The sequence below is a fragment of the Melospiza georgiana genome, chromosome 3 (genome assembly GCF_028018845.1).
Source record: "Melospiza georgiana isolate bMelGeo1 chromosome 3, bMelGeo1.pri, whole genome shotgun sequence".
Classification (NCBI taxonomy): Eukaryota; Metazoa; Chordata; class Aves; order Passeriformes; family Passerellidae; genus Melospiza; species Melospiza georgiana.
Window position 1 is genome coordinate 26,574,334 of NC_080432.1, and position 68,660 is coordinate 26,642,993.

Consider the following 68,660-nt stretch of genomic DNA (forward strand, 5'->3'; position numbering starts at 1 on the left):
TGAACAGCTTTGCTGTGCAGAGCCTGGGCCCAGCTGTGTCCTGGTGGTCACTGTGTCCACAGGCTGTGGGGAGGCCCAGATCCCTGTGACCCATCTCAGGCAGCAATGGTCAAAGGTGACACCACAGCTCCATCCTGGCCTGGAATCCATGGACAAATGGACCTGGATCCATGGACATGGCCCCACTACAGAGCAACACTCCAGGGAAAGGCAGGCTGGGCAGGAGAGCTGCCTCAATCATCACCTCTGAATCCATGGCAGTTTAGAGCCTTCCAGCCCCTCTGAGGTCACAACTCAGGGGATTGTCCAGGCAAAGCAGGAATGGGCACACCTGCATCACAGTCCTATGGGGACTTTGGAAACTGCCAGCCCTGTGCCAATGGGAAGCACAAGACAGAAGGGAAAGGGGCCAATTAAGAAGCCAGGCTACCTCTGTGTTGCTCAGGGCACACTGAACAGATGATGGCATCCCTGGAAGCTGCATTTGCTTTTAATTGTCCTCATTCCACTGAATAACTAATTCTCTCCTCCTCCCACACAACAGAGGAAAAAAAAAAAAAAAAAAAAAGCAAGCATGGGATTTTTGGAAAGGATGAGTTGACTCAATTCCTTTCATCAAGCACATGACAGCAAGCTGCAGTTTTTAGCTTTGCATCCAGGCAAGTTTAGAATATTGCTGCATGCATTTGTTTTGTTTCAAATCTTCTGGGATCTGCTAAAAATATTATTTTGGAGAGATGTAGATATGGAAGCACTGAAGGCTTCATGTTCATCCAGCTCTGAAACTGCAGCCAACCAAAGGGAATGATGGGTAGATCCCAAGTGTAAGATGGTTTTATTAAAAAGTTATTTTACAGAGAGCTGGGAGGCCCTTGGAATCTGAGCATGAGCCAGGGAAAGAAGTGGATCCCTTCAGCCCACAGCGTTTCCCAAGATCCCAGGAAAGCCATTGCTCTTCCCTCATCCTTGACCAGCTCGTTTTCCAGCACTTTTCAGGACAGACAGAAGGGAAACCCTATCTAGGCTGAAAACTAGGTGACCAAAAAAACCTCAAAATACATTTTGCAGGTCCTGGGTCCAACCAACATAGTCCGATGCATTAAAATTCACATATTTTAATAGAATCACATAAGGAAAGGCATGATCACAAGCAACACGACTTAGAAACTTTCAGATAAAATATTTGCAGAGAAAAGTGAAATTAATTTTTTCCTTCTTCAGGGGGTGTTGAAACTGAAACAAATATAAGGGTCAAGACAATTGTATAAATAAGCAGACAGGTAATTTTGGGAGTGAGTAGCAAAGAAAACAAACATAAAAAGGCTTTTCCTACTGGCTTAACTATTTAACCACACTTAAATCTGACTGACAACATGAACTACCATGTCCTCCTTCCTCTCTCTGTGCTGCTCACACTCCATGCAGCACTCACAGGGTATCCTCAGGAGTCCATGTGCCATGCCAGGGCTGGAAAAGGGGAAGGCTTTTCAGGAGACCTTTCCACTACAAAAAGGAAAAATAGACCATCCTGGCATGTGTTTGAACTCCAAAGAACTCCACTCTCATTGTTTTTCTGGAAGGCAGCAGATCTCCAATGGCCATCTCAGCACAGAACTGGTACTACAGATGTAGACAAGGGGGAGGAAGGAAGTCAGAGCAAATTATTAATTTACTCCTGACTCAGAGCTGTTTAGCGGTCCTAAATCAAAATAAAATCATTACAATATTGCAGGTATTGCCAAATTGCAGAGAAGTTGTCTTTGCACCAGCAAAGTCCTTCTTTGAGTTGATCTTGAGGTCATTTGTACTCCTCCCATGAAATATCTCAGCCCCCTGCACTGGAGCAATGGGCTGTCTGCAGGGCTGGCAGAACCCAGGATTTGCTGGTGCTTTGCTGCTGCCACAAACATGTGAGAGCCAGGCAAACACCACAGCCAGCAAACAGTGATGCTGGTGCTGGATCCCATCCCTCCTGCCAGCCCTGCAAGAGGGACAGTGGGACAAGAACTGGGAGCTGGGCACAAGAGCAACAAACCCAAGAGTGGCAGCGAGTGGGCAGGGAGCTCCTGCCTGCCAGAGCTGGCACTTTGCCTCTGGTTACTCATCTTCCCTGGAGCTCAGCCTCGAGGAATGCAGCCCCAGGCAATGCATTCCTGACCCCACAAGGGCTTGGGCTGGGCAAGCCAAGCAGGACCTGCTTCTGCAGGCACCTGCTCACTGAGACTGAGGAATGGCTGCATTGCCAGGGCTGGGAGGCACAGGGAGCATGGGCAGCTGCAGCTCAGGGGGGTCCAAGGCAGGAACATAAAGATTCAGGCACTGGGCTTTACAGCTAATGCCATTCCCTAAGGCTGCACTGATCCCAGCCTCATGTGTGCGAGGCCACAGGTCCTGCTGCAGTTCCCAGAGGCTGGGTTTGGCAAGGCTGCTCTCACAGAGGCACCTGAGCCTTCAGGGAATAAAAGCCCATTTTGTCTGCTCTTTAAATCTGCCCCTTTTGCTTTCAGATATGGAACCAGACCAAGAATCAGCAGAGCTGAAGGTGCTGGCTGCTCTTGCTGCAGTAGCACCCACTGGTGTTTCCCCACTGGAATACATAAGGAGGAACAGGAGGATACTGCCTCCCAACAGCACAGTGATGTAGAGCTGTTCTCCTGGAGGAAACAGGAGCCTGAGCTCCTGCTGCTGCCCTGAAAGCAGCACCTGGGGAGGGGCAGGACTGCTGCTGCCCCTGCAGAGGCCACACTTGCCAAGGAGCCCCTGGTCCAAGTCACAGGAACCATCACAGCTCCTGCAGAGATGCTTTCCCAGGTCTTCTTTACAGTATGCACAACACTGCGGGTAAAAGTGATCTGCCACAGTCACAAGGAGCCTTAGAAACTGCATTTCTAGGATGATCACAGCCCTTATGTTAAAGCCAAGTGCTACAATTAAAAATAGACGAGCTCTACCAGTGTTTTTACAGAAAGGGATGAGCCAAGACAAGGACCACGAAATCTGGTCTAATTCAACAGCAACCAGGCCTAATCCAGGCTGAAAGACAGCATGCAAGTAGCTGTAGGCACCAGGGTAGATTTATATTGCAAAACTGGAAATGTATTTTTAGAATTGAGTCTGGAAAGTGTCACTTCAGGAGGAGATCAAGCATGTCATGGCAGGATCATTATGGGATTTGCAGAGCACCTTCCAACACAGGAGTCTCCTGAGGTGACTTCATGTTTAACTTTCCAGAAGACCAGGCTCACTGCTGCAGGTGTAACAAGCCCAGCACAGCTGGGATGGGAAGGCCTCATCCCCAGCCTGCACCACACTGCTCAAGGCCACACCAGGCACTCCTGGGGCTGCTCCATCCCAGTGGCCAGGTCAGCAAAGCAACCAGAGCACTCCATTCTCCCCAGGAAAGCCACAGCAACCTCCCTGTGTATGCTCCTGCCCTCCTGCCAGCACCCTGTGCTGCCCCACTTCTGCTTTGGGAAAAAAACAAAAAAAACAAAAAAAAGGGTTTCACTAGCCAGCTGCTGCTTTCTGGCAGTGTTAAATCCATGCAATCTCCTACAGCTGAAAGGCAAATTAGTTCATTAAATCACCTACTTTACACATTGCACTGCCCAGATCAGGGCAGCCACACACAAACCAGAAAACTGGCTGCTCATATCCAAAGGCACTTCTGCAGAGCTTCTCTGAACTTTAAGGCTAGAAAAGTATCCACACTTAATTTTCCCATTGATTCCCTGCTGTTTGCATCACCATTGCTTCTTGCCAGTCCAGCAAACCTTTAAAAGCAGGTGAAGGCCACAAATCTCATCTTGGGGCTGCAAAGGGCTGCTTTAGGCTGTCACAAGTGGAGCTGCGATTGTCTTAAAACCAGCAAGGTGCCACCTCTTGCAGCACAAAATTTGTTCAAAAGGATTGGCCTTAAAGTTCAGAGTGCTTCAGTCATCTGTTTGAATACTTTTAATCTGAAATTCACTTTACCATTTACAGAGGACTACTGCAATCATTTATCAAAGAACAGAAGCCTGGGGGTACTCAAACAGGGTACCAGAGTTAGAGATGCTGTTGTTGGTGATGGAACTTGCTCTTCAAACTACTCAACCATTGCTATTCTGCCTTTGACAGTGGGATTTCCCTGTCTCAAGTGTTTGAATGTCCCTGTTCCACCCTTCTAAAAATGGGATTAAACAAGTCCAACTTGGGTGAAGAAAAGTACAAACCAGGCAGAAAGTGGGGCAGACTGAAAAGTGACCTTAGCCTAACACTTCCCAGAGACACAGCCAGTTCTGCTCAGATACCTTTGTCTGGGATGTTTTTTTTGGGGGGGGGATGAGGAGTGGGGTAGAGAAGTACAGTGTAAGCATAATGTACCAATTTAAATGGGGTAGGGCTTTAACAAGGGCTGCACGTTGGGCATGACCCTCTCTTCCTCCCCTCTGCAGTTAGGTGTGCCTGTACCCAAGTGCACCCCTGGCTCTGCCTCCAGCTGGGCCTCCAAGAGCACTTCCCATATTCCTCCTACCATCCCGTGCTCCATCTGTGCTCACAGTTCAGCTCTGTGTTACTCATACTGCTTTGTAGCTTTCATCGTGTTCTTTTCTGGTTTTTCATGTTCCTGTAGTCAACAAGATCAGGACCAGAGAAATTTCAATTAGATTTTGTGGAAGACACAATCAAGAGCTCTTTGTCATTTTAAAATTTAGTTCAGTTTTTGCTTACATTTCGGTATCTGTAACTTACTCATTTAAGTGTGTCATTTAAACAGCAATCTCACCTTTAACACAGAGTTAAATATAAAACACATGGAGGGGACACATCTGAAAGGAGCCATTCAAAGCCATTACCAGGGAAAACATCCAAAGTCTTTACAGCTGCTGCTTCTCTGTGCTCTTAATCCATATGTGCAGAACAGAGGGACACCTGAGGTGACAACAGAAGGGCCATCTCCAGCCCTTTCCCATCTCTTGAAAACAAAGCCACGATCCCAGAATTTCTGTTTTTGAAAAGTGTTTACTCACGTAGTTTAAATAAATTAATTTGCAAATAAAAATTAAAACTACAGTATACTATAGTTTGAATAAGATGATTAGAACAACTACAATACAGGGATTTCTTGCTGCATAAGTTTCATGACTTAATGCATATAATCTGGAAAATGTCAAAATCAGTTATATTTCTAGGGAAAGGGAGTAACAGCAGTTACTTGTACATGACAGCTAACTGAACTTATAGTACAGGTTTCCTGACACATGCATTTCCTGAGTGAACCAAACAATATATATCATTTCTTTTTAAAAATGGAGAAATAATTGACAGTCAAAGTAAATAATTCATGACATCTAAGCAACACAGGTCTCTTTAAACAAAGAAAATTTTAGAAGAGCTTCAAAGAAAAACAAAAGCAAAAGCTTTGCTATAAAGTACAGAAATTTTCTTACTGTCAATTATACAGTACATATTTGAAAAAAATGTACGAAGCTGGCCAAAAAAGCTCAAATCAATGCTAAAAAGGTCAGGTTGCCATGAAGCAAAGTGGGCTGGCAGCAGAGCTGCATGTAGTACACTGGTCTTTTCTGGTGGATCCAGAGGGGAAGGAGGGGGAGGAAGAGGAGAGCAGAGACCAGAGTAAGCAGAGCCCACAGCAGCATCTCACAGAGAGGGTCTGAGCCCAGCCCAGCCCCAGCTCTCCCAACAGACTGCCAGCTGTGCCCAGCTGCCAAGGATGCAGGGACACCTGCCCTGGCTACCAGGCTCCACCTGTGTTCCACCTGTGGCCCAGATGAGCATCTGCACCTGGCAGAGGGGCAAAGGCCAGGCCTGAGGCCCCCCGCCAGGCAGCAGGTGAAAGGCTGCTGAGCATCCAGCTGACAAACCCCTCCCAGGCTGGGACTGTGGCCAAGTCACAAACTGCTCCCCACACACATGCCCAGGTGCATCCACCTCTGCCCTGTCCCCACCCCCAAACAGCAAGGAACAGAACAAGCCTCATCTTTCTGATCTGTTCGTGTTTAACATTGGAAAAACCCTCACAAATGTCACTAATGCTAAATAAAGAGAAGTGTTAGCGTGAAGGGAGAAAAAAATCCTTAATCTAGACTAAGTTGCATATTCAAAGAGTCTGGTAAATATTCTCCTCATAACCAGATCTTAAGTACAGTCCTACCAAAAAGACAGTTCAAGGAGTCCTCCTTAGCTACCTTTCAACACAGTTAAAGCACAATTTTATGCCATCATAATTTGCATTAGCTTTGTTTAAAAAGCATTTTAACTATTCTAAGAACTCAGTATTTTAGATTAAAAGATTTTTCTACCATTTTCATCCCACGTTCTTCTCCATCCAGAACTACTCTACACATCCAATTGCTGGATGTAACACACTATGACCATGCTACTCTCTAAACATTCTAAATATTTTCAATAATAAAGATAAATAGAAAAGAGTTAATATACATGTTATATTTTACAATGTTTGCATCCAAGCTGTAAACTAATGTTCTTTGAACTATTTACCCTCCATATACAAAAAGAATGAAACACCTTTCAAACACTGTGGGCATGTGATTCAAAAACCATTAAACTGAAGGCATTGAAGTTCACTCTACAACACTTCCATCACCTCTTCAGAAGTAGTTATTAACCAAAAAAAGCAGGAGGTCTCCCCATTCTCCCCCCATTTCTTCTATTTCCAGACTTTTCACAATAAAGAGGGATTTAGCTGTTGTAACAAAAAAACCAAAAAATTCTTCATCTTAATGCAAACCAGCAAAGCCCAGAGAATACGAAAAACAGTTGGTTTAAAAATGGGAATCGCTTAGCTTATCAGTTTACTGCAGTCCTTGGGAACACCTGTGTTAGTCGAGAGGCCCTTGGAAAATGAGCCTGATGTAACCCTGCTCACCAGCCAGCTGATGCGCACAGAAGGGACAGGCTGCGTGAAAAGTGTGAGTACCGTGAGGAAGAGGAATTTGGGACCAATATGCAGTTGTCTTTTCTGAGCACACGTGTCCACAGGGGCTGAACGCATGCGTGGGAGGTCCGGCATCCACGTAAAATCCCGCCTCACAGCCGAGCCACAGCGGCACGTAGGGGCCGACGGAGCGGCACATGGGGCACTCGCGGTCCTTGCCGTCCCTCTCCTCTTTGTTCCCCCAGTTGTGGTAGCCGTGCACGTGGCCGCAGTTCAGGTACACCCACGGCTGCTTCTCGTCCACAACATCTTTTCTCTTCATGCTGGGGAAGGCCAGGGTGTTGAAGCCCACGGGGCACTGGGGCCTGGCTGCGTTGATCTCCTGCCTCAGAGCCTCCAGGTGCTTGACGGTGGGCGTGCGCGCCAGCCCCTCGGCCGTGCGCCACAGCAGCGTCGCCCCGCACAGGTCGATCAGGGAGCCGTCCTGCAGCTGGTTCGTCTCATTCTCAACCTGCACAGGGACACAGACACGGACAGCCGTCACCTCAGGGGCTCTGAAGTGTAACAATGTGCACTTCCACAACACTAATCTGCCTGGAAGACCCATCAAAGTTTCAAGCAGCTTCTGACTGTGTCCACAAGACATCCATAGAGTGCCCAGAATCAGCTTCTCTCTGCCCTCCTTTTTTTGGAAAAACCCCACCCTAACATCTTTAGAGATTAAAGTGTGCATTAAAAGAGACCACACTGAGTCAAGAAAAGCTCCTCTCCCATCTTAACAACTCTCTATTCCATCCCTATAGCACTCTTAACTATGTTACTTGAAATGCCTCAGGGACTACCAAAAGACTGTTTTAGTCCTCCATCATGTTTTAGACTTCTCCTAAAACACCCCTTTACACATGGCTTTCCTCTCCTCCCATCAGCACTCCTAGCTAAACATGCTGTTTAAAATGTTCAATGTAGCATTTCTTTTTGCTGAAACATCCCAAGCCATACTGAACCCAAATATCTCCTGGAAATATCACCGATGCTTTGCAAACAAAAGAAGAGGGAAAACTCCAAATGCCAACATGGAAATGAATATCCAATAAAATTATATCTATTTTTCACCATTCTTTTAAAAAGGAAAAGTGGCAAAAGCATAAACTAACAAGGGAGAATTGGGAAAATACTTGTAGAATGTGCAAGAGAGCTTGCAGAAATACAGAGTAGACTGGAAACTCAGTTTAGGAGAGCAGCCTAGATGTGCAATTAAGTACTAGTTTGCAGATAAACTCAGTTATTCATGTTGATCAAGACACCTTTGTGCACCCAGACAAACACATAAGAGGCAGTGTAACTAATTGCAGGGGTGACAGCTACATGGAATTCCAGCAGATTCCAGCTCTATGCACAAACTATACCCCTAATGGCGGCACCATTTTAAACAGGTTGCATAAAACATTGGTCACTGCTCTCACCATTTTCCCCCTCTGTTGAGCTGATCTGGTTTCACGGAGGCTGAACACATTCCCACACACAGAAATCTCTCTCCACACCCCTGGCTTGGAGTCTTCTGTGAATCCATTACGAGGATGCATAACAAGAACTCCATTTGTTGTTAGTCCATCCATTTGCCCATCGGATGTCTTCCACTTTGCAGCTTTCTCCTAAAAGAAATCACATCAATGAGCACCCTTGATTTGGCTGGAGCTATGAATTATTTTTAAAAAATAAGTGTGCAATGAACTTTCAGTGGAAAAAAGAAAGAGAATTCCCTTACCCCAAGAAAAATGTTTTTTGAGGAGTCAAATCCTGCTGCATATATTCTTGCTGTAAATGGAGGGTTACGTTCACATATGATCCTGCAGGCAAACCTTGATATTGTGCTCTGCACAGACTGTGTATCTGAATTACTCTGACTCCCAGGAACTGTATCTGTTACTACAAAGTCTATAGGGCTCTCTGTTGACCGACCAATCTGGAAAAGCATTGAAAAAAAAACTGGTCAGAAGTTTGTCTTTGGGTCTAGGACTATTCAAATTCAAAGTAAGTAAAAGCAATGATACAAAAATCATTACATTACAGTTTAAAGCATTCCTGTCCACCAGTCTATCAATATAGGTTTCTAAAGCCTCATCTGAATTGATGAATTTTTCTGCCTCCAAATGATCAAAGTTATTGTGAAAGCTGGGTACAGTCAAATGAAGGAAGGAGAAATAAAATGATGCTATTAAGTCAGTTCTGAGATGATTTCCCATTGAAGGCCTTTTTATCACAGAGGTTACACTCAGGTCAGGCAGACCAGCTGCAGGAGCACCAAAAGAGCCAGGGAACAGCAGTTAGAGGGAAGAACAGTGACATGCAGTCACTTAGTATGCCCAGAACACTCTGAACAGTGCCAGACTAAGTCAAGATATAGATGTATGAAAATCAGATTATGTGAGCTGTCTCTTCAGCTCTGGTGGGCACTGAGAAGCAGCAAACCTTTTGTCAAAGACCAGGCACCAGGTGGTTGTGGCAGAGAGGGGCTACATTTACACACTCGGAACACAAGAATGGAATGTCTGACTACAATCAGGTTTTGCTGGTAGCTGCATCTCCTTTTCTGGCTGCAGGGAACCGTGAGTCTTGCAGTCCCACACAACTGCACTGAGCTTGGTGAAACTGCACAGGTATCCCTGCTTTTCCAGTCAACTCATCTTTCGTCACAAAGAGGAAAAGTAATAACCCTTTCCCAAACATCCATATAGCTGGGTTTAAAGCCCTCTTACACACCACTACTCACTCATTTCCAGAGCTCTCAGGCTCTTTGAAAATAGGTGATTATATAAAGACTGATTAACTGCTGAGCAAGAGACCCAAAAGCTTGAGGTACTTTTTGTTGAGGGCTGGAGTGCTTTCATGAGACTAAAACTGCTTTGTCAGAATCTATTTTTCTACTGCTTCCTAGGCAGGATAACCCATGAATACACAGGGACTGCCAGGGGCAATTTCAGAGCAGCACACATGCCAGAGCATGCCTGAAGAGAGAACACTCACACAAACAATAGCTTATGCTGCAGTGATTTCATTACAGTCCTTTTGCTCTCGTTGTATTTGCAGTTGCAAAGCAGCTTCCTCCACCACTTCCCAACACCTCCCACCTCCTTAGATCCTGCAGTGGCGTCACAGCTAAATGCTGTGACAGCAAAACTCCTTGCTGTAAACTAGTGGCAACAACGAGGGGGAAAAAACTACACAAGATCACAGTCTGGGAATCAGAGAGAACAAAGCCCACATTAAAAAGAACCCCAAAACAAACCCCTTCCGTTTGAGAAAAACAGGAAACAATTAAAAGATATGAGGGCACACCACAGCTGCAGATGTGTTTGTGGCCCCTTCTCATACACACAGGAACTGCAGCAAAGTTGTTTTGAACTGCCAGCATCAGCACTGAAGGCTCCTCTCTTCACATCTCCCAGTACTTTAGACATTTCTGGGTTTGCTTTAAAAAGTTCAGAGTATTTTTCATATTAGTTGTGCCAAAAGCTTTCCTGTGTTTCCACATTGTATTTCTTCTACCCTGTCTCCAACTGGCTGATCCCAAATCCCTTTGTAAATGCCAGAAGCAAAGTTCTAAGTTCTTGAAGAGAAAGGTGCCCTTTATTCTTCATTTTGCAAGGAGGGACTAGGAAACAGATTATATGACTTGCAGGCCAGCAAAGGCAAAACCATAATCTTGTGCATTAGTCACAAAATCCCCCAACTTTCACCTTTGCCCAAGTCTTTTAAAAGAGATGTACAGACACACAGCCTTGTTCACAGGATGGCCTTGGGAATGAACTGAATTAAATTGCTCTGAATTGTGAGTGCAGAAACTGACACACAAACTTTTGGGTCAGAGAGAAAAAGCCTGCTGAGAGGATGCCTTGTTTGGAACTACCAAAAATGAGAACACATTTACTTCACGTACCTGGAACATATCTGTGTTGCTGTCATGAGTATATTCAACTACTACAGTCTGGGCCCGAGACAAAGTGTAAGATATGCTGTGTTGGTCCTTATTACTTATTGCCTATGGAAAAATGCCAAATGTTACTGAACCAGTGCACAGTAATTCTACAGAATAGAGCAGCAAAGCAGACAATACACACACACATATATATATATATATATATATATATATAACATCAGCCTCTTCTACTAATTAAGAAATTAGGGCAGACGGTTGTTAATGACACACCTAAAGTTAAACTTCACAAAACCCAGTCTTGGCCACTAAAAAAAAGCTGCAGGATTGATTCAGCAACAGACCAAACTGGTCTCTTCACCACATGCTGCAACTAAATAAACATAACCAGGGCATATTATTAGTCATGTTTTGTGTTAAAGCAACACTGGCCTGAACACAAAAGGACAAACCAACCAAATGCAAAGGCTAAAACTTAATGTAACACCTTCATGGCCATCTCAGAGTGAATTTGGCCAACAGCAAAGCGAGGACTTCACTCAGGACTTCATTCTAAAACCAGGATTTGAGTTAATACTAAAATCAGTAATGACCGATTTATGATACATAGATAAAGTGGCAGTAAATAGGGTAAAATGGAGAAACTCAACATAGGTTGCAGAATTGTAGCAAAGGTTTCAGTTGGTTAGTCTAGATGTTCATTCTGCAATTACCTACTAAGGAACTAAACAACACTTCTAAAAGTGCTGCTAAACAGCACTTACCAGACCATAAAGAATTTACAAAAATAAATGTTCTTTTTATAGATCTATTATGAATGTAGTTCTACAACAAGAATTTTGGTAGAAAAAATGCTTCTGATTTCAGAATACTTTATACCATTCCCTGAATTTAAGGTCAAGATCCTTAAGTGTCAAGGTGTTCTGGGAGTCAAGCACTTAACACTACTGTGTTTGTTTAAAGGCCTGATCTTGTCACTGGCAGTTTCTAAACAACCACTAAGCATCCTCAAATTCCATTGTTTAGTAGAAATGCTCCATTAGTTATTGAACACAATTGCACACACACTTGAACAGCCACAATATTTCATGGTAATACCTTAGCTATGATGTATTAGTTTTGGCATACACTGTTGAAATACAGTTCAACTTCAGGGCCTAAGCCCTTCCTTTTCTGCTTCTTAGTGGGAACTCTGATTACAAGCCCTATGAAACACACCCTGCAAAACCCACCTGTGCTGACCCCTGGGGAACTCCTACCCACTGATGGAGCACCAAGTGCATGTGGAGTTTTGGCAAGGATAATTTAAAAGTCAGCTTCATGTGGAGCAAAGTTAGTCCTAAAGCAGAGTGAGTACAAAACCACAAAGTCTAGAACAGCTGACTAGCCTGTGCCCAGAACATTCATGTTTCAAAACTAATTTTTTTTCCCTGGCTATAGCAAGGACTATGTACTCCATCTTCTTTACTGAATTGTTTCTTGCTAACCTGAGAGGTACTAAAAAACTTTGGATAAACACAAACCATTCTTTTCACAACCAGATATTTATGCTGTTTAAACCATTTCCTAACAGCTCTTTATATGGCACAAGGAGAAATCAGACAGACTTGAGGGGAGAAATGGAGCTTACCTTTGCTGCTTGAGGGGTACAGGCAATGTGCACAGTGCTGGGTTTCACCCCATTTGCCTTGGGCCTTTTAAATAAAGCAAACCTACTTTTCCTTCTCCCTCTATCTCCATTTGGGAGAGACCCATTGTACCTGCCAAAAAGCACAGAAAAAGAACAAAGTCCATCATTCCTGTATTACTTAGTTTCTCATGAGATACGGACCCACAAGAACTTTCATTCTAAGCACCAAGTATTCTCAATTAGTATAGTGTTACTAATTACAGATTTTCAATTAATCACATTTAAATCCAAGAATTGATTAACACAGTACTGAAACATGTCCACAGGATTACAGCATAGAAAACCCTCAGACTCTTACACACATACACTTACCCCAGTACGATCAATTCACCATATTTGACTGGTGCTTTGGATGGATGATTTTCTTGATCAGGAGAAAACATGAGCTTAGCTAAAGACTTCTCAAACTTCAGGTCGCTGATCAAGAGTTGTGGCACACTTTGTTCATTATTTCCTGTTAAAATAAAACCAAAATTAAGTGTAAGAGAAAATATTCTACTCCAATAACACACACTTGCACACCAATATGATACTGTAGGTACAATATTTTGTGTTTTCCATGTCCTGACTTTGCCTGAAATAATTTTTAAAAACACATATATAAAACCACATGAATTAAGGTTGAATTGCCTTGAAGAATTGCAAGATCACAAAAAAAATGCATTTAGAAAATTCCACTATGGCCTTAAAACATCCACACTTGTTTTCCTCCATGTCAGTTTTTAGAATAAATGATACACAGCTTCATTTATTATATTTCATTCAGCTGTTGAGAAATAGAGCCAGATAAGCATTAAATTTAAAGAAAAAAAATACAAACCCACAAAGCAAGACCAACCCATTAGCAGAAGTTTTCATGTGAAGTGTCTAATTCAGAGCTTTCTAAGAAGTTTCTGCATTTGTAGATGGAAGGAAGTTGTATGACAATTTGATTAAAAGCCTGCCATAAAAGTTTAGGATATGTATTGTGATTGCTCATGTTTAGCCAGAGCCAGAAGTGATATAAACATCTGTTTGAAGGAGGTTTCCTGAGGGAATTCCATGTAACTCCTAATGAAAACAGTCCTGAAGTGCATTTGTTACTCAGACTTCTGCTTTGAGGAACAGTTTCATATTGTATTTTTTACAGCTTCTCATTAGTAGCATTTCCAGACACTTTTGACCTGTGCAGCTCATCTCTGACCTTCCTCCAGAGAAAGCCTACCCAGCAGAGCACTTGCTTGATAAAGAATAAAGCTGATGAGAGCCCGTTTGAGGCTTTCTTTAACAGAAATAGGAACATTCCCTTGGTCCTTCCAGGTAAGTTTTCATACCAACTCAAAGAGCTGCTAATCTTTTTTAGCACTGATGGTTAACATTCTGCCTTCTGTGCAAATGCACTTTTTGACCCACACAGCACTTTTTGAATCCTGTCATCAACTTTGATCACAACTACAGTGCTGTATCTCCACTTTCTTCTACCTTGACTAGACCACGGCTGTTAGCAGAAAAGATGTCATCATGCAGATATTATCTATGCCCATGTTATGTGGCAAGAACTGAGACAAAGATGTGGCAGTGCTTGACAGCCTGTTCACATTTGTTCAGGAGCTCATGCAAAGATCCCTTTGCTGACCTTATCTCTCCCAGTCTTTGCTCCTGCACAGAGAAGCTTGGCTTTCAACATGTTTTCTCAAATCTACAAGTTCCTATTCAGCATGCATACGTTGATTGCCATCTGCAATCAGCTCACAGTGTTGGAGATTTCATAGTGCTTGAAACAAGTTAACTGCAGCCTGTCTTTGTGGCTAGCACACACAATATAACCACAACAGTACCCTGACCCACTGGGAGATGAGTGCATTGCACAAACCTGATTTGCTCAACACTGCTGTGAAGTGTCTCTGTCCCATCTCCAGAACAGTGACACCAAGCTCTCTCTGCTGCCTGGGAAGCAGCGAGCACTTTCACTCAGCAGCTGTCCTGCTCATGCCTCAGGGTAGCCATCACTCAGCTGGTGCTGAAAGTGCATTTTGCTGCTCCAGCAGTCTCCCTCTGTCCCACAGGAACAGGCACTGGCACTGCTCACTGTTGACTGAGAGAGTCAAGGAATAGAGTTTGCTCAAAGCCCTTATGGATTGCTGACCCAAGTGCAGCAGTAACTCCCCTGGGATTGTGAGGTTACTCACTGTTGTAGGTTTGAATTCTAGAATTCTTTAGAATTCTAAAATGAAGACATTAAAGCAAACTTATCCCATGAAAATGTGACCTTAAATGATGACAGTAGTCACAATACATTGAAGTGGACATTGCCCCATTTGATAAAGAGAGCCCCACAACATTAACTGTGTTCACAATTTTCTTGTCTTCCAGGGCCCTCATCATCTCCTGGCACCACACCCCACTTTGGGGCAAAGCACCACACTCAAGCTATGTGCCTGTGAACACACCTCAGGGCTGCTTTTCTGACATTGATATTGAACTACACAGATCCTAGTGCTTAATAGTGCTCAGTTCCTTAGACACATTTCCCTTCTGAAGTACTTCTACTTTCTTCATGATTTATCTGTATATAAAAATGTATTTTCTATGAAGTATTTTTACAATCAACTTCAGCATTTCTTGTTTTAAGATCTTCTTGCATTATACTTGCTTGTACAGGTGTCTTCTGAGAGATCTCATCTCCTCCTCACATGATTAACCTATTTACTACTTGAATATTGATCTCCTGAACAGCCTCCCCCCTGCAACTCAGTCTTCTTCACATGCAACTAATTTCATCTTGGCCAACACTTGTCCTCTGCCTTCACATTTAAAAACTCACAAGAAATACTGCCATGAAACTACAGCAGTGCCTATAAGGAACCAGCATAGAACTAAGAAACATCATGCCACAATAACCAAAGATTTAAATAGTACAACCCCACATAACTGTTAAAGAGCTAATTCTTTCACTTAGAGAAAGTAGGAAGGCAAACATTTAAATAACTTAAGCCATTAGTATAACAACAGGTTTGGTACAGCTTCTCCTCTTTTTCTGTTTATCCAAGGGAACAATTTTAATGGAAAACTAAAAAAAAACTACATGTCTGAGTAAACTTCAAAGCCTCAGGAAAATAACATGTGAACAGTTCAAGGAGACTCTAATGTGTTACCTGCACAAGTGACCAGAGAACTGAGCAGAAACAATAAAAGGGGTCAGCAGTTCCCAGGGACAGACTTCAGCAATACAAGGAGTTATACAGAAATTCTCAGTACAAGGAAAGATGTCCCACATCTATTGCTCAGCTCCTCCTTAAAACATTTTCTTTTCCTTTACATTTAAAGAAATCCACTCAAGTTTACTTTGCACATGATGGAAATCCACTTCTTACTAAACTTAAGGAAGGTTTGAGTGTTAGAAATCTAGAGCCATCATTAACAACACAGCCTGCTCATCCCCCTTCAAAAGTCTGGCTGAAATGTTTGAACTTCATTTTTTTTTCAAATACATCTCAGAACCTTTATGAGCTTCACATAAATTTCACAACTACTACACCCCCAGATTACTTCAACTCAAGTACATACAAGATTCAGTATTCCTAAAAAAAAAAAAAAATCAGTCCAACATACACACTACTTCTCATCCAGTGTGATTGGCCTGGTGCACTGCACCCAAAGGGAAAATATTTTTGTCCCCAGAAATAACAAAGCCCAATTATATCTTTCCAGTGAGGTCCTGAAGATCAGTCCAAGGGAAATTGCATGTCTGTGAATAAAACTCAAGGGCTGTTCCACTGGAGATGAGTCTAACCTGCCATGGGATAACATCCCCACTCCTGAAATAGTGCAGGCTTATGAATCGTTTAAAGCTGAGTGAAGAACTTACTTGAAGGAAAACTGTTGAGTAGAAGAAAAGGATCAACCAAAATATATAATGGGCCTTCTCTTGTAGTGTAACCTAAACAGTTTTTATTTCTAGAGTACTACTTTTCTTCAAAAAGTTAGGAAAGGCTAATTAAAAAGACAAATTGGCTCTGAAGGGCCAGTATATAACTAAGGAACCAACGTTTGAGCAAAATACACACAAATTACATTTTTGCTGCTTCTTGTTGCAGCATTTTCAGACATCAGGGGAACAGGCTTCATTGGAGAAAGCTCTGAACAACAGACTCTTCTAAACTCATCCAAGAACATTCAACACTGATAAGGAATAAGACGTCAAGTACAAGATTCCATCTCACCCAATGTTCTTCCAGAAATCATAGAACTGGCAGCAGCAAACATTTCGTGTCAAGATCTCTGCTTCTGCTAAAGAGAAGAGACCAAAGCCTGAAAATGCTTATCTTTGCATAGTCCTGCACCATGGATTTGAAAAGACTGAGAGCAAAGCAACTTGGATGGCTAAAGGCAAGCACAACTGTTTGCAGTTAGCCCCAAACCACAATGGGTGTCAGGCAAAATTCTTCAGTGTCAAAAATAGGAAACTGGAACAGGAAGAATTCATGCACAGGTAATATTTTTATTCTCAACACTGGTTCCTCTGGGAGCAACAGAAAGTTCAATGCTCGATACTATCACACGCAACTGTTTTGAAGGACTGGAAAGTGACAACTGAACTGAGAAAAGCATTTAAAATTTGTTTGAGTAATGTAAGTCTGGTTCCTGACAAGCCTTCCTGCTCTCTAGGACTCACCAAAGCCACAGAAGGCAAAGACTACAACAGCTGAGAAAGCAAGCCACAGATTTCTGACTCCATTCCAGTAGAAGGAAAAGTCATTGTAGTCTCTCCTGTCTGATGCAAACACTGGTCCCTGCATCCAGGCTATCCCCTCCCAGACAACACTTCAGAGTAGGTGAGGTTAAGAGCTCCCTTCCCTTGAGCACATCATTTTCCACGGGGGACAGAGACAGATGACTTCTGGTTGGTTTGGAACTATCAGCTCTAGCTTAACCAGTCATTTGCAACCATTCAGCTGCCTTTCCTGGTCATCAGACTCACTCATAACCAGCCTTTAGTTGCTTCAGCAAGTCTTCAGATTTTGTTTGCAGTAAGGCACAGCACCTTGTGAATTCAGTTTGCTATTTTGTAGACCAAGTACAGCTTCTGGAATTGCAGCATCTTAATGGTTAAAATGGGGCGGGGGAGGGGAGAACATAAATTCAATGAGCCCAGGCAGAGATTCATTAAACACTCGGCTGAAAGCTAAAAATACAGGAATAAAAGTCTCTTTGTAATAAATTACCATCATTTTCTAAACACAGAGCCAGCATTATAGGCTGCTAGCAACTGCAGCTAGTGCCAGACTGGCCCTTTTCTAAAATACTGCATAGAAAACCACTTACACAGTATAGAAAGAAGTCCTCTGTCAATGAATAGATTAAAATAAAAATATGCTGATTCAGATGCAAAAAATGGGAACTTCCCCCTCCCTTTTTATAATATTATATTTATATTCTATATCTACATATTTTAAGGTCTGGATTTTTTTTTTCTTTTAGAAATAAAGCACAAGACATTTTATGTATTGATGTTTTTATTTTTTTTGCAGTTTTGCACTGACTACCCTTACAATTCTCACATACAGCTCTTTCCTGAGCAATTCTGTGCTAAAGCAGAGGGAATGGGGACAAAATGGAATCTAGTCCTTTTGACAGGGATGCAGTGGCAGAACAAGAGGCAACAAACAAGCTACAACACAGAAAATCCTGATTAGTTATTATGGAAGGGAGAAACCCTCAGTCCACAAAGCCTGTGCAATCTCCATCCTTAGGGATCAGCTGCATGTGGCTCTGAACAGCCTGATCAAAGGCACTCCAGTCCCATTTTGAGTCCAGGGACTGAACCAGATAACCTTCCAACCTAAATTATTCCAGGAATACAATTAATTTTAAGAAGTCCACACAATTCTATCAAGCAACTGGAATATGCACTTGAAGTGCACTTTTGACCAGCTAGACATAAATTGAAAGTAACTCCATTACCAATGAAACAAGATTTTGTCCTTATCCCTCAAGATTTACACGTTAGTGTCTACAGCTTTATTTGGATTTAAAACCCCTACTGCAAACAAACAATTCACATTGAATAGTGTGACAATACCTGAGAATACACAAGTAGGACCTAAGTTTGCCAATATTCACTTAAACATTTAAGCTCTTTATCACTCCAGTTTCCACAAGGCAAATCTCCTGTGACTGCAAGATCAGAAACCAAAATCCTCTGAATACATGTACAGTATTTCAGCACTGCATAATCTCTTCTATGGTTACATCTCACCACTACAAAGGAAAAAACATTGATTTCCAGACTTCAACAACCAGAATACTAAAGTTAAGTCACTGAGAGACACAAACAAGCTGTACAGAATACTAGTCTCTCAAGATGAAGGTATCTGCAAGCATGGAAGGAGGAGGCAATAGGTAATCAGAGACAAGGAAAAAAAAAAGCAAAAGCACCACCAACAGAAAAGTACCAAAACTCAAAAAACCAAAAAAACCCACCCAAACCCAAAACCCCACAGTCAGTGACTCCCAGCAGACCAACTGGTTGTTTGAGTACGTGCTCCCACCAAGCCCAGCTCGCCAGGTTTCACAAACAGTATCAATAATGTTACTGATCTGCACTGGCACAAGCAACAAGGAATCGGGTCCTTGCATCACTGTTTCTGAAAGCTGAGACAATGGTTGAGAAATCACTTTCTTCTACGTGGTGGGTGAAGAAATGTTCACCACTGGAAAGTTATTCTCCTTTAACTGTTTTTTCTATAAATAATTTTGCAAGCTTGTATTAAAATAGTTTTTACTGAAGTGATCACTGGGTAAAGAGAACATGTGTTTATCTCCCAGTTTTAACACTTCTCCCAGTTTACAATTCAAAACAAGCTCATGTTTCCTTCCCACACACACCTGCAATTTTACCATCATTAGGTTTTGGACTCCACTTCTGAGATTAGCCACATTCTGTGTACAGCTTGCATCCTTCACTACAGATGCACAGGAAAGTTATAGTGATGCATCTGTTAGTGCAATTTAAATGCCTGTCACTTTAGATCAATAGTCATTCACTACCTTTTATAGGAAGGAAATTTAATTTTCTTATTTCTAGAAAAGGGAGTTTTTCAGCATCAAAATCCCCAAGAATAAGCCTTGGGAGCATGGAGTATCAGTCCAGCCTTTTGCTTTAGTATGGCTTATTATTTCCTTAGTCTATACTGTACACCTTTTCTTTTGTAACTCAGAATAAGCTTAGTCATCCCCTATAGACACACAAGTGTCTTATGATATGAAAGCAAGACAAAAACAAGATATCAAAAACAAGACAATGAGGCCAAGTTCTGAAATGAGCAAGCAGCTGATCCTGCACAGGACATCAAGCACAAACCAATGCAACAGCTATCTACTACTATGCATTGAGAACATCTGTAAAACCTCAATAGAGGAGTTTTTTGTTGTCACAAACAGAAAGAAAGCATCTTTTTACCATGGACACCTGCCATTAGTGGGCTGGTCAGCCTGGAAAAAAGTCATGTGAGTCAGAGCATATACACACACAAAAACCCATTGTCTGTGGACACTCTGAAAGGGGCATTAACTTGATAAAGACAAGAGAAAATCTACTGTTTTGCTCTAAGGCCACAGCTAATTTTGTCCAGTCTAAGAAACAGCAGTTCTGGTTGAATTGGTGTCTAGCATTCTGCTTGAAGTTCTGTTCCAGCCACAGAAGCAGGTCTGACAAGCTCTCAGCAATTTCAGGAAAGACAGGAACAGCGCCTTGAGGACAAGCAACCTTGCTCAATAAACAAGGGAAGTGTTTTAGAATAGGACTTCTATTATAGGCACCTATATGAAAATCTGTGCTTTATGATAGTACTTAAAAATAGCATTCCTCTTCAGAAGACTGAAAAAATCCATCTAAGCACAGGGTTCTGATTTCAGTCAGACCTCTGCTAACCTCAGTTCCTTTATTCTGAACTACTGTTGATGACATGAGAATGTGGCTGGGTCTATTAAAACTGGAGGCTTTATGTAATCAATAATGATCCACTCCAACAGAATGACAAAAATCAATCCTGAAAATATTCCCTTGGAAAAAGAAATAGTCCCGAATTTTTTTGCAGTTATGAAAAGTAACAGCTGATCCTCCCCTGAGGAAACCACGATAACCTCCTACGGGTTATAAATGATGTAATTCAGACTGCGTGTGGGAAGCCAAAAACATTTGTCTTTTAGCACAAGGTGTCTATTTTAAAGCTGTCACTGCAACATTATCTGTATCCTTAATTAGCTGAGAAAGTTCTCCACCAGTTAAGCTGCTCCATCTACACACAGCCTGACCCCCCCTGCCCCTTTCAGGTGCAGCGGTGACAACGCGCGGAGCCTCGGTCCCACCACGGCTCGTCCCTGCTCCATCACTGAACCACCTGCCAGAACTACCTTACTCACACAAGCTGCTCCACAAGATTCATTTGCAGCTTGCACTTTGCCTGTTAGCATAAACTAGGCTAAAAAGTTTTTATTTTATTTTAATTTCATTCAGATTATCAAATGAAGTTTATTTGTAATCTGTAACCTGTACGAAAAAGCCATAAAATAATACTACATAGAGGCATGCTGGGAGAACATCAGGTGCTCATTAGCCACAGCATACCTGTTTGTATCTTCAGAGAGTGCCTTGCAAAAATACAAACAGAAAAGAAAAAAACTTCACACAATACTAGTACAGAAGCATAGTTCTGCTGCAGAGAACTCTACAGTTGGAAACCTTTAATGTTGTCCTTCTCCACTGCTTCAGAATAATTTCACAATATTACCTTAAGAAAAAAAAAGGCAGTCCCAACTTTCACTTAGAGTCAGCCGCAAGAGTAAAACTTCCTAAAAGTTTAGACCAAAGCAGGGGCATCTTATTCTTACACAAAGCAATAGAGCTTTTCAAGTTCAGGAAAACCTACTGTCTGATGCACCTGTACAGGAAAATACGGCTGAGGAGCCTGGGCTTGCAAAAAACCACAATTACTTCTTGTTCTACATGCCCAAACATTACAGTTTTGCTTTTTATGTGCCTCTGACTTCTTGATAAGGCAGCTCATGTACCAAAGTATCTGCTAAATAGCTGTTTGTATTACACTAAAGCCTTTTCACATAGCATCTCTATCATCTTACAAAAATAGGAGCTAGTTACATTTAAAGCCTTTTTCCCAGTTTAGACAACAGAAATATTCAAGAGCTCTGTGAGAAATTGCCCTTGGTACAATTTTGTTAGGTAATGGCAGTTTTAAGGCACCTTGCTCTACACCCAAAAAATGAGAAGTGACTGACATTTCTTATGATCAAACAACACTTACTATGCTGTGCACTTTGAATGTCTCTGCCTCTTTGAGGTGGAAGGGGAGCCTGCAGAGACACTGCCTGCTCTCAGATTTCCTTTCCACTGCATCACTGAAAACCACTGCAACTGAGGAGACTTTTAGAAGAGAGACTGAAACAATACCACATTAGAAGGGAAAGTGACAGCATGCAGAGCACTTACCAGGATATTTGTGTCCTTGCAGTATTCCTACACAGTGGAGAAGAAAAAAACCCAACCCTCCGATCTTGTTTAAAATCGGCTGAAATCCACCAACTCCTTTAAACCCCCAGCAACTGCCAGACTGAGTGGCTGCTCTGTGTGCTTTTACTTCAGCCGTGGGAAGCACCTCCTGCCTCCGGAGGGGCCGGCTCTGCCTTGCGTAAGCACGGCACCACACAGCATTGGCTGGAGGCAGAACCAGCATCCTGCTCCTGCTCCATCAATTCATCCATCCCTGGCCCCAAAAAGGAAAAGAGGAAGCAGAGGGTGTGTTGAGAACAATACTGCAGCCCAATTGCCTGGCAGCTCTGCAGATGAGTTTCTCAGAGAAACACTGATTTATTTCCTTCTCTTACATAACTGTACCCATGCATGCTATACCTTTTCTTTTTTTTTTTTAACCATAATTTATTAGCCCAGCTAGCTTTCCTCGCCTCCCACACAAAGAGTAATTTCTTAATACACTGAGAATGTACCAGCAGAAACTGTTCAGGCATTGCTATCTCTGTTTTCACTAATACTGTAGGACTGGACACATGACACATCTGCAGATGCCACCGGTGTGTACTGGACTGTCACAGCCAATGATTCTAAAACAGCTCAGACCTGTAGGATGCACATTTAGAAAGGCAAATCTGCATGTGCCAGACCAGGTTATGAGCTCATTTCTCATTCCACCAACACCAAAATCACTGCATCAAGCCAGTGGGTGGGATAATTTAAATGTCTGAGCCATAAAGTGGTGATCAAGTCACCACAGCTTCCAAGTTACCTCGTGGAATTGATCATGCAAATGCTGTGAGGCTGCTGCAATCACGATATGACAGCTTAACCTTTACATCAAGTTTTATATCACAGCTGTAGTGGGTGAAGAAGGGGTAGATGGTTACCCTGGCTCAAGCAATGTAGATAGAGCCTGACATTTCACATCTCCATGTTGTACATGTGACTCTTGCTGCTCCCTCCTTGGCTTGCGACCCCACTCTTTTAAACACAATTTTATGGACTGACCTGTCAATGTTTCAAAGTTGGTTTATCTGCTCTGTTATTTTTTAAACAGAACTGTTCCCAGTTCACCTTACAGTATAGCCACTGGGTAACACTCAAACCTAGGAGCTATCAAAACAGCTTTTCTGTTCATAATGCCATAACACAACATAAGCTGCAGCTCCACAGAAGTCAGCTTTACAGCTGAGAACAGGGTGAATGCATCTTTGTTTTCTCTCTTCTCAACCTGTACTCCACAGCAAACTTCCCCCTCAGTAATACAATACAGCTGTCCTGTTACAGGATCTTGTCACCTACCCAAAAATTTAGCTGCAGAATACCTTGTCATAGCTTATTCTGGATAATAAAACTATACATAGGCTCAAAGATACTTTTTTCCCTCGTACCATAGATTACTAAGTACAAAGATACCAACTTGCTCCACAGAAGTGCTTGAGCCACAGCTGCTGAACACTGGAAAGTGCCTGGAGAAACACTGATGTACAGGTGTTCCCTCATTTCCACCCTTCTGGCTGACAAAAAAACCACAGGACTGAACATTGCTCTGAAATGCTATGGTCATTATCACAGCTATCAGATTACTAAACTGGCAAGGGGCTAAGGGAAAAACCAAAACCACACACAAATCTCCAACTATTTCAACCCAAATAAATTTGCTTATCTGTTCATGTTTAATCTGTAATCCCATTATACCAATGCAAATGAAGGGATAGGGACCTTCTGCATCCATCTCAACAGAAACACCAGAGACTCATCAAGCCTGATCTTGAGATTTAGGTTCTAAGGGAATCCTCTTTCCAGCCAAAAATCAACAGCCTCATGCCACTGGCATACAATCCCAGCTTTTTCACTGGAAATGTGTAGATCCTTAAAATGGCAATTTTTACTGTGGTGGAGGAGTCACACCACCCCACCTCCCCCATCATTTTTAAGTATTTACTGTTTTGTCCCAGCCTATACAAAGTTGGCAGCTTGAACGCTGTTTTAATCAAGGCTAAGGGTTGCTTTTGTGATTTTGTTTTAAAAGGAAAAAAAAAAAAAAAAGAAAACCACATCAGGACTGCATTAGTATCACTTAACACACAGATATGGCACCAAGAGTACAAAAGGTGCTCTGTATTCAGGTATTTAACCACAGTGATTAGTTACATCTGTATGACCACTTCTAAGCCGCATTACTTTTCTCACACAAGTTGTAAAACTGGAGTTGTACCATTTCAGAACACCCTGAAAAGCAGAACTTGTAGACTAATTTGCTTCTAGAACTCCTTTATTCCCAGACATTCTTTATTTTTCAGATGCAGAGCTGTTCAGCATTCAGGTTAATAAGCTTGTAGATTACTTTATGCTGCAGCCACCTAAGAAGCAGCTGCAGGTGGATTTGCTTTCTACCACCCCAACCAGCCTCCTGCAGAAAACAATCCTTACTGGCCTTCATATTAGTGACCCTCTGGAGCAATCAAGCAACACCACACAATGTCCTTTTCATAGCTAATCATGCCCCATCTTAATCCAGGTTTTTTGAGGGTTTACTTTGCCCCTAGGCACACTTCTGTGTGGCTGCCTCTGTATCTCATCCAAGAGAGTTTGAACCGCTTTGTCTCCCTGCCTGTGTTTACTCACAGCCATGCTCTACTCAGCTGTTCTTGTGTCAGCACTGCCCCTCACTTTTATGGTAAGGAGGCTTTAATGATTTTCACAGAATCACAAGAACTACACCATGCCTTGAGGACTGGAATGAAATGCCTCCAGCATGCAGTCGGTGGGCGAACTAGCTGATTTCTCCTGGAGTACAGATACCATGCCAGACTACAACAATGCAATCTGTAGCCCAAGATATCACTGCTAATTTTATGAAGTGATGCTGAACTGCAGGGGAGGTTCTTTCTTTGAAGTTGAAAGAAATAAAGAGCTCTATCGTCATGTTCTTCTGTCTGACTCACAAACAGATGCTGTACAGTTTGATACAATTACGTGATTTCACATGACATTCTCCATGAGCTCTGAAGAGGAAGATGCATTTCTAGCTGCTTCAGCTAAAAAGAGCTTAACAGCCTTACACACAGGGGCAATGGGCAACACCATGGCCTCTAGTGTCCAGACAGGCAAGAAACCTGAATGGCAAACTCTTCATGCTGGAGGTAACCTTATCAGAATATTAGTGCCTTTCAAGACTGACATTCTAAACAACCTATTGATAATTTTATTCAATGAAACAGGCAAGGAGTGGACTAAAAACCCCACGCAGCATAAGAGCTTGAAATTACTGTACATAGGCTATATTAAAGCAGAGACTGAAGGAAAGGAAACACTGAGAAATGGGAGCAAAACAGCTGGTGGAAGACTAGGACATGTAATGATCCCACAGGGGAGGTATATTTGTACACTCAATGCTGAACATTGAACATACACTATACACAACCTGAACTCAGTTTCCCATGAAGTCAGGGGCTGAACTCTGATCAAAGCTAATGATATCCAAATAAGAAAATATATTTCATGCATTCTAAGGCATCAGCACTGTTAGGGGGTTCCCAGAAGCCTAATCTCAGGTGCATGAGGGAAGAAGAAAGAAGGGAAGATTCCTGATTTACCAGTCTCATTAATCTTTTACTGTGTTATGTCACATGTAATCTCTGTGCAAGGAGTTCCCATGTCATGCTACTAATAAAAATTCATACTACAGTGTTTTAAAGAGATTATAGGGGGGGGGGACCAGCCTGAAGCCAAGAACATGCTATTTAGAGTATACAATAGAAATGCTAATCAAATAATCTGCAGGAAGAGGAGAAGGGAAGGAAATGACCTAATCCCCTGCACTACTGTGTGGTGGCTTATAGCAAGAAGTAAGAAAGTTCCTACAAGGGCCAAGAAAACAAAGGTCCATTGTTATAGCTACAGCTTCCAGATAAGAACCCTTTTCTGCATCTCAAGTTTCTGTGACATGAAGGGTAGATGGTACTTTATGAACTCTTCTACACTGACCACTTCTGGAAGGGGTAGGAGAGATTAATTAGAATTGCAGGACAGCTGAGTAGAAGATCTAAATAGAATCTTGAATTCTTAAGGCACAACAAAGTCTCCTTCAAACAGATTTGCCAGCTCTAAAATGCTGCTCATCCAGCCATGGTGATCCTTAAGCAGCTGTGGAGCAATTTGTGATGGAAGTAGCCTAGTTATAGAGTGGCAACAAGTCATCACACTGCACAGAAGCATTTCCCATCACAGGAGTCACACTTTGCCATTAGACAAACCTAATGAGCATTTCTTATGAAGTCCTGTTCCACCCTTACATCTCTGTGAGCCTGTTCCTCAACTGCAGCAGGGAAGTCCTCCACAAGAGAAATGGGTCCCAATGAGCAATTCAACACAGCAACTGTTGCCCAAGTAAGACATTTGGGGATTAAGCTACTCTTTAAACAATGTTGTGGTTTAACCAACCCCAGCCACCAAGTACCATGCAGATTGCTCACACCTCCCCTGGCTGGTGTTAAAGGCAAGAGAGTCAGGGAAAAAAAGGTAAAACACTCAGGTTGCAATAACAACAATTAAGTATTTGAAATAAACTAAAAACACAGTAAGGAAAAGGGAGACAATATAAAAGAGAAAGAAAGGAAGCCCAAAAAAGTGATGCACAGTTGCTCACCACCCCACTGCCTGATGCCCAGATCATCCATGAACAGCAGCCAGCCCCTCCCAGCCAACTCTCCCAGTTTATAATTCTGGGCATGATGTCCACTATGGGAAACCTTTTGGCCAGTCTGGGCCACCTGTCTTGGCCATGCTCCCTCCCAGCTTCTTGTGCAGCTCCTGACTGGCAGAACACAGAACCCTGTAAAGTCCTTGATTCAGAGCAAGCACTGCTCAGCAAAACATCAGTGCATTTAAACTATTCTCATCCTAAACACAAAGCACAGCACTGTACCAGCTGCTGTGAAAATTAACTCTATCCCAGCTGAAACCAGGACAGATGGTTCTTCACCTGGCTTCAAGTACCACCTGAAGCATCAGATGTGCTGAATTCCTAAAAATTCAAGACTGAAAGAATGATAGGCAAAGCCTAATTCTGAGGAAAGCACATTTGTTTCCAGAAAGGTCAAACTGATGCAAGCCATACAGATGTAGCTGCACCAGGCTTCTTTCCAAGACAGTAAACTTTAATTTCTGAGGTACCTGGAAAAAAGCTACTGTAAAAGATTTCTTTTTAAGTTCTCTAGGACAATTTCTGGTTGAATTAATCTTAGCTATGCACAAGCACTTCCTTAAAGAATTTTTTAGATGTTGTTTAGCAAACTTTCAGCATCAGAACACAGATTCACTGAGCTTCAGGTATTATGGTTTCCCCTAAATACAAAAAGGGAGGCCCAATTTTAATTCATTTCCAAGACATGATTTTTGTACTTGCAAAGTCTTTAAGGTTATAGCAGAACCTGCATTACCTGAAATTTTTCATTCCCACAAAGCCAGATCACTTGACCATGGACTTTAGAGAGAATTCTAAGATAGTTGTTAGAAGTAGTAACACTTTCTGTTCTGAAAAACATCTTTATCTCAGTGATGAAAAATATTTCATGTTAGATTATTCATTCAGATTAGCAAACAAAGATAGGAAAAGTATTCAGTTATAGAAATTCAGCTATAACTGGCTATCTCCCCACACTCACATTCTAGAGAAAAATTATGTTAAGAGGGGCTTTGTTTAAAAACTATTCAGTACAATTTCTAATCAACTTCCACATCACACAAATGGATCTCTTACAAGAAGGCAAATATGTTTACCTCAAAGAGATCATGAAGCAAAAAGTCAAACCTATCCAACTGCCCTCTGCTTTATTCTAAATTCCTAACCACACTTACTAAACTCTTGACACTCGCCATTTTGACTGTAGTCCCTCAGCAATTCTGGTAAAAAAAGGGCTGGATAACTTCAAAACAGCTCCCCTCACTTCTGCACGACAGTGTCCCAAGTCCATAGTTCATACCTGAGTATTTTGCAAATCACTGCTATTAAACAGTCATCCTACTACATTCTTCCCCCTCACTTCAAACTCCAGACAGTCTTTAGACAAGGTACAAAACTGGGTCCTTTCTAAACACATCACCTCCAGCACTTGCACATGACCTCTGTTCCTCTGAGAGCTGTGGGAGGGCTGCCTGCTCCCTGCAAGCCAAGGGTCAGCTTTGCACAGGGGCTGCTGGAGCTGTCACAGCCCTGTACCAACACATGGGGTTCAGCACCTCTGCTTCCTGTACTTCTGACTGTCAAGGACATCCTTCTAGGAATAAATACTGTTTTGTGAGCTCAGGTACAGAACAAATGTTACTTTAGGCAGTACCCAAGAGAATAAGAATTGATTACTTGTCACATGCAATAGGTTTCTAATAGAGGAATAATGAAATATGTCTTGATACATTAAAAGCTGCCCCTTAAAAACTAAGGTGAACCAGCTTTTATGCTAATACAACTTGCATTTAGACATAAACACAAAACTAACTTTTTGCACTCTTAAATTCTCATGTGCATCACATCCTACAGCCAGGAATTCAAACAATACAGGTCCAATACATTCTGGTGTTGGACCCCTGCCTGTTCACAGTTTGTTACTGCTCAGTGAAAAAAAATCCCATGCCAGTTGATCAGGTCTTTTTCTTTCCTTTCTAATCTCACAGGCAATGCATGATTTAGCATATACAGGCACAATACTTTACTCCCTACACTTCTAATCCAATTTGGTTAAGAGGTTTATTGCTTATAAAAATAAACAGGCAGTTGCACTTTAGGCAGGCACTAACACCTAACAAAAAAAAGGTCATTCCCAAATAGTAGCAGTTCAGTGCTAGAGATGCCATCCCTAAATTCTACTCCTTGGCTGAGACAGAAATAATACAGTTATTTCTTTAGAGTACAAGGGAGAACTGGTAGCAACTCTGGGCTCCTGTCACTTGCAATGTTTGGTATTAATGTGCCAAATATATTCCCAGCAAAAAAAGCCCAGGAGAGAATACCTCAACCATGGAGATGTACAATTTCTATAGGGACCCAAAGGACTTTGGTCTGACTCTATGTTCAGGTTTTAATTAACAGCTAAGGAAATCATTATGTTCCACATTTGATTTACAGTTGCAGGTTTTCAAGGTTATCACTAGTTTCAAATTTTCAATTTTCTATGTCCAAAGAAAAATGTTACTTTTACAAAGGGAGGGTATCTAGCTCAATATGGGAACCTTAAGTTAGTACAGCCTTCAGTTACAACTGGAAGAAGAAATTTTCCCAAGAGTGTGGGTCATAAAAGATAAGCAAAGGCCTTTTGGTACTAAGAGAGTGGTCTGTTTGTTTTCAAAAGAGCCAGGCATTTGAAATCTGTATTGCTTCTTGTCTACTCAGCATATGTCAAACAAAATTTAGCAGATGAAGACAAAAGTAATTTTAGGTTGGTCAAGTACAGGGATAGTGACAGGCACTGCGGCAGAACATTTTTCCAGCAACTGCCAAAGTGATGCACCCATTGTGAGGCAGTGTTAGAAAGTTCAGCTGTAGTTTCATGGACTGCCCTGCCATTTTCAATGATGCTATGCCACATTGCAAACTCTAGTGCAATTACATCAGCAAGGCAGCACTTTGACTCTGTAATTCTACCAGCAAAGAAAGTGTTCCTGAAGACAAAAAATGTTCTTCCTTGATCCAAAAGAATTCCACAGCAGAATTCTGTGTGAATATAAACCTTCAAAATTTGGCCTAGAAACTAAGACTCTTAAAACTGAGGTTTGAGAACACAAGTTCAGCATATTTCTCATCAACTAGTGACAGTTTATTTATTTGACATAAAATGTTCAAGCAAAACAGCTGAACAATTTATTCTGAAAAAAAACCAAAAAAAAACATCCCAAAACACTAAGCAAAAACCCATGCTTAAAGCTCTATGTTGGTCAGGACTCTGGCTTTCTGTACTTACCAGCTCATATTTCAAAGCTACCTGGAGACGCCTCCAAAGCACAAAAAAAAAAAAGGTTGAACAGTTAAAGATGGAGCTAGATTTGAACTAACACAAGCATGAAATCAAATCTACATTTCTTTCTCTTTCAGGCATTTTTCTGACATGCACAAGTATCTTCACAATTGCAAACTCACTTCTAGTAATGACCTCTGCTCTGCACTTTGTACCTGTATGCCTCGAGAGGCAGGCTTTGTGCAAAGAATTACTTGTTTTCTCTCAAAGAAGAATTTTTCCATTCAGGAAATAAGAAACATTGTTGGGCAAATACACTGAAAAGTGCATACAGCCACAGAAACCAGCAGTTCTGACAGCACTACAACCAAGTGATTTTTGAACAGTACCAGACAGTTCAGAACACAGGAGTACTTTCAAGAGTTTAGAAATAAATTTCACATGATTTACAGCACCACTTATTTATTAACCACACTGACTGGCTAATATAGTACAGATTTCTTCCTTTCTGAACCTTTGGAAGGAGACTGAGAAGCCTCCACTTTAACCCATACACTGCCTGTGTGGGTGTCTCCCACAGAAACCTTAGGCCCCGTTTGTGTAGCACAGCAAAGTTAACAGCAGCAGTCTAGTCTGGAGGAGCCATTCCACTTGCCCCTTTCATTCCGCCATTCGGTGCAGACCGATTCATCCAAGAAACCTGGCTCCTCAGAAGTGATATTTGCAAGCTTTGCAGGGCAGATTGGCCCTATCTGACTGATACTGTTTGTGAACTTTGTTTCAAATTGCTAATAGCTACTCACAGCTCAGCGGTGGTGCCTCGTTCACACCTATTCACAGAGGTTTGTAAAAACTTTGCTGTTTGTCATGTGTTACTGTTGTGCTTAGCGATGCCTCCTGCCATCCCTTTGGAGAGCAGAAGGCTCAGAGGTAATGAACCGCCATGGGCAGCCTTAAAACGAGTTAAGAAGACACTACCCAGATTCAACGGAGATGTCTGACACATTCAAGCTTCTGGACCAATGCCAATTCAAAGTAAAACAAAACAACCAAAAAACCCCCCAACCATTTAAGGAATATCTTCTATGTAATTAACTATTCAACAGAAGTACTGAAAAACCTAAAGAACTTCAAATAAGGCAAAGTCATTGGAGCCAATTCAACCCTAGACACCCAGCTTGACTTTATGAAGTGATCCTCAGGCTGATCATCCCGAGCTGCCTTTAGCACTCACCCTGTGTTGCCTCAATGCAACTTAGTGGCAGAACAAATTTTCAAGCATGCTCAGTCTCACTCCAACAACATCAACCCCAGCTGTAGAACAGATATTCTCTAAACATAAAGGAAAGAAAACACTTTCTGGCTTAGCAGCCACTGTTGTACCTCAACTTTTAAAAACAGTGAAGTAATTCTGCACTTTTAGCATTTCACTTATGGAAGTGTGTGGATTAAATGTCCCCAAAATAAACCTTGAACCATACAAATAACCAGAGCACTGTCAGAAGCCTGCTCTCCTCAATTTTATAATAGTTTTCCTTGTGTGCAAACATGACTGCTAGGACAAAAAGATGCAAGGTCAGCCACTCTGACATGTTATCAACACTATACAATGTTACAAAACCAACATGAGGAACATATCAGGTCCAATAATTTTATTAGTTTCTGAGGTGAAGTACTTTTATTTTAGTAATCACTTCCAAGCTGAGGCTTTTTTCCTTGTTAGAAGGGAGGAACTTAATTTAAATTGCAGAAAATTTTTTAAAAACCCAAAACCAATAAAAACGGGTAAGCACAAAAAACCTATTTTCTATAAAAGTCTTCACTTTAAAACCAATTTGTGGCCTAAGCTTAAAATCTAACAGTTATAGTAGCCCTCTCATATCAGAAATAAGATACAGTTTTTCATTTACTCAAAAGAGTGATGTAAATATTATGGGCAAAATGTAGATATGTAGCTGTTGACACAAACTTTCAGCCCTGAAACTTGCCCAACAAGTACTGCGAGTTCGAGCTTGGTGCCCATGGAGCAAAGCACCACTTTTGGGAACAGCTGCACATTCCCAGTTTTGTGACAGAGACCTGAATTTTATTGCCTCTGCTATTAAAACTTACAACTAAGCACCCTCACATTTGCTGTACTAGGATTTGCCAAAGCCCAGCTGCAGGACTAACTCTGTTTTACTTGTTCTAGGTTTTTCTTTTTAAAAAGAGGACTGAGCCTAACATGAAGGGGTTTGAGTTTAGGAATGACTGGATTTCTTTTCACAGCTGGTCCTGTCTCTTCCAGTCATCCTCCCTCATCCAGCAATATGAAAACTCTCACATGTTACTTACTAATTATTTTTATTAATACATTTAAATAAATATCTTTGTTTCCCAAAGACAGAGCATGGTGCTTATTCCTTAACTTTTAATATACAAGTTTACCTAGACCATAACAATGGTATAAGAAAAAGAAAGGCTGCAATTCACCCCCAAAACAATACCACTGTGATTGTGTACGCTGAAGCAGCAAGATTTATCTTTACTGGCAAAAAAAAAAGTCCAGAATACAAAAGTTAAGCAGAGATAACAGAAGGCCTAACACAAAGGGGCATTGAAATATCATAGTCAAAACTCCCAGAGAAGTGGCAGCCAACTGAAATTAAAGATCATAAGAAAAGCTTTCTTGTTAATTGAAAGCAACATGAAATCTCTGATTGACCACAAATGCACAGAGTAATCTAAACCAGCTCCAGCATACAGAAGACCAAATCCTTTGACAAAACTTCAGTCTTTCAGGTAAATGCCTGCAAACTCAACATGCTGCAAAGATGGTTTTTACTGTCACAAATGAAGATTCTCTAATTAAATTTTAAAAAGTAAAAATACTTGCAGCCTGTAAGTTTAGCCCAGATTGGAATTCTGCAATAAGATACTCTTCCTTTAGTGTCTTTTTAAAGCATGCCAAAGCCATTAGTTAAAAGGATAATCTAAATAAAGCCATTGTTAAAAAAATAAAACTACATCATGCCATGGCTGGAACAGCTAAGGTACTGGTCAGCAAGGAAGGATTATTGCCTGTCAAAGCAACAGACTTAGTTCTCTCTCTCTCTTTTTATTACTATATTAAACCATCCCAATGTTTCACAAAAATAAAACTGAGATTTGTACCTCATCTGATTAGCAGATGATCAATTGTACTGACTGACTTTGTTTCTAAGTATACTGTTCCAAAAAAAACACCCAAAAAATCCTAGAAAAGGCATGCTAAGTAAGGAAAAGAAATTAAGAAATTGAAGCCCCTATTCTGTTTTCCATCATCTACCAGGTCACTTCACCAAACCTGACACTTGGGCCCAGTTAGGCAGCTAAGTAAGGATTCAGCTGCACTGAAGGCAACTGCAGTCAGCAGCATCAGCAAGATCACTATCAGCCTAACTATGCAAGACTGTACTAGAGCAAATCTTGGCTGCACATGTAATTTAATTCACCCCTCTGATTCTGGATAAGCCCCAGACCTTCAAAATAATTACAGTGCCATCAGAGACAATGTTCTCTGTCAGGTACAGTATTTAAGTTGTGCACTGCTTCTCTCAAGAGATGAAGCACATAAATGCCAGCTACTCTCCAGCTTCTGAAGCCACCAGCTCCAACACTGTTTCACAGCTCTTCCTAGAGTTTTTCCAAGTGTTTTTGGCCTATGTACAAGTACCTGAACACAGCAAGTCCTCTCTGACCACCATGTTTCATTAGACAGAAACTTCTTCCTAATGCATTTTCCAAGGAGACTCTCAAGTTTATAAAACAAAGCTGTAACACCTACATTACTTTTAAAGGTCTAGACCATACTGCACTATCTCTTGAGCTTCCCCTTGAAACATACTGACAGAGTTAAGGCATTTTGGACTAAGAACTCACTCACGATAGAAACTCGACAGAAAATCAAGAGGCACAGTGAAATACAGGGCTGATCAGGAACTAAAATAAATATGCAGCATGAATTCAAGTCAGCAAACTCATGTTGAATAATGAAGTGGTATTTCCCATACCTAAAATGTTTCAGGCTGCTAACCACCAATACTGACTGCTCATAACCAGTTTCAGGACTTTGGCAGTTGAAACAGAAATAGCAGCCATTGAAGTACTGATAGCTTTGATCATGAAAAACATTATTATGATTAGCATCTCACGCCTATTTGCTCCAATCCCCTGAGATGTAAAATAAAACTATAAACGTTTTCAAAGTTATGTGCCAAAAGTCCTCTCACTATTAATCACAGCCTTTGTACTCTCAATTTCACTAACATTAACTCCACTTGCAAACTGGTCTAAGCAAGGTAAAGCTGATATTCTCACAACACATTACTACTTTGGTTCAAGCAATACTGAGAGAAGGCAGCAGCTGTTGTCCTCAAACCAGAGGGCCAAGGAAAGGGAACAAGCCACAGATACATTCACAGGCAAAGCTAGAGAAAGCAATGCAAGAATTTGAAGTCTACCACATCAGAAGGTTATACAGTCAGTCTAATAACAAAACTTAAGGCACAGCTCCCTGAACCTCTAATGAAACTCCCACAATTAATTTGTTTCTCTTGAGTTAGTGAGAAAACTCAGCTCATTGAAAAACTCTGGTTAGCAGGTCTGGAGTAAAGACTGCATAGCTCATATCTGGGGAGGGGGAGCTACATGTGTGCACAGTCCAGAGAGACGGGATGGAGAAGGCATCACTCTCATCAGGCACTAAATATTGTATCTGAGCCTCTGGAAATAACCTCAGGTAGAAATCCAACATTAGGGCATGAGAAAGTAATTTTGGCACAGTTTAGAAGGCATGTCACTAATAACCTGCATTTTATAAAAGCTATGGTTGCTGTAGTGAGATATTATCCAATGAACTAATTAAAGCATTCTCTTCTACTTCTTTTAAAAAAATTTAGTGATTAGAGAACAAATACCTTTACAGATAGCTACAGCAAGACAACAGAAATGGTTTGTATTGTTCCACACTTGTACTTTTTGCAGCTTATCTCAATCAAACTCTCCCAGAGATAAATAAAAGCTCTATTTGAAAGGAACTCTAGAAGTAGTTACCAAATTCTCTAGATGAAAAATCTGAAAAGAAGTTCACGTGCAATTTAAAAAGTCGGTTCTGGTAGAACAAGTGTGCAGATGCAAACTCACCGTGTGCAAGCCCCTCGAGATTGTACCCGCGCTTCCACTTGGATTTACGATACATAACCCGAAGCCCGGCGCGCAGCGGGAGGGCACGGGCCGGTGCTGGCAGAGAGCTGAGCTCAGCTAGCTGCTACTGCAGGCACGACAACGCTGCGAGAGAAAGCCAGAGTGAGACCACGCGGTTAAGCCCCATCCCCACCTGCAATTGAGAACTGTCAGCCGGCAGAGGCACAGGTAGGAGATCCACCTGTCACTCACAGCCACTGTAAGGAATGGTTCCCTAGAGGTTGGCTCAGTGTCTCCCACAATAAACATGTCTTTGAACACAGCGTACACCCTTCTCTCCAGTCAGTACTCCTAGTGCAAAGCAGCTCAAGCGCTCAGTTCTTCAACATTGAGGGAATTCAGTTGCCAGTTGGTGTGCTCAGAATTCACTGAAATTGAAGAATATGTTCTTGCAGGTAAGCATTAGACAAGTGCTGTCAGCTGACACCCTGGCTGTGTGTTACTCAAAACCATGAAAAATAAAGGGATGAAAGGGCTGGCTTTAACTTCAAACTACTTAAGAGTAAGGGGAGTTGGATCAGATGAACTCCAGAGTTCCCTTCTAAATTCTTCTCTTCATTGACAAACCTGGCCACTAGCACAGAGGCATGAGCTTTGCATGCAAAGACAGAAGCCCTGCATCACAGAGCTGTTATTTATCACCTATTTCCATGACTGCAGGAATGCCTGACCTTAGCTGCTAACATATAGCAGGAACACATTCTGCAGTTAAACAATTTCAAGGTGGCACAAAGCACTGCTGCCTGCAGAAGCAGCAGGCCTGCCTGTGGCCCAGCAGCTTTGGCACAAGGTTCTGCTCAACCATGATTTCCACAGACCCACCCTTCAGACTGTTTCCCAACTGGATTTACTCAGTGATTAGGGCACCTCAACAGATGACAGGAACCAAGAGTTGGGACCACTTTCCACATAACTGTGCTCATTTCCAGAAAAATAGTAAAATTGTGCATTTTTAAATGCATGGACTAATTAATAGTGAGAGAACAGGAAATAATTTATTTCTGAGCAGTACTTAAAAGCTACGTTAAATCTTGAAAAACAAAGAAAGTTTACTCCCATTTTTAACTAGCGCTAACTTTGTTTTCTGTATATTCATTCTTCTATTCAACTTTTGTTCTTTTAAGTAGCAGAATCTATATTCATCAGTAAAAGACTGCTTAGCACAGCAATAATCTTATTAGCATGCATATGGAGTTAAAACTAAGCTTTTCTGAAGGATGTTGTAAAATTAAGCTTGAAAACAAGCACAGTAACAGCAACAAATGAAAAAAATTAAAATTCTATCTCAGCTACAAAAACACACTTGGAACAATCTATAGTTCTGTCTTCATCAAGGCTTAGTCATTTCCTGTACACTTCTTTTCTTCCCATGGCAGTATTTTGTCTGCTCACACTAATGCAAGGTACCTCCATAATCAGTTGCTACAATAAAACCTGGGATACACCAACATTAACACAGGTTATGGTCCAGTTGGAAAACTCTTCCACCAACAATTCTTCTGAACTGGTCACTTGGTTGCATGATGGGAAAGCATCCTCTGACACTGCCTGGCAAAGATAATCTGTAGAAACCAAACAGCCCCCAACAGAGACTCCAGTACACTGTTGGGAGTGGAAGGAGAAGACAGGTGTAGGTCACAAAATACAGTCTCTGAAGATTGTGAGATAATATCTGAAGATTGTCAAAGCTTAAGTAACATTCCCAAAACTCATCAGTATCTCTGAGATGAAGTAAAGTCTGAAATATAAACTATGGCTGAGAACTAGACACCTGACTTAAACCCATGCTTAGTACTTCAGCTTAAGAGTGAGGTCTAAGAAAAACCACCAACTGCCATGGTTAAGCTTACAATACAAACTCACTTGGAATTCCCACATACTTTAACTACAAGGATTATTATTAACAGGGAATGTAGAACACATTGTGATTTTCAGTCTCTATCAAGAGAGACTCCTCACACAGATGTAGGTCTCTGAGGCATTGAGCAAAACTTTACCCTCTGCTAAAGTTGTTAAAGTTGCAAAGCAGAAACCAGACTGCAGCCTCAGCAGGAGGAGTGAAAGGGAAAACCCAGGTTTCACCAAATGCCATGCTGCTCCACATCAACACAATGGAGGGGAATCCTGTTCCACTCTCAGTGCTGTGAGCCACCTGGCCAGAAGCCATGCTTATGCACAGCTACTTGGCCTTGAGGGTTGAAAATAAAAAGATGAAGAGCCAAAATTTGTGGCCAGCAGACACAGCTGTCAGGCAGGGATAGGGATAAGCAGACCTAAGGACTGTAGCATTACAAATGCTCCAGCCCATACTGGTTGGAAGTTTTGCACTTTATCCTATTCTTTCCCTCAGTTATTTCCTTCCTTTCTTTGTCTACCTACCACAATTCCCACTTGTGCTCTGCTTCTCCCCCCTACCTCATCCTTTTTTGTCTCTTCAAAATTCAAGGTCTTTCTCTCAGGCTTCTTTCTATTCATACAGTAAGGAAGTGCTGAAAAACCAAAGTTTACAATTTTTGGTATATTCAGCTTCCTGTCTCAGGATTTTATTAAAATCAAGTTTCTTGAAAGATGGTTGACAGACTCTGCTTTTAACTGTAACTCTGCTTTTAACTGTTACTGTCCTCAGTAACAACATATCAGTCAGTATTGAAGGAAAGAGCTCACAAATAACACAGTGTGCTGATTTAGCTCCTACAAATGGAGAGTCTGGCCACTGCAGAGATGTTTCATCTACAGCTCTCACTGACATGAACACTCCCTAGCCACACAAATAAAGACTCATGGTTCTCCCCCAAACTCCTGCAGGGACAAAAATTAAGATAATAGCAGATTGGATGGAACAGCTCTAAGAAAAATCAATAACAGTAACTGTAAAATCTAAAATTAAAGTAAGTCTGGTTTTGATGCTTTCAGTACACATGGTACATTAAATTTGGCATAAGCCCAATGGAACATGAAGTACTTGTGGACAATGTCTGCCAAGAGCCAGAAATACAGTACTTAGTCTTTAAAGAACAAACAGAGAGCCTCAGTTCATTTCTACTTTATGCATCTGAAAAAAAAATTAAATCAAGGTGATCTTTCTGAGGGAACATTTGTATTAAATCTAATTGGCATGCTTTGTGCAATGCTGAATGGAACCCATGCCCATTGGCAAAGAATCACTATTTGTCATTCTGTAATCCCTTCCACTTGTGACAAAAGGGTACAAACAGATGTTAGACCTCCCCACATTCCAAAACGCTGTGCTTTCCTGCTCAGCATCAGGTTTGTGCCTCATGTAAGCTTTCAGCCCGGTCCTCAGTCATGGTGACACTTCTGAACATCTGACAGTGAAAGCAGAAGAAAAATGGGAAGCCTGAACTGAGAACTCAGGCTGCACTGTCATTTTTTTCACCCCCCTTCCCATTTGTTGGTACTTCATTAGTTTACATGCCTCAAAGCAGAGCAAGGTTTGTAGCTTTAGTAGCTGAAGAGTTACTTGCATTTCTGTAGCAGATTCCAAACATTAACAAATTCAGAATCAACACACCTGTGAGTTCCTTACCTTTCTTAAAATAAGGACAAAAAAGAGACAAGCCTGCCATCCATGTGGGGCTTTGGAGACATCCTGCACCATCCCAGCACACAGGTTCCTCTCCCATGTCCTGTGCTCTTTGCTAACTGAACAGGAGAGCAGAGCACAATTCCAGCTTTGTTATGGCTCAGCCACAGCCCTGCTTGGGAAAGTGGAGCAGCAAGAGAAGAAATAGGCAATGCTACACTTGACACCAGCCCTAAGTGAGCAAGAAACTCATGCCATCTCTCTACATGTTAGCCAAGCACTATCTGAATCTTTAAAGCTGTTATTTCTTGGTGATTGAGGTTATGAACTATATAAAGCAGCCAGATAAATGTGACTTTTACTCCTCCTCATTAACAGCTGTAAAATAATAGCAGAATGTCTGCAATACTTGCTATTGTGGAGACTGTAAGGCTCAAGAGACTGAAAGACACCAGACACGTGATAATTAACATGATAATATTCACTCCTCCCCATGACTGACCTCTCTTGGCTTTAACCTAAGTATTAACTCTTCCCTCACCTTTTGGATCAGGGTCCTCTCTCTGCTCCTGTTTATACTTGGCAACTTGAATGAGCCCCTCCCCAAAGTTGGGGGAGTAAGAGAAAAGCAACAAAACTTTGTAATGCTTTCTCCTCTCGAGGCAGAGGTTCCTCCTGCTGTCTATGCACATCTCAGAAAGTGATATATGAATGCTTATTTCAGTGAGGAAAAAATTAAATAGCCCATATATATTGGCACAGGAATTCAAAAGTAGTTGCTGTATCTAAGTCAAAAATGGCTTGTAAGCCCACACTTCCTACTAGAGCACCCTGACCTTTCTCAGCCAGCAGTGAGAGGTACAAGAACCTACCCTATGTCCACATCTGCTGCTCAGAACCTCTCTGACAAACCTAAAATGCTGGCCACAATACTGACTGCATAAATATGCACACGTGCAAGGAAAAAAAAAAAGGATAAAAATAAAAGCTATTTCTGCATTTATTTACCTGCATGATCAAGTTCAGTTCCTCAACTTCAGCAGGTGGCTGACAGCCTTAATACAGTAATACATCACTTCTTTCAAAATAGACAAGAGAAAAACCCCCACAAAGCTGTTTCTCTCACCATGGCACACTCCAGCCCTCAGGAACAACCCTGAGCAGCTTACAGAAACCTCACCCAATAGGCACCAGCTCACACTGCACCAAAAGGGAAAGCTCACCTGGAATGGTATTTCACATCCACCAAATGCAGCACCTAATAAATACTAAAACAACTGATGTGGGCTACCAGCAGCATAGCAATTACCTTATTATTAAAGAAAAAACAAAAACCCAGTATGATGGATCCACCTACCACAGGAATCAAGAGATGATGACTTGGCCATGAAAGCACAAAGGGGTGATCACCTGTCTTCAGACTAATATGCACTGCAATTTGTCTAAGGCTTGGTCTAATAACCCCAGGATATGAAGTGCAGTTATAAAAAATATGATATGATATGTGTGTGTGTGTGTGTGTATATATATGTGTATTAAAACACAATCTTTGAACTTTAAGAGACAAGGAGAGCAGCCTGGAGCAGGAAGCAGTGTTTATCTGAAGTGTCAGCGCTACCATCACAATCTGCCTCAACATTACCACTTGAGAAAAAGAACAAATGAAACATTAAGTGTCTGCTCTTGGGCCTTCTGGTTCTCTGCACTGCCTACTGCAGAGCTGTCACACCTCTGCCCTGTTAAAAAGCAGTTTTCTAACTGTCTCAAAGTTTCAGGCCATTCAAGCTGGTTGTCTCCCAGCTCTTTGTTGAAAGCACATTAAATAAGTACCCCAACAATTAGTGGCTGCTGAAATTAGGTGTTACCACAATGGCTTGATTTACAGCTGGACTATTACCTTCTCCCCTTGTAACTATTCAACTGCACACACAGTGTGCTCATGCCACCTGTGGGCATGGTACAGTTTTTTGTGGACTTCTGAAAGTAGCATCCTAAATCTGAAACCTAATTACCACAAAAGCTTGATCATGAAGATCAAAATGGCAGTATTGGTTGAACAGGCCATAACTGACCTCTCAAATATTGAGTCAACTACTCTAGTTTCTGACACAAGGAGGAACTCTCCCAGCTTCTAGCAGAAGGTTTTGTAGCATGTTCCTAAATTCAAAAGATGGCAGTTGCCCAGCAAAAAGGAGTCAGACCCAAATCCAAGAGGGAACACATACCCTACCTCCAATATTAGTAAGGGCCAAAGCCACTTCACTCTCATGCACTGCAGCACAGAAGTTTAAAGTCATCTTCTGCTAACTTTAAAGTACAGCAGCAATCCAAACACAGCAACTCAAATATCTACCTGCATTTACTTTCTTCCACGCTGAGCACTCCTCAGAGTATTTGAAGTGGCTCAGAAAAGAGTAAAGCAAACCAAAGAAAAAAAAACTAGTGGGAAATTACAGAACTGACATTTTTAGAATATAGCAGTTTATCCCAAGAGGTGCACTAAAAAAGCAAAATGAGCAACAAGTTCTCTAAAAGTAAGTAAATTAGTTATAGTAAGCCTCCATATATGATGAATTGTGCATTTTTACCCCTAAGCTCATACCAAATAAACAGTTCAGCTCCATGATCTGACATAAGGATCATTGCTTATTTTCCCTGTTGAAACTTGTGTTAAATGATGATTAAGACAATAATTATTCTTGAAAAAATATTGCATGGAACTACAACTGCTTCAGATAAGTGGAAAGGATATTAAGGTAGTGTAAGACAAAAATCTAAGTATACCTATTAACACTTAAAGAGAAGAGGAGCCTTGAGATTTCTTAGCAGAAATTCTTCAGGGGCCACTTTTATCATTTAACATGAACAATGTGTCTTAGGACAAAGAAAATACAGATGCAGTACCCAAGCTTGTATGATTTTAAAAATCAAGTCCTTACTGTTCAATACAGCTAGACTATTAAAAGCAGAAGGATCTGGGAACAGAGAAAGTGGGCATTTGGAAAGGCATGATCTCAACACAAGGAAAGGAACCACAAATGTATGGAAGCCCCAGCCTAGCTCTGAGACTGGTGAAACCTTGCCTTGCAGTGCCCCAAAGGATGTGATGTTTAAGGGGGCCCTATGTGCAGGCTGCACAGGCACAGGAGGGGCTTTCCTAAATCCCACAGCTCTGCCCAGGTGCCTTGCAAGCTGTTCCACACTGATGAACTCCTGGGCAAAGATGGCCAGCTGGGTGAAATGTTTCAAGCTGGACCTAACCCAGAGATGCCAGTTTGACTGCCCTGACCCCAAGAACAATGAAGCCATTTGTGGTTTTGGCCCAGATCAAGGGGTTACCATCCATGGGGATAAGCTGGCAGGGACAAACCAACCCAACAGCTGCAGCTTTGCAGTTGCTCACTGCATGGTTCAGATAATTAAGCAGAAACACTAAAGAGACAAGCAGGGCAGTGTGAGATGTACAAGTCACATCACCAAGTTTCTCCTCACTATGCCTTCACAAATTCTTGCAGGCCTTGAGCTCCACCCATGTCAAATCTCAACAGTCTTCTCAACAAAAACCAAATCAGTGCCCTCAAATTCAAATTCTATTCCCCACCTTGTCCATCAAGTAAGGCAAAGAGGAACCCCAGCTCAGAAAAGAGCATTTTTAAGCATTTGTAATAAAACCCAAAGGGTTATATAGTTACAGAAACATTACAAATTTGAAATAGAAGCAGTTAAGTACATCCAGACAGGTGAATCAATTGGCAATGGAAGGAAAAGACCCATTGATGGTGGTCTACTTAGAAGAAAATTCTGCCTAGGCAGGGATTTGTACTTTATTATTTTTCTGGGTTTTGGTTGCTTTGGGGTATCTTTCTGGTTTCCTATCTTCAAGTCCTAGCTCCAACAAACTATCCCCTACAGAATCCTACTTTACTAACTTACTCCAAACCCATAACCTGCAAGTACCTATACATTCATATATCCCAGTCACACAAAACCTCAATAAATCCACAAAATATTATCTAGTAGCTATTCATATTATCAACCACCCTTAATAATAACAAAAAAAAAAAATATTCCAGAGATCATTTCTGGTTTGGCCCTTTTTAACCACAGTCCTTCAATGCCCTCCTTGCTGTTTACACATATACACACACCCTGATGTAACCAGACCAGCATCTCCCTGCCCCAAATATCTCTGTACTATTAAAAAAAACAACAACTTCTCACAAGGAATGCTTTTCTCCCTTCTAAAAACACATTTATGCAATTAACTTCTACAAACAAGGCTGGCACAGAAAACCATCTGGTTGGCATGGCTGTCTAGCCAACACCAAGGCAGACCAAGAGCATTTGGAGCCAGCACTGACACACATCCCAATTCCTCTACAACATATACAGGTGAACAAGGAAAGTGAGTGTGAATTGAACAAATCCTCTTCCTGACAGGAATATAATTACTGGACCAGAGTGAGAGGTTTTGACCGCTTCTAATCTAAAAACTGCAATATAGCTTTAATTAGAAGAGTAAAATTATAGGATACTCCCACTCCTGAAACCACAGCCAGAAATTCACTGCAAGGTTTAGTCCACTCTGCTCTCGAGTATGAGATTCAAGCCCAAAATTCAGCATTTACAAAGTACCATGGGTGGCATTCAAGTCCCTGTGATTAAATCCAGCAGCATGGATTAAAAGCAAGGTCAGCAGATTAACTTTTATTACCTGTTCCTGAGCTGAGCCGTGCTCCTGCATGGCAGGCTCCAGAGGATACCATCAATCCTTAACCAAACACTCCCAGGCAGGCACTGCACTCAGCCCCAACCAAACAAGCTGCTGACTCGCTCACACTCGAGCCCACGTCCCCAAGTGCCACCTCACACGGCAGCCAGGAGACATTGCTGGAGCAGGACTGGTGCTGATGAGCACCCACCTCCAGCACAGGGTGCCAGCAGGGGACAACACTTTCTCCTGCAAAGCCTGGAGCTTCCAGTCAGCTATTTCACAATGCCTCACCATACAGGGTTATTCCAGAAAGGGCACTTTGAGCAGCCAGGAACATTTGGTGCTCCAAATCACATCACATGGGTCAGGCAAAAGAAGGCCATGCCACAGGGCACACCTAGGCAGCCCAAAAGCTGTGCACTCACTCGTGCAAAGCACTCAAGAACCTCTGCCTACCTGAAGGAAAAGCTTCTTTTCAAACCAGTAAAAATACAGGATACTTGTGAGACAGCATACTCATAGTGTGCAAGACTCATTTTTCTGCAAATCAAGTTATTGTCAAAGAGCTTTTACTGCTTTTAGCAGAAGGCAGAAACAAGTAGAGCTTGCCTTTTTTTTTTTTTAAGTTTCAGAAGTATTTCTAGCAGGAAAAAGAGCTTCCATCTTTTTTAACTTGAAAGGCAGGCTTTTGAATACATACATTCAAACATTTTAAAGAAGAAACACAATCACTTGTAGCTACTAATTGCCATTACAAAATGTTAAGGCCACAACAAATGTGCCACGATGCTCCCCTGTTGTCCCAGCCCACCCAAAGCAACCACTGGAGAGCCCACAGCAGCACAGGGACAGGGAAATGCATCCACAACCTGCCCCCCACCTCCTGAGAGGCACAGAGCCACTACAGCTTTGCCTGACACCGTTTATCATAACTAAATTGCTGTTTGACTTTCCTCCCCATGAATCTTCTCACCCAGGTAGACTAACTGGGCCTGACTGGAGGTGCAACATTAATTTCAGTAGGACTGGGGAGCTGCAGCAGCAGTGTAACACTTCCTGGCGCACCCTGCTAACCGGCAGCTTGAAAGGAAACAGAAACAAGATCAGATGGAAACATGCTCACGTTTTTCCACTGAAACTCAGCAGCGTTCAGCCGTGCTGACCTACTTCCTACCCCGTGTCTTTGCTGTCACTTCCTCTGACAGTTTGTCAGCACGCTTGTGAATGTGGAGATCAAGGAATGAATGTCTGGGAGGCAAAGGAGCTGGACTTTTCCATCCTGGTGTTCAGTCAAAACTTTTACAATCTAACCAGCAAGGAGCACGGTGACCAGCCAGCAACAAGTACCTCCAATTACTGGCAGCCAGCAGGAATTGCTGATCACGGTGTAATTTCTCTTACAAGTACGCACTTAAAGGTGACTGATTTCTTAGGAAACACCCTCATTCTCCCTTTTTTTGCTCAGGGCATGGATTAGCATCTACAACAGCTTTGGGTTTTCCACTTTCCTGTATTCCAGAGTTCCTGACTGAAAAGACATTTTATATCAAAAAATACTTGTAATTAGCTCCTTACAAATAAATAAGAGTTTTAAATACCACTGGCTCCAAGCACATGATCCTCTATTTTGTAACTACAAACTCAGCCACTAGCTATAAATGCTGAAGTGAAAGGATCCTGTTTTCCACGTCTGGTTTCTTAATAGAAACCCATATTGCCTCCAAAATACAAAATGGTCGTAGCAAAGGTAGTACATTAAATTTTTCTTTAACTGGAATTACCCTAGTAGTTACTCAAAATGTAAATTTCTAAGATGATCACTAGCGCGGTGACCTGCTGTGTTGAGAAATACATTCCAGTGTTTAGTAAGAATGGAAATATTCGTGAGGCACACGTTACACGACTTTAGTTACACGACTTTACTCAGCGTAACAGTAGGTGCTCCTACATGTTTAATTCATTTGAAATAGGAGATGCTGAAGCTTAAGGTACCCAGCAGCAACCTACATACAACCAAAATGCATTCCTAAAGCTTCCTGCCAGGCCATTCACACGACTTCAAAGAGTTAGGACACTTCTCTCGCACAGCACCAAGAGAGCCTCATTTTCCAACTACCAATGCTCACTTTTCAGCAAGCCACGCTTTTTCATGGGGGAAAGGACTGTGGTGGAGAGGAAAGGGGGAAATGTCCTGGGCAGACGTCTAAACTTCGGCTCCACATTACTCACTCCAAAACTGTCGGCCTAAAACATTACAAAGCCGCACAGACCGCACAGCAACACATGCAAACGACGATGTGGGCAGCCCGTCCATCGCCACTAACCTACAGAGGCGCCTCCTGGAACAAAAAGCAACTCAAGATGTGTCATCAACAGGTCATCTGGCTGCTTCTTTGTGGGAAAAAAAATCCGAAACGCTGCTGAACAGAAACCGGAAACGGCTTTTTTTTCCCCGGGTCTCCCCCGCCTCCCAGACGCGTTCAAAATGAAAAAAAAAAAAAAATAAACCTATCGTCCTTCAGATGTAGGAGCGCCAGCTTCTAGCTAGCTGAAAGGCTTTGTAATTTTCCTTACCAAGTAGTGTTTCCAAGGCAGAGGAGTCCCAGAAAAAAATACCAAAAAGGGGTGGCCTGTAAGGCCAGAAACAGCAGCATTACAGCCAGACTGCTTTTTGCTCGCGTGTATTCCAGAAGCTGCATTTTGCAGAGGTGAAGTAGCTGCAGATTTCGAGGTGGCATTTAAAACAAAAACAAGGGGGGTAGGGGCAAGAAAAATGCTTCCGGTATAAAAACGTGACTACTTTAAAATATACCATTTTTCAGAGGAAAATTATTCAGCTAAAAAACACAACTGGTCCTTCTCTTCCCTGCCTTTTGAATATCTTCTCTACAGCTGTTGCAGGCAGAAACGTCTCCCTCGTACTAGATCGTGAAAACATATTATTTAACTAGGTGAAAGCAAGAGTGAAAAGAAAAACCGGACACAAGTTGTGCTGGACGGCGGGCTGCTCACAAAAGAGCCAGGGCTGAGGAGATGGGAGAGAAACGCTGCAATTCCCCCAAGAATCTTAAAATCAAAGACACAACTTACCCACCGCCCAGCTAGATTTTTCCAGAGTAAAACATCATCCAATTTGGAAGAGCTAGGGATTAAAAAAAAAAAAAATCCAAAGAAAAAGAAGCAAGCTTTCCCAGAAAGATCTTTCAGGTTAACAACAGCCAAACAAAATCCCCCTTTGTTTTGTTGTCACCCGCCTGCGTGCTGCTCCCATTCCGCGCTCCGGCACGGGAGCCTGCGATCAATGGACTTGGCGGGGGAGGCGGGGGGAGAACTCGCTCTCACCCCCAAAAAATACACATATATCGCCACCCCCGCCAAAAAAACCCATCCACCCCCGAATTCAACAGAACGCTGATTTTCAAGTATTGCGCGATTTTTTTTTTTTCCTATTTTTTTCAAGTGATGTTTTTCCCGGGGGCAGACGGCTCGGCAGCCGCTCCATGACAAAGAGCTTCCCCAGCACATTCAGCCCCAGAGCGGGGCCAACTCCGGGCGGGTGGGAAGCAAAAAAAAAAGATTAAACAAAAAAAGACCAAGAGGGAAAAAAAGGCAAAATAAAATAAAAGACAAAAACTTCCCAAATCCCGGTGGGGAAAAAAAAAAAAAAAGAAAAGAAAGGAGAATTATTTTAGGAGCAACCACAATAAGGCAGCCCTGCGAGGCGCAGTACAAAGCGCGCAGGGCGGCGGGAGGGGAGGAAGGAGCCCGAGGAAGGCAAGGAAGGGGCAGGCCCCGGGCAGGCCCCCCCAGCCCTGCGGCAGCGGCGCGGGGATGGGGCTGTGTCGCGACAGGCGCGATACTCACCGCGGGGAGGAAGGAAACGCGCACAAGAGGCACCCCACGCCGGCAGGCCGGGAGCGGGGGGAAGGGGCAGCCTCAGCCTCCTCACGGCCGCGCGGACGGCGATAGTTCCGACTGGGCGACAAGGGCAGAAGCCTCAGAGCGTTCACCTCCGGCGGGCCGCTGCTGGAGCCGCAGGCGGGGAGCAGCAGGAGCAGCTGCCGAGAAGCGGCCGCGGAGCAGCAGCCGATGCCGATGGACGCCGCCGGCTCCGCCGCCCTCACACCGACCGTCAGGCGCCGCCCCCCGCCCCGCCTCACCGCGCGGACACCGGCGGGGCGGGGCCGAGCCGGGCCACGCCCCCTGCCCGCCCCGGGGCATGGCGGGAGTTGTAGTCCGTGTGTGCGTGTGTGTGTGCGTGTGTGTGTGCGTGCGTGCGTGCGTGCGTGTGTGTGTGTGTGTGTGTGTGTGTGTGTGTGCGTGCGTGCGTGTGCGTGTGTGCGTGTGTGTGTGCGCGTGTGTGCGCGCGTGTGTGCGCGTGTGTGCGCGCGTGTGCGCGCGTGTGCGCGCGTGCCCTTGTGGAGGTGTGTGTGTGTCCGTGTCCGTGTGCCGGTGTGTGTCCATGTGCAGGTGTGCAGAGACTGTATCAGGTGCTAAGTGTTTCTGCACAGGAGAGGCTCTGGGGTTCCATTTTATTATTTAGAGGAGTTTCAGTGCTAACTCCTGGAGAGAGAAGGATGGCAAGCACAAAGTGAACATAGAGCTGAGCACTGTTACTGACAATAGAACTGCTCTCTGGCACAGAAGATTAAAGAGAGCCCTGAGAGCCCCTGCACACAGGGTGATGAGGACAAGAACCTGTATTTATCAATGGTGATGGATAGTTGGGTGATTGTCATTAGCTCTCCTGAAACTGGCTTGGGCTTACAAAATATGTCTGGTGTGTTCATCAGCTTAATGAGACTGTGCTATCTCTTTACACTCTCATTCTGGGTATATTAAGCTTCCACCTATCAAAAAAAGCATCTCATTTATTTGTTGTTTCCTTCCTCAAAATGTCCTCTTTGCTACACCTAAACATTATCCAAAGGCAGCAAGCTGCAGTCTCTTGGCTGGGGGCTTTTGGGTAGACATGAAGGACTGAACTAAGAAAAGAAGGATGCTGTGGGACTGTTCAGTCAATTCCTGCTGGCATTTTGGCTGCCTCAGCTCATGCTGAGCCCTGATGTGTGCTGGGAGCAGCAGCGTTAAGTCAAAGCAGGGCGTGGCAGGCAGGGTAGGAAGGGCTAAAGGGCATTTCCGCAGCCATGGTCACCTGCAAATCCCTGTCATGTTTGTTTACTTTAATTCTTAATGAGCTGTGTTAATTTAATTCTTAATAAGTGTGTCCATGTGCAGGTGTGTGTCCATGTGCAGGTGTGCGTGGGTGTGTGTCCATGTGCAGGTGTGCGTGTGTGTGCAGGTGTGTGTGCCCATGTCCGCTTACCTGTGCTGTGCAGCACTGAAGTCCCACAGAGCCATTGGCAGAGTCCCCAGAGTGTGGCCAGCAGATTCCCCTCATTCTGCTCCTGTGTGACCCCACCTGAAATCCTGCCTATGGCTCTGGTGTCCCCAATATGTGAAGGACGTGGAACTGTTGGAGCACGTCCAGGGAAGGGCTGTGAAGCTGATAACAGGACTGGAGTGCCTCTCACACGAAGACAGGCTGAGAAAGTTGGGGCTGTTCAGCACAGAGAAGATCGTGTGGAGAGCTCACAGCAACCTCCCAGTACCTGCAGGGGAACCTTCAGAGCAGCCAGAGAAGCTGTAGCAACAGGACAAAGAGTAATGGGTACAAACTGAAAGAGAGGAAGTTTAGGTTGGATATCAGGAAGAATTTTTTTAGTGTGACACTGGAACAGTGGTGCCCAGGGAGGTTGTGGATGCCCCAGCCCTGGCAGTGTCCAAAGCCAGGCTGGACAAGACCTTGAGCCACCTGGTCTAATGGAAGGTGTCCCTGCCCAGGGCAGGCTATTTGAACTAGATGATCTTCTAGGTCCTTTCCAAATCCTTAGCATTCTTCAATTCTACAATTCCATGTGTGCACGTGTGCGTATGTATACATACATATGGATGTATAGAAAAATGTATGTATGCATATATGCCCATGTATGTATGTATACACGTATATTTCAACTGAAAGACCCTTCTAGCCACATAAAGACTATACTAATTGATTTTTCTCTGCGTTTTCCATAGCTTACCAGAAATCACATCCTTGATGTGGTCTTCAATTTTTTTCTTATACATGGTGAGAAACAGATTTTTAAGGGAAATGGGAGTTTTTACCACCACATCTTTCAGAAAACAGCATGGTCCTGCCCCAGCAGAACACACAAAATCAATGGAGATGTTTTCATTGTCATCCCATCATGAATTGTTGAAGAATTATTGAGTCAGAAATATTTGTGGTGCCAGGGTGTGTAAACTCTAGCAGTCATTAACCTGAGTTTCACTGGCCCTGGGGTTTCTAAGAAAAGATTAAGTGATGTAACTTGAAGCTCCTAGATTATAAGAACAAAAGGGGCCTGGATGATCATCCCTCATGATCTCTGGTGCAACCCTGCACATCCCAAAACAGCTTTTTCCTCAAAGGCAGTATTCTTTTAGAACACCTGAGATAAAAATGGCCCTGATGGTAAATTCACCACACCCCAGCTTTTGGTGGCTGCTGTAAACAAAGCCCGGCACTAAAACTGAGCTCTCCTCAGAGCATTTATTGGTTTGCCTTTGGATTTGCTGTAACTTTGTGCTCTGTGCTCAGCAGCTCGTTATTCCATGCCATATTTCCAAGCCACGTGTTTCCAGCCCTCTGATCAGGGCGCACTTTAGTCCCTCTTTGCTGAGCTCCTGGATCCCAGCATCCTTTACTATGGAGCGAGTCAGACCCTCAGCCCTGAAAAGGATTGTATCCCACATCTCCCCGGAGCTGCTGGAGGTTCCCATGGGACTCAGGCACGAGGGAGGACAGAACACACGTGCAGACACGTGGCAGATGGGTGGCAGGTGACAGCAGGGCAGAGGCACGGGTGGAGAAGCTCCAGGCTCCTGCTCCGACATGGAAATCCTGCCGAGTCCCACCTGCCAGGAAGTCACGTCCCAAGGGGCCAGGGACCACCTTTCCAGAGATGATGGGCAAAGGCTGAAGGAAATGGGATGGGAGGAAGGTGAGGGATAGGTGGAGAAGGGCTGCAGTCATGGCCAGGCACAGTGCTGGAATGAGCAGCGGCTGCCGGAGCCCTGCGTGCGCTCGGAGCTCTGCGCGCAATGAATCACTCACCACACGTGTGATGTAACACGGCAGTGGCAGCAGATCTCATCATCATCCAATTTACACGGGGAAACTGGGCTGTGGAGAGGTGAATATTGTGCCTGGGGCGTGCTGAGACCAGATTACAGAGGGCCTCACGCTGCCATCCCATGCTCACTTTACTAAGCTGTGTAGGAATTAGGTGCAGCTGGCAGAAGCAGACACGGAGTATGCTGAGGAAAGCCTGGGGGGACAGGATGAGCTTGGTATTCACCGTATAGAGCCTTGCCCCTAGCATTTGTGTCCTGCCACAACAAATAGTCCCTCTTGCTGTGTTGTATGGGGTCCCCTTCAGCTCCCAAGAGCTGCTCCAGGTTGCTGTCACAACAAGAGCTGTGCTCTTCTGTAGCATCTGTTAATCGCTTTGCCCCTTGGGAGGCTCTTTCCTGATTTTGCCTGGCCATACCACCCTTCTGCAGAAGATGAAACAACAGTGAGAGATTTCCAGCATCCCAGCATCCCTGCTGCAGCCTTGTCCCAGCTGCCCCCAGGATGAGTCCCAGGTGCCAGCGGTGCCAGTGCTGAGCCTGGCCCTGTCTTGGGAGAGCACCTGCAGCCACACCAGGGCTTGTGTCCCATCTTTTATTTAACTCTAAATTAGCACCTCCATGATGGATTTCTGTTTCTTGAATTGGCCCAATCCCTTCTTATATCCATGCAAGCATTTATCCTTTGCACAACCCCCTGGCTCAGCACTGCTCCGGGTTCCCTTTTCATGTCGATCCTGCCTCAGGGTTCATTTCTTTCTCAAAGACATTTCAGAGGAAGCTTAAGAGACAAATCAGCATTACAAAGCATTCCTCTTGTAGGAGAAAAAATTTCAGAAAGCTTTTCTCTCCTTACTATAAAAAAAACAAAAAACCAAAAAGGAAACAGCTGAGTTTGGTGACTCTTTTTGGTATTTCCTTATATTTAACACATGTTCCTTGCTATGGAAAAAGGGCAATCACCACTGATGGCTTAAAGTTCTCCAGAGGTCTGAAAACTGGGCCTCAGAACTCAGCTCCTTGCTGGCAGGAAGCCTGGGGGCTGCTTTTTCCTCTAATCTTGCCATGTACCCTTGTACTATAAGCTTGTACCACTACATGGAGAGACAGCAGGAAACTAAAACATAAAATACTCAATATTTTGGGGAAGTCAAGCTGGACTGAGGTGACCCAGTACCATGGATAATTCATTGGAGAAGGAATGATAGGCAGGTAGAGCATCACCTTTGCTGTCCCATCTCATTTCACACCAGTTTCCCCTCCCAGCCATGAAACTTGGAGCTGCGACTCAGACAATTGGAGTTCTGAAATAATCTTTGATATTTAAACAGCTATTTTCTGTTTTCTGACAGCCACACACTGTTCCAGTGTTCGTGTGAACAGGCTCCCTGAGTCAGATGCAAAATAAAGTGACACATGGTCCCCTCTAATGTTCCCATCAGAGCACGTCTCGTCCTGTGATCTCACTGCAGCGGGGAGGAAACAGCAAAGGCTCTTGCCCAGGTTTCTGTGCTGCTCGTAGCTGCATATGGCCCCAACAGCAACAGTTCAGTCACACCTCACTGCCCCTGTCTGTATTATTAAATAAAATGATCCCCAGCCAGAGTGGCTGGGCTCAGGGCTGTGCTGCTAAACGCTGCATCCATGAGCTAAAGCAGCACGACCAGGCCAGGATTCTTCAGTGCATCTCCTGGCCATGCCCAGATTGTTTTCCAGACGTGGGCTGCCAAGTTCAACTGGCCAGGATACTTCACCAAGCACTCTCCAAAACCATGGAGAGGCCCCTCATTCCTGGGGAAGAACTTGTGTCTCTGAGGGGTGTCCTTGCACTTCTAAACTAGCTGCCTCCCTGGGTTACAAAGCTGAAGCTCACCTCACCTTTCTCATCCAGCCCGCAGGATTCCAAGGGATTCCAAGGGATTCAAACCCAAGCAAATTTCACTGGGGACTGATGCTGCTGGGACTGAGCATGATGACAGGGTGCTGGTGCCACAACATGCTGCAATTCCTGCCTGCGTGGGTAATCAGCGTGGCTCAGTGCCACGAGCTGTGATTAAGTCATTAGTCAGTTGCGAGAAAATATTTGAGATTACAAGTCGATGCTGAACTCCTTCTTGGAAGGGTTGAGGAAATTAGTATTTAGCTCTGGTGGACACGAGGTCAGAGCTTGTCAAGCACAAGACATGATGCTGTCACCCCAGCACAGACCTGATCATCAGGTGCTGGGCTTTTCCAAAGCAGCGTGCTAATTCCTCGTCACAAACTCAGCCTTGGATTCATCAGGGGCTAATCATCCTGAGCCTCCAGGTGATTCTTTCTTTTCCACGCCCAGTGGTGGGCACTGGCACCTGCACTGTGCTCAGGCAGAGTGAGGGGGGGCTGTGCAATCATCCACAATCAATCAGGCCGATCGTGTGCACCAATTAAATTATGTTCTTCCACCAGTTCTTAGAAATGTAATTTGCCTTAAGTTAATAAGCAAACACCTACCCTCTCAAAGTGTATTTACAGAGCTGTAAAATCAAGGGGCACTTCACAACGGCAGCGAGGAGGGAGGGAGGGAGGGATGGAGCTGTGGTACCAGCACAGTGTTTAGTCAGGATGCTGCTGGATTGTCACAGGAGTCGGCCACCTGGATGGACATGTGTCAATCCCCCTGACATAAGTGAATGAATTAATTATGTGGCCACCTGGATGAACGTGTGTCAATCCCCCTGACATAAGTGAATGAATTAATTATGTGAAACAAAAATTGTAGTCCTTTCAGAGGACCTCCCTTTGAATACAACTGCAAAAGAGGAGGTTTAAGCAGAACATGAAGCCTCCTGCTGTCCCTTCACTGAGGACAGGATTGCACCCCATGGGCTCTGGGATATATTTCATTGCTTGTCCTTGAATGTGGATCTAGAGGGAAAGTTTGTTCAGCATTGGCAGTGATTTCTCCACCAACTGTGCCCTACTTGGTGCAGTAAGCATGACCAGCAGTTCCCAGGTGCATCTCTTGGGTTGCTCAGGTGGGAGAAGGTGCTTGGCTGCTGCTCAGTATCACAGCTGTCCTCCCATGGATCATGTGAACACACATCCCAGCTTTCCCAGATATCCAGTCTCAAAATTAAAGTCTTTCCCCCCACCTTCTTTTTCTTCTGTTGTTCTCTAAAACACGATCTCTGAAGCTGTCGCGTGGAAGGACAGATGCATCTTCCCAGGGAGGGGGACAAGACAGCATCTCCCCCTCACCCAACCCACAGCACAGCCCGAAAAATGGAGGAGGCAGGTGTTACTTGAGCAAGGCACACTGAAATGCCTTTAATGAGGCGAAATGAAAACACCACACGTGGCTCGCTACAGCTGCTGTATCAGTCTGGGGGGTGAAGTAGTAAGAAAATCAGCATATAATCAGCATGTGAGTGCTCCCAGCACCCACAGGATCTGTCCAGTTTATAGGATGGTTGAAGAAACAAAACACATTTTGGGTCCTTGAAAACACACAAAACCACAGATGTATATAAGTTTTTGCTTGCATTCAGTATACACAGCCAATGCTATCCTCTTTTCTTTTCTTTTTTCTTTTTTTTTTTTTTTTTGTCTTTTTTTTCTCCCCCTCTGCATGTCATGGGAAAAATCCCCTGCTTTCTGCCTGAGAACTCATCTGCCAGAAGGCCTGCTTGTTGTAGCTATGATTTAAGCCACATGAGCTGGCTGCGTGGTAACAGAGCAATACTCTTCCTTCGGCTTTCTCACTCCAACAATATGATTAACACAGTGCTTTCTGGATGGCTGAAGTCTGTCAGTCCAAGGAAGAAGTCAAAGGGAAGGAGGCCACCATGGGCTCTGTCTAAACAAGGCTTGTTTAATGATTGCTCCAGGGAGATTTGCAGCCAGGACCTGATTGAAAGTCCCCCCGAGGCCAGGCTGGCACAGCCACCTTCAACCCCTCATTTTGAGATTGTGAGATGCCTACAGCAAGTCCCACAGTGGCCTGGCTGTAGCTGGGCTCACCAGGTCTTCCCTGGGCAGCTTCAGCAGCACCCAAAGGGAGGCTTGGACACCACTGGTGACATGGATAACATTCCTGGGGGAGGAACTGAAAGGCTCCTACCAGCTAAAGAGGTGCTGGGCAATGAGCTTCCAGTGTTGTATTCTGAGCATTTCAAATCTCTCATTTTCCCCAATTTAACTTGGGGTCCTATGGGACAGGGCCACAAGCAGCTCTTGATATTTCTTCTCTAGACCTGCCAGCACCCACTGTGTTTGCTCCTGCTCTGGGGCCTGCATCTGGATCCTACCAAATGGTTTGGGGTTTCTCTTTGCTTTTAAGGGTACTGCTGGATTTTGGAGTCAGTATTTGGCCATTCATAGCCATGTTTAATTCCTGGACTAATATGACTGATATCAAATCCCCTTCCTCTCAGCTGAAGGATCAAAACATTTCCTGGCAATGCTCTTTAATCTGCATTTACAGTCACTGAACTTCATTTGGCATGATCTTGTCCTTTCAGCTAGGAAAGCTTCCCCCCTTCAGCCCCTCAGTTTTACTTGGGCTCTCCTGAAGGAAATCACTGGGGTGTTGCAGAGGAGAAAGCCCCATTTTGAAGATGCCTGCAGGCTGGGCGATGGCAGCCTGCTGCAACCCAGAATGAATCAGAGCTGTGAAAGCACAGGCTGGCTAGCAGGAGCCAGCATCCCACCTTCCTAGCAAGTGCTCAGCTCTGCCTGCCCACCAGCCACGACTCTGGGGGCTCCACTGTGTCCAGCATCATCCTGAGGAGGATGCAACAGCATGCAACCCACTCCTGGAGGTCTTTGCCAGAAGCCCACCACCACCAAATGGCCTCTAATGTCTGGGTGAGGAATGGCCCCTAATTCATGTTGGCTGTGTCTGTGACAATGAAATAACCCATTCCAGAGCCTCAGCACCACTTGGAGCAGGCTGGTGACCTCAAGCACTGACCAGACATGGGTAGGAAGTGGTGGGAGCTGGAGACCACTCAGAGGCAGCACTTTGGATGGGGTTACCTTGTCTGGGGCTGCAGCAGGCTCTGACAGCAGCAGGAAATATCCAGCTGGACTCAGGACTGAGAAGCCCCCCACAACACACTTGATTTATTATTATAATTTTTTATTATTTGTTGTCTTTGGGGCTTGATGATGGCCCAAAGCCACTGGTGTAACCCAAGCTCATGCTCCTCCTCAGTGCTGGCAACACTGATGCTCCTTGGGAGGAGTGACCAATGTGATGCCCACCAAGCCAAGGTTCATAGCCATTGGAAACAAGGCTTTCCCAGCAGGAAAACTAGAAAGTGGAAGGGCAAACACGTTGTTTTTTAAAACCTCATCCCCCAGTTGAGCAAAAAGGGGAAGAGAAATGGAGCAGTCATGGAGTGCCTCATGAGTCACTCAGACACTAAGGTGTGGTATCACAGAGCTTGACAGATCCACCCTTGCCTTGCTGCCTCCCCAGCTGGAGCCAAGCAGTTTCTCAGGGCTGGGTGTTGACACTGCTCCTGGCTACAGCAGCCCAGCCATGCCAGGACCAGCTGCTGCCCACCCCTGGCCGTGGCACATCCCGCCCCTGGTGCTGCTCCAGGATGGGGCACCCAAAGACACACGCTGGTGTTGTCCTGTATTGTCCAACAAACCAAAGGGAATGACAAAAACTGCAGAAGCAACATGAGCAAAGCATCAGAGAGGTGAAAAGAAGGATTTTTTTTGGATGCAGACTCATAGCAAAGCTGGGCTTTGACCCCTGTGAGGCCAGGAAATGTAGGTGCGGTGTCCACGCCTGGTTCTGGCACTTAGCAACAGTTGTTATGTAGCAATAATACTTGGCAAATTTCAGGGCACTTGAGAAATATTAATTAATCTGCACATCAGCCTTGTCAGGTAGGCAGCTAAATATTTTCACCTGTGCTTTACAGCTTGAGAAGTGAGACCACAAGAAAAAAAAAAAGCAGCATTTTGTCTGTAGTCACAGCACAAGCAGCTGCCAACATGAGGGTAGTGCTCAGCAACTGCCTCTGAACAGGAGAGCTGATGCAAAGGAAAACCAAAGGAAAACCAGATAGTGCATCAGGGGATTCAAAGGAAGCACCAAGTTTTCAATCCAGTGAAGCAAACCTCAGAGGGACTTCTCTGCTGCTGGCACTGGCATTTCACAGCTCAGTTTAATTATACTAATCACTTTGATGATGACTCCTGACATTCACCTTCATTAGCCACTGGCGGCCACACTCAGCTGCTGCGACTTCAGAGCTATCAATGTCTGCTTTAAATAACCCATGAGTAAAATCAGCTGGGAGCCAGTGTGTCTGGGCTCTCCTCTGGCATAGCCTGCATGGAGGTGGCTGGGAATGTAAGACTGAAGCCAAAGCTGCAGTTTAACTCTGGCTGAGCATAGGCGTGATCTTTCTCTTGAAGTCTTGGGGTGGGGAGAGCTTTCCTCTTTGGCACTAAGAGCAATGGCAGAGTGGAAGTGGAGAGTGGGGGTGATGTTCAAGGAAGGATTAAGTGAAGTCAAGAGGTCCAGACCCTGGCACCATCTTCCCAGTTGCCTCGGGAATGGTGTCAGTGCTGCACCTTCTGTTGCATAAACAAATAGCTCATGCCATAGCCAGACTTCAGCCCAAAGGATTTTTTGCCCCAGTGCCCGTTGTCCCCAAACAAACAGCAATTCAGGTCACACTGAGGGGAGTCGTACCCTAAAGGCAGGGGACAGGACAGCTGGAAGGAGAAAGAAAAGGCAGGAGGACACGCGATGCCACAGCCATCCTTCACAGCACAGGGCTGTGTGCAGCCAGAGAGCAGCTGGACCCTGTCCCACAGCTCTGAGCCCTTGTTGTGGCCATGCTGCCCTTGCTGGCTGTGTGCTCTGCTTGCCTTTAACCAGGATGAAATGTAAGAAAATCACACAGTCCAAGGCAGATTGCAAAGACAATTAGGTGTTGTGATGCAGCTGCTTCGGTTTTCCTTCCTTATGGTTTGTTGTGCTGTTTCCAGCTTGTGATTATCGTTTTACTAGGAATGCTGCTCAGGGAACACAGACAGAACTTTCAGTGATGCCATTTGTCAAAACAGAGGAATTTGAGCTCTGCAGAACAAAAACAGAGAGAGAGGTGAGATGCTACTGCTTTGTAGTTAAAGATGCTGCAGCAACGCTAAGTGACATTTGTTACTTTTATTTGAGATATCTTAATTATCAGCCCCAAAAAGCTGAACAGGATGATGATTTCAACCTGCTAGCAAGCAATTTCCCCAATACTGACCCTGCAATGTTTCTTTATGAAGGTATTATTTTGCAAACTAATGCCCACAATAAATCCACTTGTGCAGATTTTATTAGCAGGGACCCATCACTCATTAACTGCTGCGGCGTGCAACATGTCCAACACACAGGAAGGCACCTGTTTGTAATTCAGAAAAAATAAAATGCATGAAACTTTTATGTTGTAGAAGCAGCATCATTTTAGCATGAGTAGAGCTGTTTGAGATATGAGACAGGAGTAATGCTCTCTGTGCCTGCATCCCTCCTGAAGCCATCGCTGGGGTGCTGGATTTGTGAACAATGCACTGGGTATTGCACTCCTGCCGTGGGGTAGCTGAACACTTAAATGCCATTAGGGCTTTGATGCTTTGTCCTGAGAGGACTGATGCTTTTTAAAAAAGAGAATAAGGAAGATGTGAGACACTTTAAGGGATTTTAAGTGTTCCTTCATTCAGCATTTATAACTGGCGTTTTCCTGAGTGTGAAAGCGCATTGAAGAAAAGGTACCCTGTTCTTTGGAAGGAGATTGCCCATGGCATATCCTGAGTGCTTCTCCTTTTCCCTGAAAGTCCTTGTTTTGCATCAAGCTAGATTTCTCAGTGCTGGCTCTGTTGTGCTGTATGTGCTGTGTATTTTGGCTGGTTTCTCTGCTGCACATCTTGGCTTTTGCTGTGACACACATCTCTGAGGAACACAATGGACTTTTGCACTCTTGGTCTGGAGGATGTTGTCACTGCAGGCCCTTCCCAGGCAGCCACAGGAGTGTTTCTGAATGCTCCTCTTGAGGAGCACACACCCTCCTTTCCAGAAAGGCCTTTTCCCCACTGCCAAACCGCATGAGCAAAGCTCCCTCTGCTTCAAAGGCAGCCTTGGGCTGCCAGAGCAGATGCTGGTGGGCAAAAGCCACCCTAGGAATGGACACGGGAGCCTGGGCCAGGCTGGCTGGGGAAGGAGGCACTTCTGCCCCAGCAGGGTCCTGCCCTGCAGAGCATCCAGCTTCCCGAGCTGCTTTTAATGCAGCTTCAAAGGCGGGAGTAAACTTCCCCGAGTCCTAAATCCAATGGAGCTCACACCCAGCAGCAGGGATGGGCAGGATCGCACCCTCTCCGCAGCAGGAAGGGAGGGGGACGCGGGGTTCGCGTGTTCCTGCAGCTCTCGGAGCTCTCGGGGCTGCCGGGGAGGGAGAGCAGCGGCTCCGGCTGCGGCAGAGCGGGGACACGCAGGCACCGCCTGCAACCAGGCAACCGTGAGGACAGAGCCGAGGAGGAGGAGGAGGAGGAAGCTCCTCCAGCCCCGGCTGATGGGTCTGTGTGTGTCAGGGTGGGGAGAGGACACGGCATCCCTGGCAGTGCCAGGGAAGGGCTGGCACAGGATTGGCATCGGGCACACCCCTCCCTGCCCGCGCTCTGCTGCTCAGCTCGGTGCCCTCCTTCCAGCGCCTCCAGAAACGGGGGAGGAAATAAGGGGAGAATTGAAAAAAACAATGGAGGGTCACAAACTCCTAGTTTCTGTATGTCTTCCCGAATAAGTATACAGATTTTGATCCAACAGACGCACTATTTTTAGTGTCCTTTGGGGTATGTTTGGGAGCAAGCCCTTAACTGTTGCTGCGCTGCTATAGAAACCGTATCCATGTACACTGACATGTTTACAATTGTTTCAAACGCCATAAACTTTCAAGGGCAAAATCAAGCGGCTTATTTCCATTAAAGTAACTGCCCTGGTGTGGGTTTCTTCTACTTTTACATTTATTAATTTAGGACCCTTCTCAGCTTCACCCAGCCCCACGGAGCTTTTGTTTTGGGAAAGGTTTCCCAGCTCTTGCTGCCATGGTGCTTGGCAAACCTGGAGCAGAGCAGTTGCAAATCTGGATTGAGGAAGAGAAATTTTTTTTTTTGCTGGCTCTGCTCGACCTCGGCCATAGGAGGGGTGTTTGGCAGATACTAGGGTGGGTGTCCATGCAAAGCAGAGCCTCCTGCCTGCCCAGGCTCCATCCTGGTGCTGAGGAGTTGCTGTGGGAGGTTGTTCAGCCCTTGTGGCCAGCTCATCTCTATCTGGGACAGAGCAGCTGCCTAAATTAAAAAAACAAACAAACAAACAAAAAAAACCAAACAAAAACAAACAAACAAACCAAAACAAACAAACAAAAACCCCAAAAAATGACCCCACTCACCTCCCCCTCTCCCCCCTCCCCCCCCCCCAAAAAAAAAAAACCCAAACAAAACCCCAAAACCAAAAACAACAAAAAAGCCAGCAAATCATTTTAGTTTAGGTTTTGGGAAGAGAAAACAGCTTTTTCTTTAAATTTATTTTAAAATATTTTCTAAAGGTTAGGCTTCCCCATCCCCTTTTTTTTTGGAAGTCACAATTTTTCTCCTATGACAAAGATTAGAAAAGGGCAGAGAAAAAGAGTGGAGTTTTCCCCAGCATCCCAGGTGGGCAGCAGATGTGTGAGAGAAGAATTCCCCCCGGATGTGAGATGGATGTGTCATTTGAGCTGGGTGAGGAGCACGGAGTCCCATCCCATCCTCCCAGTGCCAACCTCCATCTGCAAGGTGGGTTTAAGTGCACCTTCCCTTGAAGTGCCAGTCCCAAGACAGCCATGCCAGGACAAGGCAGCTCCATCCATGGCCAGGCAGGGATGGGTGGCTGGGGACACCTCAGAGTGGCCATCACCCACATGTCCCCTGCCCCCTGTATGAACCCCATCACTGCTGTGCTCAGCTGGGCACTCTGGCAGAGACACCTACAGACCCAACCACGCCAAACTGGTTTTCCCTGTCCAGGAGCAAAGTCCAAAGAAGGATTTGGCCTCCAGGGTCCTTGTGTGCAATGAGCACTCCGTGGTTCTGGAGGTGTGAGCTTTGAAATTTGTCCTGTAGAGATCTGTGAGTGCTTTGCTAAGGTTAAGCTGGGTTTCCCTGAGTTACCTGAGACCAGTGGAAATCAGGTCCATGTGGAAGTAAAGGAAATAAGTGGGAATTTCTGCTGAGTTTGTTCCTGAACTGATTTAATGCCTCCAACCTTGGCACCACCTACTTTGTCTCTTTCTTGTGCAAATATGCCTGTGCTTACCTGATTATTATTTGTCATTCAACCCTGCAACAGTCAATTATTTGTGTTTGCTGGGTCATGCAATGCACAACAAAAAGACAACCAAATAAGTAGCATCTGCAGTAACACCCAAAGAGCTGAATAGAGGCAGTGGTTGGCTGTGGGTGGCCATTTGCCTGAGCCAGCAGTTTCACCCTCTCTCTGTGTGCCTGCAGAGAATGAGAGAATGGCCATCTGACCCAGCCCCTGCCTTGGTGGAGGATCCTGTGCTGTGCTAGGCTGTGCAGAAAGCCCCAGGTGGAATCCCCAACCCCCATAAGCTGCTTGGGCAGCAGAGGCAGTCACAGTCACGATGCTCTGGCCCCTGTGAGGTAGAAACCACAGTATCTGAAACTCAGATCTTAGCCCAGTGGCCAGTTTCTGAGTGGCTGGGTGGTGACAGGTTACCCCCTATTGATGTGCTCACTGCAAAGCAATTAAAAGTCAGCAGTCAAAAAACCCCACAGTTTTTGTCTAAAGAACATATTATTTGACTGCAGCTGGAGTTTCTACTCCCCCAGAAGCCCAGGAAGAGGAGGCTGGCAAAGCCTTTCAGACCACAGAATGTGCCACAATACTCATCCTGGGAGCTGCTTAGAGGGTTAAAAAAAGCACACAGAAGGGGATGCTCCCGAAGGTCCTGTCCCCAGTGTGGGGCTGTAGGTGTCCCTTTAACAGCACATCAGGCAATGATCTCAGCATCACCATCAGGACAAAACCTGCCCCTGCCTCCCTCCTTCCAGCTCCCTCCCATGGCCAGAGACAGGTCCTGAGTGACCCTGCTGCTGCCGTGTGATCAGGAATCAGCAGCACTGCCGGTGGAACAGTCCCAGCCTGGGGAGCTCTGCCTCCATTCCTGTCAGTACCAGGGAACACAACCTTCTCCTCACCCTTTCCTGGGCTGTTTGGGTGCTCAGGCATGAACCGGTCGGGTGACAATGCAGAAATGAACCTGGTGCTGCTCCAAGGATTACCTGGGTGCCCATGTGTGAGCAAGCCAGCGCTGCTGTGTGACTCATGTGGGCGCTCATGCATGGACAGAAGTGTGAGCTGGCCAGGCAGTCATGGGGCATGGAGGGGCTGCCCAGGGATGATCAGGGCAGGCATTGTGTGGGGACTCATGCATGAATTAACAGGGTGCTCATGCAGGCACTCAGCAGCTGCTCAGGCAGGAACCTGCTGGGTGCTCCTGTGTGAGCTCACTAGAACCCATGGGTGTAACAGTGAGCAAGTTACCCACGTGCAGTAATCCCTGCCCTCATCACTCCTCTCCTTGAAGGTCATCCTTAAAAGCCATTTGAACACAAATCCATTACCAACTTTCCTTTCAACATCATCACAATCCTAACACATAATGACTCCAAGCTCCTCTCTTGCTTCCTGCACACCAGACAGAGGGGTTAATACTGAAACAATGTGTGCATATGCATTAAAATTTCACTCCTTGCCCCTGAGGATCAGAGAGCCTGGGAGTTATCAACATTACAACCCCAATTTTTCTTATGTTAGGAACTCCATCCCTTACACCACGGACTAGAATACCAGGGTCAACATTATCAAAGCCCAAAGATACAAGCTTGTGACTTCACCCATTGTCCCCGAGGACAAGGATGGAGGAATTAATGTTGTAAAAACCTGGATGCAATACTTATTGCAAGCACTCATACCTGCAAAACACTTAGCCAGGAAGGTCACAGCAGTCTGAAAAATAACAAACCCCAGCCCTTGCACCTATGACAAATGTCAGGCCTTGTGCCTGCAAGAAAAGAACATTAGGGCAGTTCAAATGCAACATTTACCATCTGTGTCCTCAGAGCTCTGCTCTCCCAAGTCACCAACTTTATTTTTCCTGCTCCAGCTCAGCGCTGGGAAGGGATGGTTGCCCACCTTCTGCACAGAACACTTGTCAATGACTCTTCATGCCCACGTGAAGGTTGTTCAGCTGCTCATGAGCAAGTGAATCGAGTACTCAGGTGCAAATTGCTTTGGATGTGAAAGCAGGGGCTCAATGGATGCTCATGCATGAGAGAATAGGGTGCTCTTGCATAGGGGCAGGAGAGCTCTGTGTTTGCACACAGCTGAGCAGGGGCTGCACAGCCCATCAGCAGTGGGTGAGCTCTGACTTTGGGCTGTCTGGCTTCTCCTTCCCCCTCCCCACAGTGCTGTGTCTGCAAGCACAGCCCCAGCATCCCACAGCCTGTGCTTTAGGTCATGCTCATGGGGTTTCATCAGCCACTTTTGAGTCCCAAAGCTCCTGAAATCCTCACAGGCTGGCGAGGGAGGGACAAGAAGGGATTGAGGTATCTGATTGTGGCAGATATTTTCCATGGGCACATGACACTGGTGAAAAACATTACATGTTTCTAGTCAAAGGCAGAGATTTGGCAATCCCAGGGCCAGCAATGAATTCCTTTAGTCATGTTAGTTAGCACCTTGCTTGGCAGCTGTCATCGCAGATGCTTGCAGAGTCACGACATGGAAATCCAGGGGTGCTCATGCAGCTCTGAGAGGCAGGAGCTGGAATGATCCAAGTCACACCACTCACGTACAGCTTCTTTCTGGAGCCTGTCCTCCAGCCTGTTGCACAGCCACCACACCCTCTGAGGGGTTTGGCATGTGAGCCTCTGTCAGTGTGACATGGGGACACTGATCTTTGGTGGCTCTCCCACTGCCAGCTCTCCAAGGGTGGAAGTGCTGGGGTTGAGACACCTGGTACTCACTGGACTTTAAAGGTGAGGAATTGTCTTGTTTACCCAGAGGTATCTCTGGTGCAGATCTGCCTGGCTGGGGAGGTTTGAGGCTCCTGGAGGCTCAGTCTGTTAGCAAAAGCCCGGTGTGCTCTCGGCAGAACAAGTGAGCCAAATTATAGCAGGTAGCTGCTGACACCAAGCAAAGCCGGGGCTGCAGAGTGGAACCTCCTCAAGGCTTGGTCTGCATCTCCTCATGAGCTGTGCAAGGTGCCCAACACACTGCTCTGAGTGAGCCATGCACCACAACACTGATGCCCTTAATCCCACTGAGCTGAGTGTGAGCTGGGACCTGACTCGAGGGGCAGCACTCAGGTGGCATCACAGCTTCCAAACTCATCCCTCAGGTGACAGCACCACCAGGAGACACTCAACCCCATCACAGACAGAAACACAGGGAGACTCTGTCTGGAAACTGGGATAATTTCAAAGGCAGGATCACTGAGCACAGCAGGAATGTGAAATTATCACCATGGAGAAGCAGACTTCAGCTTGAAGCATCCCAAAATGATTTCTTCTATGGCTCTGAAAATGGTTGGCAGAAGCCATAAATACACCACGTTCCTAAGGACACCTCGTGGCAGGGTAACTGTGTGAATGGCCAGGGATGAATTCGTGCACGTGGGAATTGCTCAACAGGCTGCCTGTGTTTATCTCCACACCTACAAAACCTGCAGCCAGGTGTGCTCCTGCCTGACCCCACCAGCACCTTGTCCCCAAACCCACAGATTTCTTTGGGCAGTTTCTCAAAGACCTGTGACAGCACTGAGGGAAGTCACTGAGCAGCCTCAGCCAAGCCTTGAGGAGCACCTGGTGCACGATGGCAGGACACAGCACGTCCCTTGTCCCCAGCCAGTCCCTTGTCCTCAGCCACCATGCCTGGCATGGAGCAGTCTCTGACTCCCTGGGAATGAGCATTTGGGGAAAACTGACGATGGGGGATGGGTGAGCCAAACACAAAGGGCTTTTTTCACTGTGCTTAAAGAAAACAGCTTTAATGGGAAGAGAGGAGTTATGGTAATGGAGGGAAGGCTGAGGGCAGGCAGGGATCTGCCTCCCATTGCAAAAGGCAGCGGGAGGGGGTTGCTTTGCCTGGAGACAGGATTAGCTGGCATTTCAAGAGGAGGTGGCTGAGGAAAGTATTTGGTAGGAAAAATCACATGCTTCAAGCGTGCACTGAAGTTTCAGGAACCATTTCCATATGCTTCTGAAATATTTCCTGCTTGACACAGCCACAGAGGATCCCGACAAGGACCAGAAGAGTCTGGTGCTGCCTCGTGTGGCATCTCTTCAAACAGCTCCTCAGGAAGCACTCAGAGCTGGCCAGAACAGGTATTTCTTGCTGCACTTTCTTCTCTGAGTAAGGAGGATCTTCATACACATTAATATCCACAAGCATCTGGAGGCCAGGCAGGCCCAGCAATGCTGCATGCACAAGAGAGCCTGATGTGTGGAAAGAGCATGAAAGGACTTGCAAAGCAGTGGTGGTGGCTTCTTACTCAGAGGCCACCAAACTCTAGAGGGCAATAGGGCTGTGGATACCAAAATAATTCGTCAGGTGTGAGGAGGAAAACTTGAGTACTCTGAGGCAAACATGTCCTCTGAGGAAGGATAGAAGAGCTGTGTAATAACAGATGAGACTTAAAAAATTGTCTGTGGCCCCAGGAAGATGGTCCCTGCACAGGCTGGTGGGTCCTGAGAGGGCCTTGCTGCTGCTCCAGAACTGAATTTAAAGCTCAAGCCATTGGGGTGATCTCAGCTGTAATAAAAGGAGAGATGCTTCAAATGACTTTCACAAGAAAAGCTATCACAATCGCTATCCATCATTTCACCATGGATGGGGTGATTGATTTTCATCCTTCCCTTTAGAGAGAGACAGGATCAAGATGAGCTTTGTTCTTGCTCTTAGATCTTAATAAGGAGATCTTTAAATAGATCTGTCCAGCCATGAGATGTCCACATGTGCAACTCTCCCATTCCTCCTGCCTTTGCTGAAGACTGAAACCATTCCAAAGGAGCATTTCCAGAGGAAAGGCTGCCATTCCTTATGGATTTAAGAGGGCTCATGAGCACATGTTCCCCTTGCCACAACTGCTGAACCACTCAGCTGGGGATCTGGTCAGCAGGATAGGCTTCAAAACATTTTTACATTTTGTTGCTCTGGCAACAAAAGATGCATGTCAGAACAGCAGATAAAACATTTAAAAGGTGATTAGAGTTGAGTTGAGTTTGTAGCCACTGGAGTTTATTGCACTGGAAAGCAACCACCTGTGGCTGGGTGAAAACTCCCTGTCTGCAGAGAAACTCAGGGCGCTCAGAGCCTCTTCTTCCTCCTCTTCCTCTGGTACTGCAGGAAGAGAACCCACAATTCCCATCTTGGGCTTAGTTTCGTTTTTAGGATGCAATCCATTCCTCCTCCTCTTTTTTTTTTTTTTTTTGTTTCAGCTCAGGCAGTTGTGTGCCTGACAAGTCAAAGCAAAGTTGTTTCACTCTGTTTCCAAGTCATTTAACTCCTGAAAATCAACTTATTCCTCATTTTCAATTAGGCCAGAAGTAATTATTAAAAGATAATTTCAAAAGCAAAAGTGTTTAGAAATATTTGTAATGTTTCAACAGTTTAAAAATGTTTTTATTTTGATAATTTGGGGTGGCTTTTTAAAAAAATTGTTTTGTTATGGAAATTACCGGTATAAGTTGTGCAGTACTGGAAAGAAGGCTGCTGTGCCTGCGTGGCACAAATGACAGGAGGACGAGTATGGAGGTTTGGGGGAATCCTGTGCAAGAAGGGCCTGCTCAGTGTGGGGTTTGTGGGGTTTCCTCTGCTCCTCCAGCCCTCTGAGCCCAGATGGCTTTTTCCCCTCCCACAGGGGGTATGTGCCCATGTGGATGTGGTACATCACTTCTCTGCTTTCTCATGGTGAGAAGGATTTATTTGTAGACAGCATTTCTGAAATTTAGGACTGAATCCTATGACCTGACCCTGGTGTCCTTTTGGCTGGGAGTGGGGTGGGTCTCAGCACTCAGTGGGAATTCATAGGTAAAGATTCCTGTTAAAGGAGCCCCACCTATATTAAAATACACCTTTACCATAGGGGCAGCTTTGCATCTCCTCAATCACAGCCCAAAAGGATGATTTTTGTTGCTCTGATGCAGATGTGAGTCCGTTTCCCCCAGACCACAGAGGGAGCATTGGGAAATAAGGCAAGATTTTGACTCATGCAATAGAGTTCTGGCCATGAAAAGATCTCCAGTGCAGGCTTCCTTGTGCTTTCTTTGTCCTGAGAGACCAACCCAACCCAGCTAATACTGAAGGGAATTCAAACGGGCTGTGTGCCCAGTGCCCCAGGAAATCTCCACGGTTGCCTGGCTGCTCCCACCAGTCCATGGCAATCCCATAAAGGCTGGGTAATACAATAACACCATTCCCTCAGGCCCCAGCTCAGGAACACACTCAGGCACTTGTAAAACCTTAGGCCTATACTTAAATCCCTGAGCTTTTGTTCCCTTGAGCTATGTACACTTTCTCCACATGCTGAGCCGGGATGCTCGTGCACAGAGGAGGGAAATGTTGCCTCAGCCTTCTGATAGCTCTGATACAGGATCAATACCTGAACAGAGCACTTCTCCCAGGGGACACTGGAATAGATCTCCCTCTTGGAAGAGAGCAGGGCAAGTTTGGCTCAGCCCCTCCATTGACACCGTCCATCAGATAAGATCAGATCACAAACTGCCCAGACAGATTTTACATTATTTATTAGGGCAGGCTGCTGGTCTGAGGCCTGAGGCCAAGAAGGAGAGGGAGAAGACAGCAGAGAAGATAAAAACACAGCATTTCTTAACCTCCAGTATAAAGAGGCTTGAGAAAGAGGGAGCACAAAGCATCTGTACAATTTATGCTTACATCAGACATATGTTTTTTAATGAGTGTTTTCCTACTCCTTAGAGAAGGAAGGAGACCCCTTAGTACATGGGATTATGCAGATTTCCCCACTCACAGGTTCTGGGACTCCTCAAGAGACAAGCAGCAACCAGTGCCCAAATTTGCCAAGCACTGAGTCACAAGCACTGGTGGGCAACTGCAGCTATTATAGCTGAGTTTCCGGACCCAGTGGCAGGATGGGACATGGAAGGCACCCAGAGGCAAATCCAAAGCCAGTGGTGAAGCTTTCTTCTGGATGCCTTGCTGATGCTGTGGTCACTGGAGCAATTTCAATGCCAGCCCAAGCACGCACACATGGGGACCCTGGAGGCAGCAGCAAGCCCTGCTCATGGCACTGCCAGCTCTCAGCTTAGACATCCCCAAAACCAGTTCCCAGGAACTGGTTTTGATCCCAGAGCACTGCCAGCTCTCAGCTTGGACACCCCAAACCATCTCCCAGGATCCACCAGCTGCGCCAGAGGTGGCTCACATGGGAGGGCTGAGAGGCGTCTGCAACACCAAGGGACGCTGTGAAGGGACAGCTAGTGAGGCAAGAGTGAAGTGACATCATTCTTGGACTTAACAGTAATAATAAATATTGATAATATGTTGTTGCTATTATAGCTGACAGAAGCAGTCAAGCAGGGGGAACTAATTCTCCATTTCAGCAGGGAATTTGCTGATTTTTCTTGAGGGTAGAGCAGCTTCTGCCTCTGTGCTGCCACTGCTGCTACAGGGCTTGACTTGCAGTGCTGCAGCCTGGCTGGGAAGGTGCTGGGTGGGAATTCGGGGCTGCAGTGGTTGCTGCCTCCTCCCAGCAGCTCTGGGTGTGTGGCTGGGTGCTGGAGAAACCTCAGCCACCGAGGTGCAGGCAAGGACAAAAGAATAGGAGAACAAGGAGAAAGCAGCGCTGGGAGGTCTTGGTGTAGGGTTTCAAACAGTTCTGGAGTAGCTGGAAATAACCGGAGGGGCCTGCT

General features: G+C 44.5%; 1 protein-coding gene across 4 annotated transcripts; it reads right to left on the reverse strand.

Annotated features, from left to right (window-relative positions):
- Positions 1–1,133: 1,133 nt before the first annotated feature.
- PELI1 (pellino E3 ubiquitin protein ligase 1) lies at positions 1,134–47,601 on the reverse strand. 4 transcript variants are annotated; one of them, XM_058020939.1, is made up of 8 exons: positions 47,352–47,601; positions 35,170–35,313; positions 12,838–12,979; positions 12,466–12,595; positions 10,839–10,940; positions 8,667–8,864; positions 8,365–8,553; positions 1,134–7,412 (listed from the first exon to the last, which is right to left on the reverse strand). In XM_058020939.1, the coding sequence occupies exons 2-8, from the start codon at positions 35,222–35,224 to the stop codon at positions 6,846–6,848; spliced, it is 1,383 nt and encodes a 460-aa protein (XP_057876922.1). In that variant the 5' UTR covers positions 35,225–35,313; positions 47,352–47,601; the 3' UTR covers positions 1,134–6,845. The 4 variants fall into 4 exon arrangements, with proteins under 4 accessions (XP_057876922.1, XP_057876923.1, XP_057876924.1 ...); XM_058020940.1 differs by lacking the exon at positions 35,170–35,313; XM_058020941.1 differs by lacking the exons at positions 35,170–35,313; positions 47,352–47,601 and adding an exon at positions 46,578–46,597.
- Between the last annotated feature and the right edge of the window lie 21,059 nt (positions 47,602–68,660).

Excerpts from the sequence above, each read along its gene's own strand:
- PELI1 (XM_058020939.1), bottom strand. The coding sequence starts at position 35,224 with ATGTATCGTAAATCCAAGTGGAAGCGCGGGTACAATCTCGAGGGGCTT. Across the intron at positions 8,865-10,838 it reads GCAACACAGATATGTTCCAG|ATTGGTCGGTCAACAGAGAG; the intron begins GTACGTGAAGTA and ends ATGCTTTTCCAG. Across the intron at positions 8,554-8,666 it reads CAAAAAACATTTTTCTTGGG|GAGAAAGCTGCAAAGTGGAA; the intron begins GTAAGGGAATTC and ends GATTTCTTTTAG.